We start from the raw sequence: 66,888 nt of genomic DNA, 5'->3' as shown, positions 1-66,888 counted from the left end.
AAAATACAAGATAAACTCAGTACTTACAAGAAGACATAGAATTTTATTTTATTTTTTTATTTTTTATTTTTTTCTTTTTTATTGCATTTTAGGTTTTGGGGTACATGTGAAGAACATGCAAGATTGTTGCATAGGTGTATACGTGGCAGTGTGATTTGCTGCCTTCCTCCCCTTCACCTATATCTGGCATTTCTCCCCATGCTATCTCTCCCCAACTCCCCACCCCCCGCTGTAGAGACTATTTTGGGGATACTGGTTTAAGTTGAGTGCTGAGGGAAGATGTATTCAACAAGGTAATGTTTGAGCTGAGCACTGAATAATGGAAAGGCTCCAAATGCAAAGAACTGGGAGAAGGGATTTCTGGTGGAGGGAACACCTATACAAAACTTCTAATATACGAGTAAATGGGACTTTTTTGAAGAGCATACATAAGCCAGTTGTGGCTGGGGTAGAGAGAGTGAAAAGGTGGGAGGTGTAAGCTGAGTCTGGAGAAGTAGGCAGGACAAATTCATGTAAGTGGTTCATAGCCAGTTGTGAGCTAAAAGGATTAGATTGGTGCAAAAGTAATTGTAGCTTTTGTCATTAAAAAATGCAAAAGCCACAATTACTTTTGCATCAACCTGAGAGCTCACATAGACACTTCAGAGACTATTTCTCAAAAACTTATCAATAATTTTGTGAGTATATTTCTAAACAGAACCACAATTAAAAACTAAATTATGTAAATTTGTGATTAACTTAATTGTATTTAAAACAAAAGGGCACAATCGGCAATATAAGGTAATAAATACTCCAAGAAGATTAATTCTAATTATTTTACTGCATTTTATTAATGTCTATGCTTTTAAGGTTATTTTATGTCCAACGTATCTATGTGGTAGAAATATGACATAATACACTACTGCACATCTCTTCCCAATTCTGTGTTCAGTGACATGAGGTTGGTAGCTTGAAGTCAGTCATAGAGTGAATCTTTACATCATGAAAATTAGCAAACACTGTTTGTTTGGGTGGTTGGGTTGCTAAACATTTACTGCAACTCCATTGACTATAACTAAGGTAGCAAAGTCACAGGTTTGACTGGATTGAAGTCAGATGGCTCAGACAGCAGAGCAACAATGTCATTAGGAATAGAAGACACTTAGGGGCAGATCAGGCTCAGCCATTGGTAACAGAGAAGGGGACATCAAATCCAGGCTTATCGGGGTGTGCTTGGTCTGAAGAAAAATTCAAGGCTGAAAGCTATAAGAGGCTGCCAAAATGGAAGGCTTAGGATGAATGATCAACACTCACCTGGTCAATTCATACACTACATCTTCCAAAAGGAATTTTTCTGACTCACTGCTCCTAGTCAGACGTGGACACCCTTCCTTGGCGCAGATAGTGCCTGGCAATTTTCTCTGTAAACTCACACACTCTCTTGTGATCTGGTTTCCACTCTTCTGTCTCCTCTCCTGGACTAGGAACTCTCAGGACAGAGACCAGATATTATTATTTCTAAATTTCCAGGACTAAGCATGGTGCCTGATGCATATTAAGTGTTCAATGCTTAATAGTATCAGAAATGTAGAAAAATATATACAAATACGTTCAGGGCAACATGATTCCAGAAAATGGGGGGAGAAATGAAATCTTCAGCACAGGGAAAATAATTAAATTAACTACAGTTCATTCAAATAATAGCTGCAGCCACAAAAATATTTAAGATCATAAGAAGTGTGATATTTTAAAATTTATACAATTAAACTATTAATAGTTACTGATAAAAGATATAAAGCCTTGTATTCCTCATTATGTAGTTATGTCAAGAAGCATACACCCCAGCCCCATGCAAAATAAAAAAATAAAATAAGATAAATATAAACCTAGGAAGAGTCAGTGTTCTGTTTAGATTGTGGAATCAGGAGTGATACTTTGTTTGTCACATTTATACTTTCCCACTTACATGTACATCAGAAGTACAATTGCAAGAGAAAATATAGTTTGCCTAAAACTATATTGGATTTCTAGTTGAACAGAAATGAAATATCTGTCAGCTTTATTCTTTCTATTTCATTCCTTCTGGGAAGAGAGAGAAACAAAAATTAATTCAGCACTTAGTTATTCAGTACCAGACATATTTGAGAGGTTATCTCACTTGATATTTTCTATAGTCCAATGAGATAAGTTTTTATTTTATATTTTTTTATTTTTAATTTTTGTGAGTACATGGTAGTCTTATATTTTTGTGGGGTACATGAGAGATTTTTATATAGGCATACAATGTGTCATAATCACATCAGGGTAAATAGGGTATTCATCAGCTCAAGCATTTATCCTTCTTTGTGTTACAAATGATCCAATTATACTTTAGTTATTTTTAAATGTAGAATGAATTACTGTTGACTGATGGGTTTTTAGTATTCCCAATATGTGGATGAGGAGTCTGAGATATTGTAGTCTTGTGGGATAGAAAGCAAAATATCAGAGATGATGATGTTAGGGCTGGAGAAAGTCCCCATTATCTTTTCCCTCTGGTTCTCAAGGGAAGCAAAGGGTTTAGTGGAAAGAGAGGGTGGTCTAAACACCCCTGTCCACTCAGAGATCCCTGACCCCTGCAGGGACTTGGTAGGTTTGACCATTTAAAAGCTTGAGTTTCGGTGACTGCAGTCACTACTCATCTAATCAAAATTTTTGGAGGTGCATATACTCAGGTACACAGTCCATCAAAATGTGGGGTGCTGAGTTTCCTGATAAGACACAGACTTGATCGTATGAATTAATTCTCTAATTCCTCCATATTTGTCTCACCAGAGGACAAAGCTGGCTGAACTCTAGGGCTAAAGAGACACTTGGGGGACTAGAAATGAGATTCATCCACTCAATCTAATCCACCCAATCTAAAAATATTTATTCGGTGCTTGCTACAAAACAGCCACTGTTCTAGGTTCTAGGGATATAACTGCCTTCCTCAGTTTATGTTTCTTTTAGGAAATGGACAATGATATGGTTTGGTTGTGTCACCACCCAAATTGGGGCAATCTCATGCCCCCCATACTGCTGTTCTCATGATAATAAATGAGTTCTCAGGATATCTGATGGCTTTATAAGGGGCTGTTTTTTTTTTTCCTTGGCATTTCTCCTTCCTGCTGCCATGTGAAGAAGGATGTGTTTGCTTCCCCTTCCACCATGATTGTAAGTTTCCTGAGGCCTCCCCAGCCCTGCGGAACTGTGGGTCAATTAAACCTCTTTCCTTTACAAATTACCCAATCTTGGGTAAGTCTTTATCAGAAACATGAGAACAGGCTAATAAAGACATTAGTCAAATCACAGGAATAAATTCAAATTTGTAATCATAATAAGCGCCATGAAGGAGATGTACATAATAGTCTGATAATTCTGAGAAGTTTGCCCTAGGAAGTTTTATCAATCTAAGAATGCAAAGTAGAGAATATCTAGATGAAAAGGGAAGGGAAGAATCTGGAACCTTCCAGAACCTTCTAGGCAGGCAGAAGTAATAGCATAAGCAAAGATCATGTGGTAGAAACAATGGGGAAGTTGTTTGAAGATGCAAGTGGAAAGCTAAAGGAGAGCCAGACCATGTAGGGTAGACCATGTCAACCATGGCAAGGGACTTTTATCTTTATCCTGAGAGTTGGAGAGCCCTTGAAGTGTGTAATCAGAGGTGGCTCCATGAGATGTGCATTTTGACAAGACCACTCTGGATACAAGGTGGAGAGTGGAATTGAGGGGATCAAAAACAGTTAAGAGATTATTGCATTTGTCCAGGTGATAAATGACATGATGTCTTGGACTAAGGTGGTACTGAGGGTGGAGGTGAAGAAAATAGGATGAATTTGAGAAAAATTTAGAAAGTTTAAAAGGAGGAGTCAGTTTAGATATGAGCCAGCATGAGAAAAGGTTGCTAAGTAGATGGAGGAAATGTCATTCTCAGAGATAGCTCCATCTCTGCTTTCGAAAGAACAAAGAGATCCATTGAGTTGTGCTCTTCAAGCTAATCATTAAGAAAATTGCTGTGGAACTGAGACTCATTGAGATATTAAGTTAGGGACCTTCTATTATGTGTTATGTTTCTAAAAACAATTTTTCTACTTGTATTTTACATTTTGATTTACAGAGCATTTTCAAATACATTATCTGTAAAGTATAGATTGCTATCCCCATTTTGAAAATGAGGAAAGAAACTGAGTACTTAAGTATCTTGTTCAAAGTCACACAGGCTATCTCAGCCCAAATTCAATGCTCTTTTTACTCTATTTCTGCCATTCATTCATTCATTCATTCAGTGTGTATTTACCACCTACTCACAGGCATCAGAGGCAAATTTATTATGGAGCCAATAAACTAAAGCTTAGAGCTTCACATCTACATAAGCTCTGAGGTTCTTAGAGGAACCCAAGAAATGAGTTTGTCTGGTTACAAATGGTCATCATTTTTTTTTAACTTGCAAAAGTAAGATAGTTAAACTACAATCATATATGACTGCCATCTCTTTCCACATTAACATCCTCTCCATCACACTTCTTATCATGACCAGTGGCCACAGACATCTTTGAGATCCAGATAAGAATAAGGTAGGATAAAAACAAATTTAGTGTGTAGTTAGTGGTTATGTTGACATCATTTGGAGTTGTTTTTCTGGCTAAGTGTAAGAAGAGGTTCCAGGACCAGGTTCTGGTGTCCACTGTGCTGAGTCACTGGGCCTTAAGGTCTTGAGAAGAAGTTTGGAGAGCGTGTTATATGGGGTCTAGTTCTCTCTAATCCCTGATCAAAACAGAATTTCTCTCATTGTCAGGAATATACTTGATAATTAAGCAAAAACACACACCCTTTCCCCACATTTCTGTTAAGAATTGTGTGAAATCAATTTATGAGAATTTCTGATCTCTGTGGCACAAATCTATAGTAGTTCTACAACTGCACATTCCAGTATATCACCATGATGAGTGCTGAGTACACGAAAGGAGGCAAAGAAGGTTTTTCACTCTTATGGAACTTCAAAGGCAGTTGGTTCTTTTTTTTATTTTTTATTATACTGTAAGTTCTAGGTTACATGTGCAGAAAGTGCAGGTTTGTTACATAGGTATACATGTGACATGGTGGTTTGCTGCACCCATCAACTCGTCATCTATATTAGATACTTCTCCTAATGCTATCCCTTCCCTAGCCCATCATGCCCTGACAGGCCCCAGTGTGTGATGTTCCCCTCCATGGGTCTATGTGTTCTCATATTGTTCAACCCCCACTTATGAGTGAGAACATGCAGTGTTTAGTTTTCTGTTCTTGTGTCAGTTTGCTGAGAATGATGGTTTCCAGCTTCCTCCATGTCTGTGCAAAGGACGTGAACTCATCCTTTTTTTATGGCTGCGTAGTATTCCATGGTGTATATGTGCCACATTTTCTTTATCCAGTCTATCATTGATGGGCATTTGGGTTGGTTCCAAGTCTTTGCTATTGTGAACAGTGCCACAATAAACATATATGTGCATGTGTCTTTATAGTAGAATGATTTATAATCCTTTGGATATATGTCCAGTAATGGGATTGCTGGGTCAAATGGTATTTGTAATGCTAGTGCTATATCCTTGAGGAATTGCCACACTGCCTTCCACAATGGTTGAACTAATTTACACTCCAACCAACAGTGTAAAAGCGTTTCTATTTCTCCACATCCTCTCCAGCATCTGTTTCCTGACTTTTTAATGATCATCATTATAACTGGTGTGAGATGATATCTCATTGTGGCTTTGATTTGCATTTCTCTAATGACCAGTGATGATGAGATTTTTTTTTATGTGTTTGTTGACCACATAAATGTCTTCTTTTTAGAAAAGTCTTCATGTCCTTTACCCACTTTTCGATTGGGTTCTTAGTAGATTCTGGATATTAGCCCTTTGACAGATAGATTGCAAAAATTTTCTCCCAATTTGTAGGTTGCCTGTTCACTCTGATGATCATTTCTTTTGCTGTGCAGAAGCTCTTTAGTTTAATTAGATTCCATTTGCCAATTGTGGCTTTTGTTGCCATTGCTTTTGGTGTTTTAGTCATGAAGTCTTTGCCCATGCCTATGTCCTAAATGGTATTGCCTAGGTTTTCTTCTAGGGTTTTTATGGTTTTAGGTCTTACATTTAAATCTTTAATCCATCTTGAGTTAATTTTTGTATAAGGTGTAAAGAAGGGATCCAGTTTCAGTTTTCTGCATATGGCTAGCCAGTTTTCCCAACACCATTTATTAAATAGGAAATCCTTTCCCCATTGCTTGTTTTTGTCACGTTTTTCAAAGATCAGATGGTTATAGATATGTGATATTATTACTAAGGCCTCTGTTCTGTTCCATTGGTCTATATATCTGTTTTGGTACCAGTACCATGCTGTTTTGATTACTATAGCCTTGTAGTATAGTTTGAAGTCAGGTAGCATGATGCCTCTAGCTTAGTTCTTTTTGCTTAGGAATGATTGTCTTGGCCATGAGGGTTCTTTTTTGGTTCCATATAAAATTTAAAGTAATTTTTTCTAATTCTGTGAAGAAAGTTAATGGCAGCTTGTTGGGGATATCATTGAATTTATAAATTACTTTGGGCAGTATAGCCATTTTCATAATACTGATTCTTCCTATCCATGAGTATGGAATGTTTCCCCATTTATTTGTGTACTCTCTTATTTCCTTGAGCAGTGATCTGTAGTTCTCCCTGAAGAGGTCCTTCACATCCCTTGTGAGTTGTATTCCTAGATATTTTGTTCTCTTTGTAGCAATTCTAAATGGGAGTTCACTCATAATTTGGCTCTCCGTTTGTCCTTTACTGGTGTACAGGAATGCTTGTGACTTTTGCATATTAATTTTTTATCCTGAGACTTTGCTGAAATTGCTTATCAACTTAAGAAGATTTTGGGCTGAGATGGTGGGGTTCTCTAAATATACAATCATGTCAACTGTAGACAGAGACAATTTGACTTTCTTTCTTCGTATTTGAATACTCTTTATTTCTTTTTCTTGCCTGATTGCCCTGGCCAGAACTTCCAATACTATGTTGAATAGGAGTGGTGAGAGAGGGCGTCCTTGTGCTGGTTTTCAAAGGGAGTGCCTCCAGTTTTTGCATATTCAGTATGATATTGGTTGTGGTTTTGTCATAAATAGTTCTTATTATTGTGAGATACATTCCATCAATACTTAGTCTATTGAGAGTTTTTAGCATGAAGGGGTGTTGAATTTTATCGAAGGCCTTTTCAGCATCTATTGAGATAATGATGTGGTTTCCATTATTGATTCTGTTTATGTGGTGGATTATGTTTATAGATTTGCATATGTTGAACCAGCCTTGCATCCCAGGGATGAAGCTGACTTGATCGTAGTGGATAAGCTTTTTGATATGCTGCTGGATTCCACTTGCCAGTATTTTGTTGAGGATTTTTGCATTGATGTTCATCAGGGTTATTGGCCTGAAATTTTCCTCTTTTATTCTGTCTCTGCCAGATTTTGATAACAGGATGATGCTGGCCTCATAAAAATTAGGGAGTTAGGGAGGCATCCCTCTTTTTCTATTGTTTGGAATAGTTTCAGGAGGAATAGTACCAGCTTCTCTTTTTAACCTCTAGTAGAATTTGGCTGTGAATCTGCCTGGTCCTGGACTTATTTTGATTGGTAAGCTATTAATTACTGCTTCAATTTCAGAACTTGTTATTGGTCTATTCAGGGATTCAACTTCTTCCTGGTTTAGACTTGGGAGGGTGTATGGGTCCAGGAATTTATCCATTTCTTTTAGATTTTCTCATTTATTTGTGTAGAGGTGTTTGTAGTATTCTCTGATGGTAGTTTGTATTTCTGTGGGAACAGTGGTGATAATCCTTTATCATTTTTTATTGTGTCTATTTGATTCTTCTCTTTTTTTATGTACTAGTCTTGCTAGCAGTCTATCCATTTTGTTGATCTTTTCAGAAAACCAGCTCCTAGATTCATTGTTGTTTTGAAGGGTTTTCATGTCTCTATCTTCTTCAGCTCTGCTCTAATCTTAGTTATTTCCTGTCTTCTGCCAAATTTTGAATTTGTTTGCTCTTGCTTCTCTAGTTCTTTTAATTGTGATATTAGGGTGTCGATTTTAGATCTATCCTGCTTTCTCTTGTGGGCATTTAGTGCTATAAATTTCTCTCTAAACACTGCATTAGCTGTCTTCCAGAGATTCTGGAACATTGTGTAATTGTTCTCATTAGTTTAAAAGAACTTACTTATTTCTGCCTTCATTTCGTTATTTACCCAGGAGTCATTCAGAAGCAGGTTGTTCAGTTTCCATGTAGCTGTGCAATTTTGAGTAAGTTTCTTAATCCTGAATTCCAATTTGATTGCACTGTTGTCTGAGAGACTGTTATGATTTCCATCCTTTTGCATTTGCTGAGGAGTGTTTTACTTCCAATTATGTGGTCAATATTAGAATAAGTGCAATATGGTGCTGAAAAGAATGTATATTCTGTTACTTTGGGGTGGAGAATTCTGTAGATGTCTATTAGGTCTGCTTGGTTCAGAGCTGAGTTCAAGTCCTGAATATCCTTGTTAATTTTCTGTCTCGTTGATCTGTCTAATATTGACAGTGGGGTGTTAAAGTCTCCCACCATTATTGTGTGAAAATCTAAGTCTCTTTGTAGGTCATTAAGAACTTCTTTATGAATCTGGGTGCTCCTGTATTTGGTGCATATATATTTAGGATATTTAGCTCTTCTTGTTGCATTGATCCCTTTACCATTATGTAATGCCCATCTTTGACTCTTTTGATCTTTGTTGGTTTAAAATCTGTTTTATCAGAGACTAGGATTGCAACCCCTGCTTATTTTTGCTTTCCATTTGCTTGCTAAATACTAACTTTGAAGATGGCCAAATAGGAACAGCTCAGGTTGCAGTTCCCAGAGAGATCAATGCAGATCTTGCTGCATTGTGATTTCTGAATTTCCAATTGAGGTGCCCAACTCATCTCTTTGGGACTGGTTAGACAGTGAGTACAGCCCACAGAGGGCAAGCCAAAGCAGGGTGAGGAGTAGCCTCACCCAGGAAAGATAAGGGGTTGGGGAATTCCCTAGCTTAGCCAAAGGAAGCTTGGAGGAACTGTGCCATGAGGAACGGTGCACCCCAGCTCAGACATTATGCTTTTCCTACAGTCTTCGCAACCCACAGACCAGGAGATTCGCTCTGGTGCCTACAACATCAGGGCCTGGGTTTCAAGTACAAAACTGGGTGCCTGTTTTGGCAGACACTAAGCTAGCTGCAGGAGCTTTTATTTTTAATGCCCCAGTGGCACCTGGAATGCCAACAAGACAGAACCATTCACTCCCCTGGAAAGGGGACTGAAACCAGGAAGCCAAGTGGTCTAGCTCAGTGGATCCCAACCCCATGAAGCCCAGCAAGCAAAGATTCACTGGCTTGAAATTCTCGCTGCCAGCAGTCAACCTGGGGTGCTGGAGCTTAGTGTGGGGAGGAACGTCTGCCATTACTGAGGCTTGAGTAGGCAGTTTTCCCCTCACAGTGTAAACAAAGACACAGGGAAATTCCAACTGGGTGGAGCCCTCTGCAGCCCAGCAAAGCAGCTGTATCTAGGTTGCCTCTAGATTCCACCTCTCTGGGCAAGGCATCTCTGAAAAAATGGCAGCAGCCCCAGTCAGAGACTTACAGATAACACTGCCATCTCCCTCAGACAGAGCACCTGGGGGAAGGGGTGGCTGTGGGTGCAGCTTCAGCACACTTAAATGTCCCTGCCTGCAAGCTCTGTGCAGCAGATTTCCCAACACCAGCATTCAGGGTCTGCTAAGGGTCAGACTGCTTCCTCAAGTGGGTCCCTGACCCCCATGTCTCCTGACTGGGAGACACCTCCTAGCAGGGGCTGACAAACACTTCATACAGGAGAACTCCAGCTGGCATCTGGTGGGTGCCCTTCTGGGATGAAGCTTCCAGAGGAAGGAACAGGCAGAAATCTTTGATGTTTTGCAGCCTCTGCTGGTGATACCCAGGAAACAGGATCTGGAGTGGACCTCCAGCAAACTCCAGCAGACCTGCAGCAGAGGGCTCTGACTGTTAGAAGGAAAACTAACGGAAAGGAATAACATCAACATCAACATTAACAAAAAGGATGACCATGCAAAACCTCCATCCGATGGTCACTAACATCAAAACCTAAAGGTAGATTTAATCCATGAAGATTGGGAGAGGCCAGCCCAAAAAGGATGAAAATTCCAAAAACCAGAATGCCTCTTCTCCTCCAAAGGATCACAACTCCTTGACAGCAAGGGAACAAAACTGGATGAATAATGAGTTTGACGAAATTGACAGAAGAAGGCTTCAGAAGGTGGGTAATAACAAACTCCTCCAAGTTAAAGGAGCATGTTATAACAGAATGCAAGGAACCTAACAACCTTGAAAAAAAGGTTAGAGGAATTGCTAACTAGAATAACCAGTTTACAGAAGAACATAAATGACCTGATGGAGCTGAAAAACAGCATGAGAACTTTGTGAAGCATACACAAGTATCAATAGCTGAATCAATCCAGCAGAAGAAAGGATATCAGAGATTGAAGATCATCTCAATGAAATAAAGCATGAAGACAAGATTACAGAAAACATAATGAAAAAGAATGAACAAAGCCTCCAAAAAGTATGGGACTATGTGAAAAGACCAAATTTATGTTTGATAGTTATACCTGAAAGTGATGGGGAGAATGGACCCAAGTTGGAAAACACTCTTCAGGATATTATCCAGGAGAACCTCCCCAATCTTGCAAGACAGGCCAACATTCAAATTCAGGAAACACAGAGAACACCACAAAGATACTCCTCAAGAAGAGCGACCCCAAGGCACACAATCCTCAGATTCACCAAAGTTGAAATGAAGGAAATACTAAGAGCCACCAGAGAGAAAGGTCAGGTTACTCACAAAGGGAAGCCCATCAGACTAAATGCATATCTCTCTGCAGAAACCCTACAAGCCAGAGGAGAGTGGGGGCCAATATTCAACATCTTAAAGAAAAGAATTTTCAACCCACAATGTCATATCCAGCCAAATTAGGCTTCATAAGCTAAGGAGAAATAAAATTCTATATAGACAAGCAAATGCTGAGAGATTTTGTCACCACCAGGCCTGCCTTACAAGAGCTCCTGAAGGAAGCCCTAAACATGGAAAGGAACACTGCAAAAACATATCAAATTGTAAAGACCATCGACACTATGAAGAAATTGCATCAATTAACAGACAAAATAACCAGCTAGCATCATAATGGCAAGATCAAATTCACACGTAACAGTAGTAACTTTCAATGTAAATGGGCTAAATGTACCAATTAAAAGACGCAAACTGGCAAACTAGATAGAGTCAAAACCCATTGGTGTGCTGTATTCAGGAGATCCATCTCACATGCAAAGATACACGTAGGCTCAAAATAAAGAAATAAAGAGTGGCAGTGGGTTATCATAAGAACAATGGGAGGCTACTGAAAGGTTTTTCATTTTTTAAAATTTTTGTGAGTACACAATAGGTGTATATTTATGGAGTACATGAGATATTTTGATACAAGCATGCAATGCTTAATAATCACATTACACAGTGCATGCTTATAGTAATAGAAAGTAGGGTATCCTGTCCCTCAAGCATCTATTCTTTCTTTGTGTTACAAACAATCCAATTATGCTCTTTTATCTTAAATCGAACAAGAAATTATCATTGACTGTGGTCACCCTGCTGTGCTGTCAAACACTAGATATTCCTCATTCTATCTAACTATATTTTTGTAGCATTAACCATACCCCCTTTCACCACCACATTATCCTTCCCAGCCTCTGGTACCCATTTTTCCATTCTCTGTCTCCAAAAATTCAATTGCTTTTATTTTTAGCCTCCATGAGTAAGTGAGAACATGCAAAGTTTGTCTTTTTGTGCCTGGCTTATTTCACTTAACATAATGACCTCTGGTTCCATCCATGTTTTTTTAAAACAATAGGATCTCATTCTTCTTATGGCTGAATAGTACTCCATTGTGTATAAGTATCACATTTTGTATATCTACTTAATTGTTAGTAGGCATAGGTTGCTTCCAAATCTTGCCTATTGTGCATAGTGCTGCAATAAACATGGGAGTGCGGATATATCTTTAACATACTAATTTCCTCTATTTGGGGTATATACCCAGCAGGGGGATTGCTAGATCATATTGTAGCTATGTTTAGTTTTTGAGGAGCCTCCAAACTGCTCTACATAGTGGTTGTACTAATTTACACTCTCACCAACAGCATACAAGTGTTCCCCTTTGCCTGTCTTTTGTATATAAGCCATTTTAACTTGGGTGAGATGATATCTCATTGCAGTTTAATTAGCAATTCTCTGATGATCAATGATGTCAAGCGTTTTTTCATATACCTGTTTTCCATTTATATGTTTTCTTTTTACAATGTCTATTCAGATTTTTTGCCCATTTTTCAATTGAATTGTTAGAATTTTTCCCATACAGGTGTTTGACCTCCTTACATATTTTGGTTATTAATCAGTTGTCAGATGTAGCATTTGCAAATGTTTTCTCCCATTCTGTGGATTGTCTCTTCACTTTGTTGTTTCTTTTGTGGTGCAAAAGTATTTTTTAACCTGATGTGATCCCATTTGTTTATTTTGCTTTGGTTGACTGTGCTTGTGGGATATTATTACTCAAGAGATATTTTCCCAGTTCAATGTTCTGATCGTTTTGCTCACAGCTCAACCGTGAAGCTTCCATACAGACAGGAACCGAGTCGCCCCTGACTCCCTGCTCTTCTTCACCATGCAGGGTCCCCAATTTGGGCCTACAAAGCAGCCACCCCACCCCTAGCTGATTATTCCAATTGGCAGTGATTCTGTGTTTCTCTGGGGTGGAGCTCCCAGATACAAGTGACAGGCCTTCTACCATTGCCACTGCCAAGGTCCCTGCCCCTGCCAGCCTTAAGCTAGGGAGGAAACAAAAGCCCAAGCTTGCCCCAGGGCTGTGATGTGCAGCCTGGGAGTGCCAAGCCAAGACCTGTGGCCAGCCCTTGACTGAGAGAGGAGCCCACACTGTCAGTGCATTAAGAGGATGGAGGTAAGCAGGAGGAAATACAGAGGAGCCATGCAACTGAGAGCCTATCTAGTGGTCCTTATGTTTAAGTGCCATCTACTGAATTGCAGCTGAAACTACAACACCAAAAATACTTTGCTAATATGCCCCACTAGGAAACCACAGGCAATAATTCAGCCACAAAGACAGACCCTGCACAAAGCCTGGCCCCCTGAAAACATCCAGAAATGAAGCCAACTGACTGCTCAAATTCTACCACAGTTAAAGAACGCCATCCCACACAGATGAGAAAGAACCAGTATGACAACTCTGACAATTCTAAAAGCCAAAGCTTCTTAACTCCAAAAGATCACATTAGCTCTCCAGCAATGGTTCTTAACAAGAATGAAATGGATGAAATGACAGACATAGAATTCGCAATGAATATCATAGAGAATCAGGAGAAAGCTGAAACCCAATCTAAGGAATCTAAGGAATCCAGTAAAACGATTCAAGAGGTGAAAGGTCAAATTTCCATTTTAAGAAAAACCAAAGTGATCTAACAGAGCTGAATGATCCTCTACAATAATTTAATAACACAATATTAACAGCAGAATCAACTGAACTGAGGAAAGAATTCAGAGCTCAAAGACTGGTTCTTTGAATTAGTTCAGTGAGATAAAAATAAAGAAAAAAGAATTTTCTAAAATAAGCAAAATCTCTGAGAAATGTGGGATTATGTAAAGGAACCAAACCTATGAGTCACTGGCATCCCTGAAAGAGAGGATGAGAGAACAAACAACTTTGGAAACATATTTGAAAATATTGTCCAAAAAAATTTTCCCAATCTTGCTAGAGAGGTCGACATTCATACTCAGAAAATTCAGAGAACTTGTGATATACTATACAAGATGACCACCCCCAAGACACACAGTCATTGGATTCTCCAAGGTCAATGTGGAAAAAATATATATTAAAAGCAGCTAGAGAGAAAGGGCAGGTCACCTACAAAAAACAAAAACAAAAACAAAAAAAAACCCTATCAAGATAACAGCTGACCTTGCAGCAGAAATCCTACAAATCAGAAGAGATTGGGGGCCTATATTCAGCATTCCTAAAGAAAATAAATTTTAACAAAGAATTTTATATTCAGACAAACTAAGCTTCAAAAATAAAGGAGAAATAAAACTTTTTACAGACAAGCAAATGCTAATGGAAGTCATTACCACCAAATCTGCCTTATAATATATCTTTAAGGAGTGTTAAACATGGAAACAAAAAACCATTACTGGCCACCACAATAAGTACATAGACCACTAACACTGTAAAGCAACTACACAATTTATGTAACAACCTATGTAACAGCTAATAACATAATGATAGCATCAAATCTGAACATTTTCAAACTAAACTAGCTCATAAGTGGGCTAAATTCCCCCACTTAAAAGATGCAGAGAAGCAAACTAGATACAGAAGCAAGACCAAACTATATGCTATTTTAAAGAGAACCATCTGACATGCAATGACATCTATAGACTCAAAGTAAAGGGATAGAGAAAGATCTATCAAGTAAATGGAAAACAAAAAAGAGCAGGGGTTGATATTGTTACTTCAGGCAAAACAGACTTGAAACCAACAATGTTCAAAAATAATGAAGGAGAGCATTACATAATAATACAGAGTTCAATTCAACCAGAAGACTTAACTATCCTAAATATGTATGCACCCTGCACTGGAGTACCCAGATTCATAAATTCTCAGAGGTCTACAAAACTACTTAGTAAACCACACAAAAATAGTGGGAAACTATCACAAAGAGAATCCACAGTGATTAAGTAGACTATATTCCTGGGATGCAATGTTGATTCAATCCAACATAGGCAAATAAATAAATGTGATTTATCGCAAAAACAGAACTAAAAAACAAAAACTACATGATCTTCTCAATAGATGCAGAAAAGACTTTTGATAAAACTCAACATCCCTTCATGCTAAAAACCCTCAAACTAGGCATCAAGCGAACATACCTCAAAATATTAAGAGCCATCTATGATGGACCCACAGCCAACCTCATACTGAATAGCAAAATCTGGAAGCTTGAGAACTGGAACAAGACAAAGATGCCTACTCTCATTACTCCTATTCAACATAGTACTAGAAGTCCTAGCCAAAGTAATCAGGCAAGAGAAAGAAATAAAAGGCATCCAAATAGGAGAGGAAGTTAAACTATCTCTCTTCGTAGATGTTATGATTCTATACCTAGAAAACCCCATTGCCCTAAGACTCCTAGTCTGATAAACATCATCAAAGTTTCAGAATAAAAAACCAATGTATAAAAATCAATAGCATTTCTGTACACAATAACATCTGATCTGGGAGTCAAATCAAGAACACAGTTTCATTCACAATAGCCACAAAAATAAAATAACTGGGAATACAGCTAACCAAGGCAGTGAAAGAGCTCTACAATGGGAATTACAAAACACCATTGAAAGAAATCAGACACAACACAAGCAAATGGAGAAACATTCCATGTTCATAGGTAGGAAGAATTAACATTGGTAAAACGGCCATACTACCCAAAACAATTTACAGATTCAATGCTATTTCTATGAAACTAGTAATAACATTTTTTCACAGAATAAGAAGATACTATTCGAAAATTCATATGAAGCCAAGAAAGAGCCCAGATATTCAAAACAATCCTAAGCAAAAAGAAGAAACTCAGAGGCATCACACTATGCAACTTCAAACCATACCATAAGGCTACAGTAACCAAAACAGCATGGTATTGGTATGAAAACAGACACATAGACCAACGGAACAGGCTAGAGAACTCAGAAATAAAGCTGCACACCTATAATTCCTGATTTTCAACGAAGCTGACAATAATAAGCAATTGGGAAAGGATTCCCTATTCAATAAATGGTGCTGGGATAGAGGATTAGCCGTATGCAGAAGATTGAAACTGGATTTCTTCATTTCCCCATATACAAAAGTCAACTCAAGATAATTAAAAGACCTAAAACTTTAAAAACCTAAAGCTTGTAAAACCTAAAACTTTAAAAACCCTAGAACAAAACCTAGGAAATACCATTCTGGACATCAGCCCTGGCAAAATTTCATGAAGAAAATGCCAAAAGCAATTGTAACAAAAAGAAAAATTGACAAGCAGGACTTAAACTAAGGAGCTTCTGCACAGCAAAATGAACTTATAAATAGAAGAAACAGAAGACCCACGAAATGGGAGAAAATATTTGCAAACTATGCATACAACAAAAGTCTAATATTCAGATTCTATGAGGAACTTAAACTGATAAACAAAAAACAAACAACTCCATTAAAAATGAGCAAAGGACATGAACAGACACTTCTCAAGAGAAGACATACATACAACCAACAAGTATATGAAAAAATGCTCAACATCACTTATCATTAGATAAATGCAAATGAAAACCACAATGAGATACTGTCTCACACTAATCAGAATGGTGATCATAAAAAAGTAAAAAAGTAGCAGATGTTGGTGAGGTTGTGGAGAAAGGGATATGTTTATACATTGCTGGTGGGAATGTAAATTAGTTTAGCCACTATGGAAAGCTGTTTAGAGATGTCTCAAAGAACTCAAAACAGAACTAGCCATTCAACCCAGCATTATATTATATACCCAAAGGAAGATAAATCATTCTACCATAAAGACACACATGTTCATATGCTTGCTGCAGCATTATTCACAATAGCAAAGACATGTAATCAACCTCGATGCCCATCAATGGTAGACTTGATAATGAAAATGTAGTACATATACACCATGAATACTATGCCATAAAAAAGAATAAAATTATGTCATTTGCAGCAATATGAATAGAGATGGAGGCCATTTTCCTAAGTGAATTTATGCAAGAATAGAAAACCAAGTAAACATTGAGTGTAGACACAAAAAAGGGAACAATAGATACTGAGGCCTACTTGAGGTTGGAGGGTGGGAGAAGTGTGAGGATTGAGAAATTGCCTATCGATACTATGTTCACTACCTGAGTGACAAAATAATCTGTATACCAAATCCCTGTGATACATAATTTACCCATGTAACAAATCTGTATGTGTATTCCCTGAACCTAAAATATAAGTTGGAAAGAAAAAATAGTTTTTTCCCTTCAGTACTTTAAATATGTCATGCTGCTCTCTCCAGGTCTATAAGGTTTCCACTGAAAAATCTACTGTCAGATGTATTGGAGCTCCATTGTATGTTATTTGTTTCTTTTCTTTTGCTGCTTTTAGAATCCTTCCTTTATCCTTAACCTTTAAAAGTTTGATTATTAAATGTCTTCAGGGAGTCCTAATTGGATTAAATCTGCTTGGTGTTCTATAATCTTCTTGTACTTGAATACTGATATCATTCTCTAGGTTCAGCAAGTTCTGCTATCATGACTTTGAAAAACTTTCTACCCCCATTTGTCTCTCTCTACCTTCCCTTTAGGGTCAACAACTTAGGTTTGCTGTTTTAAGGCTATTTTCTAGATCTTGTAGGCATGCTTCATTCTTCTTTACTCTTCTGTCTCCTCTGTATTTTCAAATAGTCTTGGTGTCGTCAAGCTCACTAATTCTTTCTTCTGCTTAGTCAATTATCTTTTTTTTTTTAAATTGTACTTTAGGTTCTGGGGTACATGTGCAGATCATGCAGGATTGTTGCATATGTACATACATGGCAAGGTGGTTTGCTACCTTCATCCCCCTGTCACATATATCTGGCATTTCTCCACTTTATCCCTCCCCAACTTCCCCAACCCTCGCTGTCCTTCCCCTAGCCCCCGCAACAGACCCCAGTGTGTGATGCTCCCCTCCCTGTGTCCATGTGTTCTCATTGTTCAACACCTGCCTATGAGTGAGAACATGTGGTGTTTTATTTTCTGTTCTTGTGTCAGTTTGCTGAGAATGATGGTTTCCCGACTCATCCATGTCCCTACAAAGGACACGAACTCATTGTTTTTTATGGGTGCATAGTATTCCATGGTGTATATGTGCCACATTTTCCTTGTCCAGTCTATCATCGATGGGATCTGGGTTGGTTCCAGGTCTTTGCTATTGCAAATAGTGCTGCAATGAACATACGTGTGCATGTGTCTTTATAATAGAGTGATTTATAATCCTTTGGGTATATGTCCAGTAATGGGATTGCTGGGTCAAATGGAATTTCTATTTCTAGATCCTTGAGTAATTGCCACACTGTTTTCCACAATGGTTGAACCAATATATTACCACTGTAATACATTCTTCAGGAAGTCAATTGTACTTTTCATCGTCATAATTTCTGTTTAATTTTTTTAATTATTTTAATTTCTGTTAAATTTATTCAATAGAATTCTGAATTCCTTCCCTGTGTTATCTTGAATTGTGTTGAGTTTTCAAAGCAGCTATTCTGAATTCCCTGTCTGAAAGGTCACATATCGCTGTCTCTTCAATATTGGTTCCTGGTGTTTTGTTTAGTTCATTTGGTGAGGTCATGTTTTTCTAGATGGTCTTGATACTTGCCCATCTAGTTCATTGGTGTCTGGGCCTGCTACTTTATTCCACTGCAGCCAACCTTGTACCTAAGCTCCAAGACAAAGTCCCCTTTATTCTTCTGCCTCCATTTGTCAAACAGAAGGAGTCTTTCCTCAGGGCCACCACAGGTAGAAATATGCTGGGTCACACCTGAAGCCAGCATGTCTGGGTTCACCCAAGGCCCATGGCATATACTATCTGGTTACTGTTGCTGATTATCCAGGACCCAAGGTCTTTAATCAGCAGGTGATGAGTTCTGCCATGACTAGGTCCTTCACTTCAAGGCAGTGGGGTCTCTTCTGTCCCAGGGTGTGTCTAGAAATGTCTGGGAGCTATGTCCTGGAATGGGGGCCTCAGGACTCTGCCCAGCACCCTATTCTACTGTGGCTGAGCTGATCTTCAAGTTGCAAAATAAAATCCTTTTTATTCTTCCTTCTCCTTTCCTCGGGCAGAAGGAAGGAGTCTCTCCTGAAGCTGTGGGCTGTGCTGTCAGGGGTTGGAGGAGGGGTGGCACGAGCACTCCCTTGGCCACCCTGGCTGAGGATTCACTAGGTCTTGTGCCCCCCAAGTCACTGGCTTTGAGCCCAGCATAGCACCAGGACTTGCCTGGGAATTGCAGTCTTTATGACCTAGACTGCCTTTCAAGTTTATTTAGTACCCTAGAGCTGTTTAGCCTAAGTGAGGCTTGCAGCAACTGAACTTTTGAACACTAGGATAGGCGATTCTCCTCTGGCTAGGCCTAATCTGAATGCTCCCTCTGTAGGTGCTGGCTGAGTTCTGCCTGGTGTTGCTTTCCACTGTGACAGGGCAGAACTGAGTTCCAATGGCAAGTCCCACAATTCCTGTGCTGTCCCTTACCCAAGGACACAGATTTTCTCCCCATGCTTTGCTGCCACTGCTGGTGTGGTGTTGAGGTGATGGGGGAGGGGTAGCGTCAGCAATTCAAGACTGTCTTTTCTACGTCTTCAGTGACTCTTTCAGTGATATAAAACTAAAATCATGTACTGTGATCGCCCACCTGATTTTTGGTTCTTATGAAGGTGCTTTTATGTGTGGATAGTTACTCAATTTTGTGTTGGTGTGGGGAGGATGATAGGTGAAGGCTTCTATTCAGCCATCCTGTTCTAACTCTTCTGAAAGGCTTTGTAGAGGAGCAACAGGGTATGTGATACTTTGAAAAGATCGCTTTGCCTGGGGGTGTAATATAAAGTTCCATTTATTTACATTCTGATGCCTTTTATACATGTGACTGCGACATTTAGTTAGATCATTCTGGTGGCAGTGAAGAAACAGTATTTGAGGGAGATGAAAATAAAAGCAGAATTACCAACTGGAACAATACTGAAGTAAGGCAATAATATAGTAACAGGGAGAGAAAAATGATTTAAATTCAGATACGTTCTTCATTACATACTTTGTTTATATTATATACATACTATATATATGTGTGTGTGTATGTGTGTGTGTGTATAGATATGTGTGTGTATATATATGTGTGTGTGTGTATATATATGTGTGTGTGTATATATATGTGTGTGTGTGTATAGTTGTTAGGGCTTGGTGGTTGTGGAGTGGCTGTGGAGAAAGTGGTGAGTGTGTAGTATGACACCAGGATTTTGGTTTGACTGTGTAAGCCCTGAAATACAGAACACAAAAGGAGGGAATGAGTTGAGGGAGTAAGCATGATGAGCTCAGTTTCAAATATGTTGCCCTTGATACACCCATAAGATATTCCAGTAGCAATGTTGATCACACCAGTTTCAGGTCCCAGGGAGAAGGTCAGGCCAGAAACAAGAATTTGAGAGTCATCAGCAGAAGAGGTAGAAGCTGAACTCTGAAGGCAGCATAGGTCATCAAGAAACTTGACACTGGGGGTGAGAAATTTAAAAAACTAAGTATTGAGAAGCAAAGGATCAGAGGGATAAGAACAATGGTAGTCAAAGGAGGAGAGAACCTCAAGAAGAGATGAGTGATCCACAGGGCCAGATGCAGGGAGATGATCGCATCAACTAGGTTATGTGTAGCAAAATAGAGTCAGAGGTGAATGTATTAGTCTGGGTTCTCCAGAGAAACAGAACCAATAAGAGATTAGATGTAGATGGGGATGTATTTTAAAAAATTTGCTCATGTGGTTATGGAGGCTGAGGAGTCCCAAGATCTGCAGTTGACAAACTGTGGACCCAGGGTACAGTTCCAGAATGAGTCTGAGTCCAAGGTTAGGAGAAGACTGGTACCCCAGTTCTAAGACAGTCAGTGAGTAAGTTCTCCCTCACTTATCCTCAGTCCCTCAACGGATTGGATGAGGCTCACCCACAATCTTTACTCAGCCCACCTCATCCAGAAAGACTCCCAAAGACACACTCAGAAGAATGTTTAACCAAATCTCTGGGCACCTCAGAAGGAAGAGTGAGAAATCAATGAAACTGTGGGTGTCGACTACTGTTAAAAAAATTTGGCAGAGCACTGACGGTGGTCACAAGATCAAAGAGTATATTGGCCTTTTTTTTTTAGGATGGAAAGGTAAGCATTTTATAAGTTATAGGTTTATGAATTAATCAATCAAACTTCCTTGAGTTGGGGGAGACCAGATTGGGAAGAAATAGAGCTCAGGAAAGGAGGTTGGAGAAACGTAGAGCAGAAGTGAGGATGAGGAAGAATCAGGATGAGGTTACATGTGGGAATGGAAAGATAAGATTTCCAAACTGGAGCTGTTCTGGGTGAAGACAAAGCCCAAGATGCAGGCTTGAAAGGGGTGGCTGAAGAGGAAGGGAAGTTAAGGCTACTGGAGTGGAGAAAGCCAAGGAAGTGAAAGGCTCCAGCGCTGAGTAGGTTGTTTCTGTGGCTCTTTTCTTCCCACTGCAAGTTACTGACCTTTCTTCAGGGCCAGTATCAAAGGTCATCCCTGTCATAACTTACTGAGCCTCTCCTCTCCCTCAAAGTCACCAGGGCATCGATCAACCCAAAGAAAGTGTTAACATATTTACATGGCTAGTTTAGTTCTTCAAGAGTCTGAGTAATGAAGACTGTCTTATCACCCTGAATGCCTCTAGAGAAATAGTTCTCTATCTTTAGTATACAAAGGGACTACCAAGTAAGTAGCTTGTTAAAAGAGCCAATTTGCCAGATTCTGATTTCAGTGGGTCTGGGATGAAGATTCAGAATCTGAATATTAACAAACATCTCAGCTATCTCTAATGGGATATCCAGGGAGAACGTCATTCAGTTGCCACCATACTCTGTGGTTGAACCAAATTTTATGGAGAAGAATTATTAGAATAGAATGGAGTAGTCCTGAAAGAATCATTGCAAACGTTCACAGTCCCAACTGCAGTTTGAGGTATAACCGGCAGGTGGCGAACGACCCACACAACTCACAGAAATGACAGCTTCTCAGGCTCCCAATTCCCAGGCCCAAAACCGCGCAGAAGAGGAGAATCCTATTTCCTAAGCAATGCTGTTAGCGACAATGGTGAGTTTCATCCTTTGCATGTGCATCCTGATGTACCAATGGCTCACCTCTTGCTCAGAGTTAAAGTCATGCTGACCCCATGACGTTGCTTTCTGGCTACCAAGAGCCACAATCCTGGCACCAACAAGGACTGGTCAGTGGGAGAAGAACAGCAAAACAAGTTTGTCTGCTCAAAGGGAGAAATGGTTGCCACTAGAAGATCATGTGGTCCACGCCCGAATTGTCTATGTAGTCAGAATCAGAGGGGAGGCATCTTACTCAACCCCCTCATTTTAAAGGGCCTAAGAAAGCATGAGCAACTTGCCAGAGTTCCAGGATTGGAACTTGCTAGAAAGTTCCAGGATTTCCTGGCATCTGTCTCTTTAAGTGACTTGCCTTTTCACTGCACCTACCACTAACATGTGTCAAAGGGTGTGTGTATGTTTAAATCATTAGTGTCTGCTCATGAATTGTTATATAGGAGAAGCTTATGGGTGACCATCTGGTTGGGGAAGAGGGGCTGGATGACTTTAGGATGTGTTTGCATAACAAGTCCACCACTTGTATCTAGACTGCATATTTATTTGGGAGCAGTCTGGCAGACTCAGGAGGGTGGGAGTCCAAAGAGAAGGAAGCACAGGGAAGAAGATTCTCTATGGTTGCCCCCAGTGCATGTTTTAATGGACTTTCTTATACATCTCCTTTAATGTCTACTAAATCACAGATTGATTGAAGGCACTCATTGTGTCTTACTCTCCTCTGGTTATGTTTCATAGTTATTTGATGAATCAATGAGCATGTCAACCTTGATCATTTTTAGATCTAAACAGTATTTTCTAACATCTTAGATGATTAGCGTATGCCTCCTGTTATGTATGTCTGTCTGTCTGTACTTACCACATATCCTGCGTTTATTATGTGCACTGTTGTCAGCATTTTACAAATATCAACTTACTTAATCTTGTCTTTGCTGCTGTTTCCTAAAGAGTCCATGACAGTGAATATCTACTATTAGAAATCTTTCTCTACCCCTTTCTTCATCTTCCCCTCAAAAGGACTGAAATTCAGTTACTGGTCCCTGCCCGTGCTGCAAATACTTAGCCTGGGGAAGAGTGGTGGGGAGAGATGAAATAGTTAACTAGCTGACCTGGGGCGCACAGCTTCCCTGGCAGATGCTGCGCTCAGGCTGCGGCTGGCTGCTTCCTCCTGAATCTGTTAGGAGTACACTTTCCCCTCGGCCCTCGGGGCCAGCGTCCAGGTTTGCCCCAGCGGTGGAGACAACTCCAGCCACCGAACTGATTTATAGGCCAAAGCATTCCCAGGCCGCACCGCAAGGAGTCGGGCTGAGCTTGGACTTTGGGGAGGTGGTGATGGACACAGGACACGTGGCCACACAATGGGGACACACGACTGACCTGAGTCACTTCGGTAAACTGCCCTTGCTTTCTGGAGGCAGCAGGAGCGTTCCGGGAGCTCCAAGGCTCTAGGCGCCTGCATTCCTCGCCCCAGCAGGTAGTCCCCTCGCCCGGTTGAACGCCAGAGCATCCAAGGGCGTGCAAGCCCCCAAGAGCTCTCAGAGGTCCCTGACCCTGAGCGTTAAAGCCCTTCCTCGTGGATGAGACCCTTGGTGCGTTCCATCCGCTTAGGGGCTGAGACTGGCCAGGACGCACTGAGAATGAACTTTACGGGCAGGTCAGATATAGGCACCCAGGGTTTTTGTGACGTCACAATGCCGTGGGGCCCGGTGAAAGGCAAAGGAAGGGTCAGAAAGTGATAGTGTTTGCGTTGTGTGGCTGAAGGTGGGGGCATGTGAGAAGAAGGAAGTCGGAGGCATGGGGGAAGGGATTTGTAGACATATGAATTTAAGAAGGAGCAATCAAGTTTGGGTGTGGGGGGAAGCAGGGTTTTTTTTTTCTTCCTCCCTCCTATATGCAAACTGTCACTTCGGGTTAGCGTGAGCCCTTATCTGGCTCATTAGCATGAGCTGTGGCTAACATGCTTAAACCCTCTAATTATTTATTATGCCGTCACGGAGCGAGTTGCAACCCCACCCCGGGGCGCACTTTCAGGGACCTGCAGAGCTGGGCACCGCACGGGGACCTGGGCACAGCGCCTGGCCTGGCTGCGCGCTACCAGGGAGACCCCTCGTGGCTCAGGAGTCCCGCAGGGTCTGTTCTGAGGGTCAACGAAGCAGAGTTGTTGGGGGTCTGTCTGAAATGTCTTTTCACCAACATTCTTCCCCAGCGTAGTAGCACTGCACTTGTCTGGCTGAACTGCATAGCACCCTAACTTCTCCATTGACAACTCCAAAGACCGAAGTTGGAGCGAAGAGGAACAGAATTTTTGCAAAAATAAAAACAGAAGCCAAACCCGGGGCAAAGGGTTGGGAACTGGGACTGGGTAGCGTGTTGAGTGCACCTTCCAGAAGAACTCTGGGGAGAACCTAAAGTTTGCTGGAGCCCTCTTCCCCTCTCCTGCGTTCCAAGAGGATCCACAAAGTCGGGGTGGGAGATTTGATAGGCTGAAATCTGGTCACTCACTTCCACGGTTCTATTCAGAAAACAGTTTCAAAATAAGTTAACCTCTGTAGGGCGTTTTTTCCCCCTCCCCTTCTAATTGTCCCCCCTCCCCCCACCCCCTCCCCATTTGAGTCTGTTTTATGTTCCCCTGCGTTGTGCCAACTATTTTATCTTTATTCTTTCTCTTTCTCTCTTGCCATTCATTCCTTTTTTTGTGTGTGGCTTCTCCGGCTGATGTGCGGCTCGTTACCACCCACTGCACACTTGCTCCTGTAGCTGAGGTGTTTCTATACAAACTCCAGCGTCCAGTTGTCATATTAATTATTACACTGAGTAATGACTGAAATGGTCAAAATAAGGGGAGACTCAAGAGCGCTTTTTCTTGCGGCTCAAAGATTCAGCAAAGAAGCCGTGCAACAAAGCACTAATTGGTCCCCAGAAACACTCTGACAAGGCATGGAAGATAGGTTTCATAGAGCCCTTCGATTGTGAAGGGGGGAGAGCTCTGAATGGACTCCACGCTTCTTTTCTAAACTCTCTTGCTGAGCAAAAAATGGACCTCTGTTTGAATACTGCCCTGATCCTTGAATACTATACCCAGCAGAGAAAAAAATGCACCATTTATTGTAAGTTTTTTTTTCTTCTCCAGCTATTCAGGGGTTCTCTGTGAAGAATCAGCTGGTTTTGTTTATCGTGAAAGACCTTTACTTTATTTTCATTCTTGGAGGAGGTGGGGAGGAGGAGGGAAGGAAAGCCATGTGCCTAGACAGAGAGGAGCTGGCCTACTGTAACAAAATAGAGTGTAACAAATCCTACAAAAGTTTAGAATGTATTGATTCTTTGGAGAGCTATATAGATTAACGACTTTCTTTATGCTCATCCAAGGAAGGTATTTAATCATAATGTAAATGGGGCTTTAGAAAAAAATAAAGACTTAGCGTTACTTCTCCTTATTTGGAGAACTTCAAAAGGCCTGGTGAGGGTGGCTGCAAATTACCTCCTCACCCCACCCACATTCCCTCCTTATCCCCAAAGCCACAATAAAATATAGTTTGTGCTTTTTTTGTTTTGTTTTTCCAACTTTTCTTTTTCTTTTTAAAGCATATTGAAAAAGTGAATAGATTTGTTAGAAGGCTGAATTCCTGACTGCAGGTGCAAGCCTGGCTGTTGTGACCAGGAAGCTGAGCCAAGCCAAATACATGGTTTGTGCTATTCTGCCCCCTGAGCAGGCCCTCCAAGGCTAGTGCAGAGTCGATGCAGGCTGGGCAGCAAACCTTTCTGAAAATTACCTTGGGAAGGGTGTTCTTAGAAGCAGCAGATTGTGCAGTCATGTTCTTTTCATTTTCCCTGGGTCGGACAGTGTCTAGCACAGGCTTAGAGCAACACACACCCCAGCAGGACAGAGGCTCTGTATTAATTATAGCTCCTGGAAGCCGAATATTTGCTATGAATGCCAAGCACACTCACTTTTCTCAAAGCATCCACTGCTTCTGGAACTCAAGTCACCCCCAAATTGAGGCTTACACTAAAAATCTTGTAACAAAATCCAGAATCCAAGATTTGTGTTCATCTTTGTACTCTCTTTGCCCCAATTCAGAATCTAACTAAAGTTAAAAATATAACTTTATTAAATTATTTGTCCAATGGAAATCCCAGTTTCACTTTAGTATCAATTCCTCTCCCCAAAAAGAAAGCATAAACTATTTTTCAAAGAGATGAGTCATATCTTCTTTTTACAGAGAGATGACACACAATCAAGGGAATGTACATAGTTCTTGAGCTTGAGCAAAGGTGGCAGTGGCCTGGCCTTCAGTTGTGACTGGAAATTAAGGAGACTTAGGACACAGGGTCTCTGATCTCAGGGCAGCAGATCCCTGTGGCCACCAGGAAAGCCATCTCCCCCTGCAGATCCTGGTGCTGAATGAAGATAAGGTCTATTCTGAAGTATGGTTCAGCTCCAGAGTGTTCTGATATAGGAAAGGGGTCTGGAGGTGCAGAAATTAAGTCCCTTATTATATTGGAAGAGAAAGAGAAGCCTTCTCATTTTTCTGCAATGTCCGTATTCTGGGTGATACGCACCAAAAGGGATCAGCACTTTGCCCTCCCACTCCCCCACTCCCATGACGAGACAGAACACTGTTTGAATGCTGCTATTTGAAGGAGTGAAAGGGCAATCTCTGATATGTAGAGATTTGCAAAGCAAATTACCCAACAACATCTGATGTAATTCTCATAACACCCTTGACATACAGGCAAAGAGAGTACCACCACCTCATTTATGAATGAAGGTATCAACCCCCCTTTTGTGAGCTGTTTACTTCTCCTTTCACGTGAAGATAAGTGGGACATTGTTCAAGTGTCTTAGCCAAATAAAGCTCTAGGGACTTTCTCAGAATCGGACCCACTGTGTGGCAAGGGAGCCATGGAAAGCAGGTCCCAGTGGCTCTGCTGAAGTCCCTTGCATGTGGAGGCCACAGAACATCTCTATAGTCTACCTCACTTGCTACTGCTCATATCTAAAAATAGGGTTCCTATCTCCATCACCTTAATATGCCAGCATCACCGTCAATTCCAACAAAGGACAGGAATTACTCACCTCTGGGTGCTGGGACAGTGAGACAGAGTGGCACTGGATCTCCATTGGCTGGAGAGATGTTCACAGAGTGGTTCCAGGAAGCCAAGTGCTGAGGCTCCTCCTGCCACAAACCCTCTCCTGGGTGGGTTGTGTAAGCACGACTTCCTTATTAATCCCTTTCTCTTTAGACCTGGGCTAGAGTGCTCTACATACATATCATTGAAATCTCACAACTCTTGGAGGTAGGTGCTGTAATTATTGGCATAGGTGAAATAGAGACTCCCAGAGTGTCTCAGGGTCACACAGTTCTCAGGTAATGGGGCCTAGATACCAAGTCAAGTCAGCCTGCTTTATCTGGAATTCCATGGGCCTAGGAGAGCACAACATGTGGCCAGTTCTCTCAGGGAGGGAAGAGGGATTATAATTTAGGTCACAGAGTCAGAGGCAGGATTCTAATTTTGGCTCCCGAGCCTTCCATCTTTTGCTTCACACTGGTGAAAACGCCCAGAAAGTCCATGTCAATGGAAAACTCTCCTTGGTGGAATCTCCAAGGATAGAAATGCAAACCTCTAAAGAAAAATCATAGACTGTTCTACCTTAGGGTTAGAAGAGAAAGTGGAGATGACAACGAGCGGCAAACTCCAGGTTCACTTGAGTGGGGAGAGGAGAATGCCTGCGCTCTTGGAAAGCTTTGCAAAGCGTGTGAGGAAGAAACAGCATACTAGGGTGAGAAGAGTGAGGACAGACTCAGGGCTGGTGTAGGGAGAATAGGGACAAATATTCTGGTGGCTTTGGCCAGAAGGATCCCAGTGCCAATTATCTTTTCTCCTGTGCTGAGGCCAGGGAGTAAGGCCACTACAAGACAAGGCTTCTTCACTACAATGCAATTCCATTTGGGCACCCATTTCATGGTGTGTGGGAGGGCGAAGGGGAGAGGAGGTTCTGTCTTCTAAGTCCCTGGTAATTGAGATCTCTGTGTACGCCTTCTGGAAAAGGAAACTGGGAATATGTGCTGGTTACCAGCACATTTTCTAAGCTGTTAGATACAAGTTTCAGAATTAGCTAGTGTACATCCCTTCTGTGCAGATCAGGATACTGAGGCCAGGAGAAGCAGAAGGACTTGTCCAAGGTTATAAGGCACCACTGTGGTATCTGAAGTATGGTAGATACCACATACTGTGGTAGAGCTCAGACTCTGGACCTTTGTGAAGTGAGCCCAAGTCCAAGGGAGCTTGGGGCTCATGATTTAGCTCAACGTAAAAGAAACACATCTAGACGCTTCCATGTTTGCGACACTCTCTCCCACCCCCAACGCTCAACTATTTCGGTGAAATGGAGTGAACGGGGCATTTAGACACAGCTGGGTCATGTGGGTAGTGGGTAAGGAGTGATTGATTAATTCCTATTTCTGCAAGTGATCTGAGGTGTCCTCTGGCTGGGAGGCACAGAGTGTCCAGGCTGTGTTGTGACTCTGCTTTTGGGGCTCACTCGCTATACTTCCAGAGACCTCTTAGCCCCTTTCCTGTGGTCAAGGATGCAGAGAAAGGCCCGAAGTGTGGCTCCCACAGGGTTCAGTCAGTCCTGTGAGGTCAGCAAGCCACAGGTTGCCGTGAGGAGAAGGGGCTGTGTGGCTGGGAGGTTACAGAACTGATCTCTGCTGGCACGATGTGGTCCTATACCTCTCAAGTCCACCTATTCTGCAAGGAGGAAACTGAGGCAGAGAAGAGAAGTGATTCACTTCGGGAGCTGCCTGTCCTAATTGCCCAGCATCATCACTATTGTTCCACAAACACTCAGCCAGCCCACATACCAAAAGGGACTCCCTGGGTCATCCCCGTTGCCCCTTTAGAAAGACCCATCTCCACAAAGGGGAGTTCAATTAGAAGCAATTACCCGGGTAATTCACCACAATCATTCCTGCACCCAGGTCTCGGATTATTTCTACCGGAAAATCAAACGGATGACTGCCTTCCACTTCGTTCTGCCTGTGTAGACACAACCCGAGACGCGCCCCAGCCTCTCTCAGGACCAGAGCTTTAAAGAGTGGGGCCTGTTGCTAGGTCTGCTTTCTCCGCAGCGCCGCATCTCCAGACGTACTGAAGCTGGACGGGGTTCTGGCCAGAGAGCGCCAGGGCCGAGGGCCCAGGAAGGGCGCCTGGGCAGGCGCTGTCCAAGCGGCCGAGCAACGGCTGCGAGCGCCACCCCCTCCCTCGCGGCGCCAGCACGCGGCCCCGCCGGGCTCGGCTCCCAGTCGCCTGCCACCGGACCGCCGGGCACACGCCTGGGGCGGGATGGAGGCTGCGCCAAAGGCCGCCGAGGTGCCCGCGGCGGCGCTGAACAACCAGGGAAGCTCTACCGGAGTCTTATGCGCCATCACCCAACCACCGCCTCGCATGCTTCTTCTCGGAGGGTCTAGGAATATCCCAGAGCACTCCCTTCTCTATGATGTTCCCGAAGCTGGTCCGGAAATAATCCTTGGGGGCGGGGGAGGGGAGAATGGAGGGGGTGAGGGGCGATGCTACAGGTGCCAGAGGTCTTTCTAGGGACGTCCCTGCCATATACTCCCCTACAGCATGGCTCACAACCACTCCTCATTGCCGCTTCTCCTCAGCAGCACCCCCCGCCCACGCTCAGGGGTGGGGAGCACATCCTAGCTTTCAGAGCTGAATGGGACATTAGAGATCATGTTCTCCGCTGAAGACGACGAAGTGGAGGCTCAGAGAGGATGCTACTTACAAGGAGCCACAGAGCATTGAAAGGACGCCTTGGGACTAGAACCCACGTTTTCACTTAGTCCAGCACTTTTTTCACTGTCCTGGACGGAGTCCTCCCCCGACCCCAACTTTCTAAACTTCAATCTTAATTTGCTCCAACTCCTAGGGTCAGCGAAGAACCCGAAGAGAATAACAGTGAGGAGGCGAAGAAAACAAGAGAAGTCGAGCCCCACTCCCTCCTCACCTCCACACCGCTCCTGTGCCATTTTTTTCTGCCCAAACCCTTCCCTGCGCTTTGCTCCAAGTTCTTAGCAGAATCCAAGGTAACTTCACCCCAAATCTTTCCACCCATACACCTCAATTCCTAGAGCTATTGTCCCTCCTGTGACGCCCCCTACCCCCTTTCTAAAGCCACCCCCGGCTGCAGCCCGCCCCGTGCGCGCCGCCTGTTTATTCAGCCGGGAGTCCGGCACGCGCCAGGCGCACGCACTGCAACAACAAACCCGGCTGAATGGAGAGTTTGCAAGGAGCGGGAGAAAGGAACGGGAGGGGGGAGAGGAGAGGAGAAGGGGGAGTTTAGGGAGTGGGTGGGAGGAGGAGGTAAGAGGAGGGGGGGAGTGGGGGCTGCAGCCGCTCGCAGCAGCAGCGGGGAGTGGGGGGCGAGGCGGGGCCAGTGCTGCGCGTGGGGCTGGGTGTCCCATTGAAAAGGCGAACGCACTCCGGCCGCCCAGCACTCTCTCACTTCTGGCCAGGGAACGTGGAAGGCGCACCGACAGAGATCCAGGCAGGGAGAGCGAGTGAAAGAAGGAAATCAGAAAGAAAGGGAGTTAACAAAATAATAAAAAACAGCCTGAGCCACGGCTGGAGAGACCGAGACCCGGCGCAAGAGAGCGCAGCCTTAGCAGGAGACGAAAGCGGCAGAGTGCGCTCAGCATTGACTTTTGCTGCTGCTTCTGCTTTTTTTTTTTTTTCTTAGAAACGAGAAGGCGCCAGCGGCAGCCTCACACGCGAGCGCCACGCGAGGCTCCCGAAGCCAACCCGCGAAGGGAGGAGGGGAGGGAGGAGGCGGCGTAGAGGAAGGAGAAAAAGCATTTTCACCCTCTTTGCTCCAGCTCTAAGAAGTCTCCTGGGGATTTTGTATATATATTTTAACTCCCCTCAGGGCTCCTCTTCATCTTTCCTCTTTCCCTCTCTGTTCCTGCACCCAAGTCCTGTCTGTGTCCCCCCTCGCGCGCCCCGCACCTCGTGTCCCCGCTTGCTCCGATTCCGCGACTCCTTGGCCGCCGCTGCGCATGGAGAGCTCTGCCAAGATGGAGAGCGGCGGCGCCGGCCAGCAGCCCCAGCCGCAGCCCCAGCAGCCCTTCCTGCCGCCCGCAGCCTGTTTCTTTGCCACCGCCGCAGCGGCGGCGGCGGCCGCAGCCGCAGCGGCCGCACAGAGCGCGCAGCAGCAGCAGCAGCAGCAGCAGCAGCAGCAGCAGCAGGCGCCGCAGCTGAGACCGGCGGCCGACGGCCAGCCCTCAGGGGGCGGTCACAAGTCAGCGCCCAAGCAAGTCAAGCGACAGCGCTCGTCCTCGCCCGAACTGATGCGCTGCAAACGCCGGCTCAACTTCAGCGGCTTTGGCTACAGCCTGCCGCAGCAGCAGCCGGCCGCCGTAGCGCGCCGCAACGAGCGCGAGCGCAACCGCGTCAAGTTGGTCAACCTGGGCTTTGCCACCCTTCGGGAGCACGTCCCCAACGGCGCGGCCAACAAGAAGATGAGTAAGGTGGAGACGCTGCGCTCGGCGGTCGAGTACATCCGCGCGCTGCAGCAGCTGCTGGACGAGCATGACGCGGTGAGCGCCGCCTTCCAGGCTGGCGTCCTGTCGCCCACCATCTCCCCCAACTACTCCAACGACTTGAACTCCATGGCCGGCTCGCCGGTCTCATCCTACTCGTCGGACGAGGGCTCTTACGACCCGCTCAGCCCCGAGGAGCAGGAGCTGCTCGACTTCACCAACTGGTTCTGAGGGCTCGGCCTGGTCAGGCCCTGGTGCGAATGGACTTTGGAAGCAGGTAGGTTGCATTTTGGGGCGGGCAGGGGGGTATTCTTGCCTTAGTCCTCCCTCTGAGTGTCTGTGGAAGTGGGGATGTCTCCAAAGAGATGGGGGGATTTTTATTTAAAGGATTTGTGAAAGTTTGTCGATTTCAAGTCCTAGTTTGTTAGTTTCAGCACTGGCCTCTGAAAGTGGCTTTGCCCAGGTCTCCAAGGAGTGAAGGGTAGGAGTGAGGTGCAGAGATACTGGTGAAACGATTACTGGGACATGTCAAAAGAGGTGCCTACCTGACAGACTGTTTCCCCAGACCTCCCTCTCCCCCTACCGCTAGCCTACAAGTTCAAATTAACCTCTCCTGTTATTTTCCTTATGTTATAGGGTGATCGCACAACCTGCATCTTTAGTGCTTTCTCGTCAGTGGCGTTGGGAGGGGGAGAAAAGAAAAAGAAAAAAAGAAGAAGAAAGGAGAAGAAGAAGAAGGAAAAAAGACAAAAAACAAAAACAAAAACAGTCAACCAACCCCAATGCCAACTAAGCGAGACAAGCCTGAGAGACATGGCTTTCAGAAAACGTTAAGCGCTCAGAACAGTATCTTTGCACTCCAATCATTCACGGAGATATGAAGAGCACCTGGGACCTGAGTCAACGCGCAAAATGCAGCTTGTGTGCAAAAGCAGTGGGCTCCTGGCAGAAGGGAGCAGCACACGAATTGTAGTAACTCCCACCACCACTAACATGCACAGCTGAAAGCGCTTGCTCTGGTCCCTTCACCTCCCTGCCCTCTCTCAAAGTGCAGTTCTTAGCCCTCTAGAAATGAGTTGCTGTCTTTCGTCTCGGTAGCCCCCACCCCAATAGCTGTAGACACTGGTTTACAGTGAAACTATGCTATTCTCAGCCCTTTGAAACCCTGCTTCTCCTCCAGGGTCCGATTCCCAAACCCCATGCCTCCCTCACACTGTCTTTTCTACCATTTTCATCATAGATTGCTTCCAATCTTTTGTGAATTTTTTATTATAAAAAAATCTATTTGTATCTATCCTAACCAGTTTGGGGATATATTAAGATATTTTTGTACATAAGAGAGAAAGAGAGAGAAAAATTTATAGAAGTTTTGTACAAATGGTTTAAAATGTGTATATCTTGATACTTTAACATGTAATGCTATTACCTCTGCATATTTTAGATGTGTAGTTCACCTTACAACTGCCATTTTCCCTATGTGGTTTTGTAAAGAACTCCGCTCATAGGTGAGATCAAGAGGCCACAGTTGTACTTCAGCACCAATGTGTCTTACTTTATAGAAATGTTGTTAATGTATTAATGATGTTATTAAATACTGTTCAAGAAGAACAAAGTTTATGCAGCTACTGTCCAAACTCAAAGTGGCAGCCAGTTGGTTTTGATAGGTTGCCTTTTGGAAATTTCTATTACTGCCTTTTTTTTCTTACTGTTTTATTACAAACTTACAAAAATATGTATAACCCTGTTTTATACAAACTAGTTTCGTAATAAAACTTTTTTCCTTTTTTTTAAATGAAAATAACCAGCTGCCTCTAAGCTTTCTTTGACTCTGATGCCCCAGTCCAGTTTTATGAAAATGTCAAAAAGAAGAGGTGGGTGGAGAAGAGAATGTTGCAAAACATGCTAAGTGGCAGAAATGACAATGATAAGTGCTACAGCCAGGCCTATCCAAATGGTGACTTTGTGATGAATGTGTGCATGTGTGTGTGTGTGTATACATGTATATATGTTTCCTTTCTATCCTATGCTGCAAATGTACACACCAACCAAAAGAATAGTGATTCATGGCTGCATTATCCTTTGATCAAAATTTAAAATCCCCCCAAAAAGTGAACCAGAAAGAGAGAGTCCTCCACAATTTTCCAATCCTCAACTCCATTTTGAGTTTCTCCTTGTGAAACTATGGTGGGGCTGGCTGAAATAATGGAGACTAGGTCTGGGTGGGGAGCATGTTGGTGCTGGGATGGGGCTTGGAGAGGCATCTCTCTCCACATACAAGCTCCCAGTGGTGAGCACCTTTCTCTTCCTTCACTTCCAGGCATACATTTTCTACTCCTTTTCTCCAATACACATACTTGCCATATTGATTTTAAGTAAAAGGCATATATGATATGAATTCATTCCAGAAAGATTGAGATTTTAATTTAAAAAAAAGCATTAGAAATGTGTGGTCTCTTTGAGACACTGGCCTATCTAAGCTTGTGACTCTATCCTAATAGCGTGAGCTGCGTGTAAAAGTACCCAATTACCAAGATTCAAAAAGAAATTGGTGGGTTTTTGGCTGGCTTGCTTCTTGTCAGTTAGCAAGGACGTGATTAGAATCCTACTCGGCCTCTCGCCGGCTCCTCGCTCGCCGCCTGCATTACTTGCAGATTCAGTTTGCGTGTCTCCAGCCAAGCGGAAAGCCGAGCGCAAAATGCATCTTACAAAACCCAACAAAGAACGGGTAGCCAGCACGTCTTCCAGAGTTAAAAATCTAGTCTGTGTTGGTACATCTATACCATTTAGTGGCACAGAATAATCAGTTTTTAAAGCCGCGATGCGCGGAGCACGCCACAGCGTCTGATGTCATTTTGCTAAATGACCCTCTATAGAATGCACATTGAAGCTTCAGTCCTTTTCAAAGAGATGAGCGTAATTAAGGGAAAAAAAATCAGTAAATTCCTCATCGCCATAAATAATCGGACTTTCTGCCAGCAGTGGGCCAATTTAGAGCTTACTTGAGAGAAGTAATGCTTTTGTGATGCCTGCTTTTATTTTTATCTTCTCATTTGGAGGACCAGAGCTGGGCTCCACCCCCACTCTCCATTTCTCTTTCCTTTAATTTAGCTCCTTTGCAAGTTTACAGATAAGGTACGCAAAGAAAGTGTAGCAAGTCATTTATGGCTATGAATATAACATTAGGATAATGTTTCGGCCCCCACAAAAGGAGATATTTTTCTTTTCCTTCTCCTGTGAGGACAGGTGTTCTTTTACTCACTTCTAAATGGGAAATAGCCAGTCTCGTTAAACTCGAGGCAAAGTTAGTCGTTGTTTGCCACAATGCGAAGGCAAACTCGAAAAATTCACAAAAACACACACAATTTTGCCGAAGCTAGGAAAGGGCAAAGCGAGGATTGGGCAAAATCTCATTACATCTGCTCTAATCGCTTAGCAACACAAAGCCGGGGCTTGTGCGGCGAAGGGAAGCTATTCACAGCGCTCTGACAGGCCGCATTCAGCGCGCGTTAGTCAGCTCCATAAATCACCGCCGCCCATTGGCTGAGCGGCGGGCTTTGGAGCGGCCCTGGGCTGTCAGCGAAATACAAAATGTAGACCCCAGAGGCTAGCAATAGCAGGCTCTCCCCGGTCTTAACCCACACTTTGTGTGTGTGTGTGTGTGTGTGTGTGTGTGTGTGTGTGTGTGAGAGAGAGAGAGAGAGAGAGAGAGAGAGAAGGGGAATGCTGGAGGTAGAAAATTGCGTTGACTTTATTGACTGAGAAATCTTACCTATTCAACAATGACCTGGAGACCACCGAGTTAAGACTGAAGACGCGCCTTAAATCGACGAGGAGGAGCGGGGAGTGCGAGAAAGAAAGAAAATACGGACCTGCCGCTGAGGGCTGCAGAGCTATTGAAAGGCAGGCATCATCAGAAACTGGGAGAGAGCTATTACACACGTTTCACCTCCCTGACATAGAGTTCTTTTAACATTTTATTGAGAGTAGGAGGGTTTGCATCAAGAAGAATCTATCTCAAGTTCACATCAGGCAGGACTCACCAAGGAAAAGACAAGAAACCATTCTGTGGTTTGCGTAAAACTTATAAGGAGAAGGACAGAGATGTCTTAAGAAAGAGGGATAGAATGTGCCTTTCCACTTCGCTGTTCTTGCAGTGCTGGGGATGTTTAAACACAGAAGTAACAGCCCAATTCCTTGATACACACAACAGCTAGGTGAAGCCACCTAAAGGAGTTAGGAAATGGGTTGGTGGCAGAGATTACAAGCTATATGTAAATGTTAACCCCTGCTGTTGTTGCAATTCTTATCTTCCAGTCTTGTCTCTCATTTTCCTGGGGACTGGTCAGATGCATCTAAATCACAGCCCAGACTGGATGTGGAATCGAGGGAGATTTTCCTAAGTAGCCCAGGTTGCCTTACCTCAAATGGCACCTCCTCCAAGAAGCACTTCCTGACCACCCTCTTTAAAGTAGCTCTCCATCTGCTACAATCATTGTCCATTAATCCTGTTTTTCCTTCCTGGTATCTACCACTATCTGAAAATGCTGTATCTTTGTTTGGTTATATGATTATTGTCAATTACACACTACTAAATGGTAACCTCCCTGAAGCCAGGGATCTTACTTGTCTTGTTCACCATTATCTCCCCCGCCCCTGGGAAGATAGGTATTTGTTGACTAAACGGACAAATGGAGATTGTCTTCTCTGCTCCACTGAAAGTTGTGTTTTTCATTCTTCCTTTCCCCTCCACATGCACTCTCCACCTTTCTCTGCTCTTCTGCCTCAGGAGGCAGGCTTATCTTTATGGAATTCATCACAAGGGTTGTGTGCCCTTCTGGCTTCCTCTTGGGTTTGGCCAGTGAGAGACACCAGCAGGAACTGGCAAAGTGGAAGGGGAGATAAGTTGGGATACTTTTATCCCTGCTCCATCCCTGCCGAGGCCCTGTTGCTTTGGCAGTGGCTCTGCTCCTTGTCTGAAGGCCAGTGCTCTCATCAGGAGGCTTCTCTCCCACAGATACAGCTCTTGCTGAGGTCTAGTAACAAGCTCTTTCTTTTGCCTCTTAATTAAAGCCCAGAGCTGGTAACAGCTCCCCCTTGTTCCTAGTCTCTGGGTGCAGCATCATTTTGGTTAACCTCACCAACATCTCTGTCTTTCTGTTAAGCTTTTCCCATTTACCCTTGTGCCATCATCTCTCTTGCTGACACTGTCTGGTACACAGGCCATTTCACCACAGAATCTCATGGAAATACCAGTTTTGTGTAAGAGATATTTTTCAGGGACTCCTAGGATTATAAGTAAGAAACATTCTGGAGTATGGATGAACCCAATTCCATATAACATGTAACTGTAGAAACACCACTCCCTCTTTTTGAGACAGGAGTGAAGTCAATTACAGTTTTCTCTTCTAGAAAATGAGGAAACTGATACCTTCCTTTGCATAGATGACCAGATGAACAGAAAATGAAAGGGCTTTAGAGCAACCAATGACTATATCAATGCAAGAGATACATGCTTCTTATGATCTTTCTGAACCAGGTAGTAGTGTGGTACTGGGGACTTGCAGAAGCTGTTGCTGCTGTTGGAAGCCACCCCCAATTTCTTTGCCCATTCATTCACTCTGCAATTTATACACTCACTTCAAAAGGGAGGGAAAAATGATTAAATTTGGTCAACCTTTCTAGAACTTAATTGAGTTAATTTGTATTTTCTAGAGAGAGCTCTCCAAGAAGCATCTTTTATTGCACCTTCCTTTAAAAAAACACTGTGGATGCTTTTGTGGTGTAATAATCGTCCACAACCTCAGGTCCCTTTACTTATTGCTGAAAAGCCTCTGAAGTTTCTCCCTCTTTCCACTCCTGAGTCAAGAAATGATTCTTTTTGGACTTCCCCAGAAACTCCAGGTTACCCGGAGTCCACAATAAGAAGGGAAGTGGACTCGCTGACACTAAGGTTCTTTACCCACTGCGAAAGCAGTGACTTGGATCTAGCGCAGGTAAAAGTTATTTTCCTTCTTCCCTTGTATGCAAGATTAGGTTGTTACAAAAGAGGGTGTGTAGGTTAACGGCAGAAAGCAAGTTGAAGCGCGGAGCTCCGGCCCTGAGCGCGTGTCAGGCTTAATGATTTATTCAAGCTGCAGCGCATCCGGGCGTTGATTGGCTGCAGGCATGCGTCCGCTGTCAGCGGCGCGCGCCAGGGACTCGCCAGGCTACCTGAAGCTGGAGGGGAGAAACAGTAGGCATAGGGACCCGAGGGGAGAGGTGTGAAAAGGAGGAACAGCTAGGAGTAGGGGGTGAGAGAGGAAGAGAGAGAGAGAAACAGAGATAGAGGAAGACAGACAAGAGGAGATGGGAAAAGGAAAAGTAGGGAGAGATTGGGAGAGAGGAGGAGAGAAGGGAAGGAAGGAGGGAGAAGAGAGAAGGGTAAGAGAAAATCTAGCGTAGGTTGCGGGGGTGGGAGAAAGGAGAGAAGAAAAGGTGCAGAAAGCAGAAGAGAAAAACAGGAGGGAGAAAGAGAGTGACGGAGAGGCGAGGATAGGAGAATACAAGAGAGAGAGCATAGAGAGAGGTTGGAGACGGGAGTGGGACGCGCTCCCAGAACGTCCCGCGTGCGCCCCCCTCCAGGCACCCAGCGGGCGGCCGCTTACAAAGCCGCCTTTGATGCGCTGGCTACCAGGGCTATTTTGGGGACGAGTTGGGGGAAAGCCGCCAACCCACACTCCTTGGAGGGAGTCACTTTCTGTAAAGTGCGTTGGAGAGCACTGGGCCCCGGCTCCGGGCTTTCGAAGCAGGAAGTGGATGCAGGGGACAAAAGCTCCGCACCTGCCAAAAGCGAGAGCCTTAGAGAGCGCCTCCCCCTCGCCGCTCCCTGCTCCCCCGCCGGCCCGGGAAGCCGCACTACGGGGCTCCTCGCGGCCAGCGCCGGCGCCTCCGGACACGACCCCAGCCGAGCCCCGCCCTCCGCATCCTCTTTGAACCAAACTACTTCTGCCTGCCTTTCTTTGGATCTGCCTTTCGCTGTCATCAGAGTCTCTTTCTCTTTCGCCTCTCTTCTTTCTTCCTTTTATTCTTCCTTCCCCTCTTCTTTCTCGCTCATTTGTTCTTTCTTTTTTGTTATCGTTAGTTACAATTAAAAAAAAAAAGCCAGACTCTTCTAGATTGGAGCTCTGCTCAGCCGGTGGACTCTCTGGAAAGAGGGAGGACAGTGGGGAGAAATAGCAGAAAGAACGTATTGCTGGAGGAAGAGAGTGACATTTGAAAATCCAATGGGAAAACCAGCCCACTGTGTGCCTTTGCCTGGATGAAGTTGCTGAGCCTTCAGGGTCAGCAGTCAGAGGGCAGCTGCTTGTGTTGGGGGAGCTGGAAATTCTATCAATAAGCACCCCTCTCCTGAAGACGAGACAGAAGTAAAGCTGGCGTGTCCTTCCCCGGGCCACCTCCCTCCTCACCCCCGCCCCTAGTACACACAGGTTTTGGGTTCCTCCAGCTATCTCTCTTTACTAGGAAAAACAGTCTGTCTCCATTGTCCAGGTGCCAGCAGGGCCTTTGGCGAAAGGGAGGCCAGCCAGCCTTCTGATCAAACTCAAAGGTTAGTTAAAAGACAAAAACAGCTGAAAGTCTTCATGAATAATGTTGGGCCAGCTCCTCCCACCCCTACTCCACCACCCCAACCCCCCTCCCAACTTAGTGTAGTGCAAGCCATGCTCAATGCCCTACCACTTGGTTATGCTGCTCGCCTAAGTCAGAATTTCACAGAAGGCCGAGAAGAAAAGCTCCCACAATTAGGGGTCGCCTGTCAGAAAACATTAATGCCTTCCTCTCCCAGCCTGTCAGGCCTGCTGCAGATACAAACCGCCATGGCGAATTGGCCCTCCACCCCATGAAGTGCCCGCCAGCCAAAGGAGCAGGGATTTGCAAGCCAAAGGAGATGGAGCCGGCCCTAGTGCAGTTTCTGCAGTGTCCTGATGCACAGACATGCCCCCAGCTTCTGCTTTCTAAGACTTGGCGGTGGTGGATGCCTGGGAGAGGTCATACAAGATAGTCCCGCAGATGGGCAGATGAATGACCTCCCAGACCAGGGCAGTATAGCAGCACATTTTCCTGCAATAGAAATGGATAACATATATACACATGACTACATCCTTATCTCCTATTTGCTGAGCATTTTTCAAGTGCCAGGGATCTTATTTGGTTAATGATCAGAGCAATCCTTCAAGGTGGTATATTATTATATTTATCTTAAGGGTGAATAAAACTCAGAGTCTGTGACACCTAAGTAGCAGCAGGCAGAACTGGACCTAAGATTTGCCTGACTCCAAATATCATGCCTCTTCCACCACAATCCAGCCCTTAGTTTCTTCAGTAAGATCCAGACACCAACTCTATGCTTGCTTGCTTCTGAAAGCATTACCAACACTTGAGCGTGTTTTTTACCATCTTCCTCGTATTACCAAGAATATTTTCCACTTTTAGAACAGTATCTGGCACATCCTTGACACTCATAAACTTGTGGCAGGAAGGAAAGAGGAAGATATGAAGGAAGGAAAGAGGAAGATATGAAGAAAGGAAAGAAGGGCAAAAGGGAGAAATTCCTTAGAAAGGTCCTTTTGGTTTTCTTTGAACATTATTTTGTTCCGGAAGATATTTGACTTTGTGTGAAGAGATCTGCTTGGGATTCCTGAGGTACCATCAATTCGTTCGGGAATGGAACCTTAGTTTTCTCCTCTGCATAAGTAGAGATAATAATAACCACCTTCTACGGTAATGATAAAGATAACAAGATTAACTTTGCAAAAGTGCCTAGCATGATATCCAACACATGCTCAAGAAAATCCAGTTGTAAATAGATATTAGTCTTTTATTTTAAATAGATAGACTAAATAGATATTAGTCTTTTATTTTATTTTTGTGTATCAAGAAAATACGTATCACATGCTTTACATCTGTGAAACAAAAATGCTGTGCCAGAGCTAAGTCCTCAGGGAATTTTTAATACTGTTGTTCTGTGGTGTTCATGCCACCAAAGTAGAATGAGATAAAGCAGAGATCACATTCACAGGTCAAAACTTGTGGAAAGAAAGAAAGAGGAAAGACTGGCTAGTGTTGTGGAAGACTTCCAAGAAGTGAGCCATCATCTTCCAGCAAGTGCAGAATGATGGTGTTACTTCTTCCTGGTGAAGCAGGTAGGAAATTATCAGCCCATTTTGTGGAACAGAAAAATGAAGCCCCAAGATGTGACTACTTTGCTAGGAGAAAATAAACACTGGAAGTTACAATTGGCCACTCTGATTCCCTTCCAGGAAACATATCCTCTGAGTTTTTTTTGGAGTGATTTAGAACTTTGGTTTCCTCGGGCCTTAGAAGGAACATTTTCAGAAAACTATTCATAGCAATTCAAAGGATAGTCATGATTTCCATTGCGTGGGACATTAGAGAAATTATTAAAACTTGCTTCAGTTTTCAAACCTCTAAGATTGCTGTCACTATCTCTCTCTGATTCTACCCACCGATCAGCTCTTCCAAGTTCCAAAACACCAATTTTTAGAAAATGGAGAAAACAAAACAAGCAAAACTACTGTTGATGATCCCAGAAACGTTTGATAATTCTGCAGAAGTTGGTTAGCTTCTTGGTCATCATATTTCCACTGAGTCCTTGTATGATGTTTTCATTTCTGGAGAGCAAAGATGATCTTCAGTATGTCTCTCTTTGTCTTTCCCACATTTTGTTTTGTTTCCCCCCTTCTCTGGGCAACCTTCTTCATCTTCCAGAAGACAGATTATGTTTTTGAAATATAATTACTTCATGGACTGTTAGCAAAAAATAATGGAGGCCATAAATGAAAACACAAGGTCTAATTTTCTGTTAGTTTATGAAAATATTACATTGTCTAAATATGTTCAGAATGCAGTAGCATTTGATGAGTAGGGCAGATTTAGAAACAACTACAAGTCTGCCCCACATAAGCACATATATAGGACTCTGAAATGAAAAGTGTAGAGTTGGTATAACCACAGCGATGTAGCCAATGGTGGTTCATGTAAACTAATGATGGTATTTTTTCCCTTGAAAATCCATGAAAATATAATAACCAAATTATCTCAGCCCTGAGGGGATCATCTGGCTAGGCTATCAGGGTTCAGCATTCAGACACTCATGTCTCCACTTCCTGAGGACATGGAAGTTGTGTTTGGAAGAGAGAGCAACACGTGTATGGCATGTTCTTTCTCCTGTTGGAGTGGCCAAGAAGAGGCCTGCTTTACATCCATCTCCTCCTTCTCAGGAATGTCCCTGCCTCACTGGGACACAGAAATGAGAAGGATTTATTTTGTGGCATCTAAATAGGGCATACATTTCAACAATCAGCTAATTTGTTGCTAGAGATCCTCTATCGAAGAAAATAGACATGCTATTCTAATTCCAGGGACTTTATTGTAAGGAAAAAAAAATAGACAAGTTGAAAAGATGCATAGCCAGGGATGTGTTTGTTGTAGTACTTTTTTAAAAGATAAGGTTCAAATAAATATTATATTCGCAGACAGGGCACAGTGGTTCATGCTTGAGATCTCAGCACTTTGGGAGGCTGAGGCAGGAGGATTGCTTGAATGCAGGAGTTTGAGACTAGCCTGGGCAAGATGGCAAGACTCTATCTCTGCAAAAATTAGCTGAACATGCTGGCACATGTGGTCCCAGCTACTCAGGAGCTGAGGTGGGAAGATCACTTAAGCCTGGGAGGCTGAGGCTACAGAGAGCTACTGAACTCTAGCCTGGGTGACAGAGCAAGAGAACCTGTCTCAATAAATATATAAATAGATAAATATTTGCAAGCTCATATAATAGTATACTGTACAGAATTTTAAATGGTGATGTAGATTTATGTTTATTACCATATAAATGTATCTGTCATATACTATACATAAATGAAAAGAATAGCTATCACCTATAATTCTATCAACCAGAGAATATTAGTCAACATGTAACTATCATCTATTTTTCATCTATTTATTTTTATAAAATAGCACCAGATCTTCGACTTTTCTACTTAAAATACGAGCATTAATTAGTTTACTTATTTATTCAGCAAATGTTTTCTCAGGTCCTGTGTAAGCTTTCAGGACCACTGTAGTGAAAAAGACCAATATGGTCCCAGACCTTTACAGTTACCCCATAAGACAGAAATTCAAAAATCTAGTTGTTACACGTTTCTGTATCATTAGTCTTCTACAACATGATTTAAAATGTTAAAATGTTGATTGAAGGTATAATAGAATCCTAACGAATCTGTGTATTTTTAAACAAAGGAATGTCTTTTAAAATATGTTGCCTTTAGTGAATAAATTCTATGATGGAAAACATTATAACCAAGCAATTACATACTTCCATGATTATATCCTCAGGACAGCTCTACAGAAGGAGACTTGCTTTGCCCAGTGAAATGTGTCTTTTGGAGGCTTTTTGATTCATATTTCTTAATTGCCTTCAGAAAGATTCAATCAGTTATGATTCCGTTGATCCCATTGTCAGCGACATGAGTGTAAATTTCCTCATGATCTCACTAAGATTTACTATATTTTAAACCAACAAATTTACTAGTTGGTAAGCTTTCTTTAAAGTGATTTCTCATTTTTTATTCTGCTTATCTTATATCACTAGTGACACTCAATTTTCTTTTCTTATGTGTTTGTAGCAGTGATTATTATATGCTGGGCTAAGATTGGCAGCATTATAATAAATGGGGAGAGGTTGGCTTAAAATACATATTTTTGGAGATTCTAATTAACTGAGGTTGCTCTGATATAAGGCTAGTTTGTAGACAATGGTTTTTAATTTTAGCCTTTTTGGGGGAGATAAACCAGATAAATAACTTTAGAAATGACAGTTGTGGATAAGATAAAGCCGCTAATTCCAACAAGAGGTCTTATTCTAAATTTACTTCTTCCAAGTTATAGGGGTTGAATGTCCCCAGTGGTAATCTATTGGAGGTGAATGCGGAGGATTACCTTGGACTCTGATTCCCCCAATGGTCCTGCTTCTCCCTTCCAGTCTTTTCCCGTTTGTGCTGACCTCTCAGCCCTGCCCCCCACCTGCTGCTTGCCAGGAGAAGAAAGCCATTTCCCTTGGCCTTGGCTGCCTGGGGAGATCTATATTACTCTGGGGAAGACAAGAGCTGCCCCCATCTTGGTATAAAGTGTGAAATTCGGTTTTGATTGAAAAGGGAAGCCATTTCAACGGGATTACACCGTGACCATGTAGATTAAACTCAGCCATATGGCCTAGGGACATTTCTTCCTACTGTCAGGTAACAGTGCATTGCTAATGACGTGGCAATGACATTTTCAAATGAAAAATAAAGCCACCTGGACAGGGACAAAGGAGACAAAAAATGACAAGATGCTGGTAAGCATTAACAGAACTCTGGGCTCTGCTGGTTTTGAAGAGGGGATGCAATTTGCTTAATTTATAAGTAAAACTAGTAAGCCTGATGTTATAAAAGGACTTTTGCCTGCTTGGCATAGTGGAAGGAGATTCCTTGTTTTTTTCGAAAGAGATCCCAGTGTTGACTCAACCAGATTGCTTAACCTCACTTAACCTTGTTCTCTTCACCTGTTAAGTGGGCATAAACACATGTCACAGGGTTGTCACAAGACAAAACCAGTTATATGAACATGATTTGTAAACTGCTAACTGATGTACAAGTGGAAAAAAATAGTGGTTTTATCAGTCAGACCTCTCAGTTACAAGCGACAGAAACAGACTTTGGTCAATTTAGACTAAAAAGAAAATTACAGAAGGAGCTTTGGGTAGTTAATACAATTACTGAAAAGGCTAATTCCAGAATCAGAACATGGGCTAGAAAGTGTGAGGCTGAGAAGCAGCCAAAACCATCATTAAAACCACTTCCCAGAAGAGTTGGATAAGGCTGCAACCACCACTCCTTCTGCTCTCTGGTTCCCACTGTTTGTACTGACACCATCCGCAGGTCTAGACACTGGATGTCTTGCTGGCGCAGATGGTGCCACACAGCCTGGAAATTGGTTAGCCGTAGCCCCAGGTACCACTGGGACAAACATAGATTCTCTTCTGTCCTTGCTTCTTTGTGCTGCTAGTCATCGGGTCCACATCTGGAGTGAGAGCTTCAGAATGGTTGAACTATAGATGCACGGGAAGGCCAGGAAGGTGAGTGTCTGGGCTTGTCTGCTTTTGTACTTTTCTGAAAATGTTTAAGAATACCCAAGGGAAGGGTGCTCAGACACTGGGCAGCCAAAAACAAAACAAAACAGCAAACAAAAAAATACAACTATGTTTTAGCTCAGGAGTCTGGAAACTATTTTGTAAAGGTGACACAGTAAATATTTTCAGCTTCATGAGCAATGACTAAATTCTACAATTGTAGTGCAAGAGCAGCCAGGAATAATATGTAAGTGAATGAGTGTGGCCTTGCTCCAGTAAAATTTTAATTACAACAGGATTTGATTCTCAGATTGTACTTTGCTGATCCTTGCTCTAGAGTGATGTTGATGGTGACAACTAGGTAAACTTCAAAGCTGTCCTTCGAGGAGTGGCTGGAAACGGATGCTGGCAGAGAGAGTAGCAATTCACTCAGTTGTGCACTAGCAAGATGTTTCTCTCATTTGGTTATGTTGCCCCTGGTAACTGTTGGCTTCATTGTGAAAACTGTTTCCCAGTTAGGGGGTTAACAATATGTAAACTATTTGCATTTAAACATAATTTAAGTTTAGATCTGGGCATTAGTTGAGACCCTCTCTAGGTATGGAGTGTGGCAGAACAAAGGAGACAGAAGTGCCTTCTCCTACCTTCTGCCTTCCTGTGTGATCACCCAGGCTCTGCTCTGAGGCTCCCAAGTGCTCCTCTTCTCAGCCCTGGGCATTAGTACACCTTTTGGGGCAAGTTTCATCATTCCTTGCTATGGATGGTATCACAACGGCACTTCACCTATCCCAGAAATCTGGGTATTACCTTCTTCCTAAGGGCATGCCAATCACATTGGTGAAATTAAGCAGAAATTTCTTATGGTTTCCATATGATGTTCCCATAGATGGATTTAGTTGACCTGGGTAGGAAGGAGAATCAATCCAATGATGAATCATCAGATATAAATGTTTGCTGTCAAAATGATAGAATAACTCTTTGATGGAAAAAGACACTTTCCTTCTCTCCATAATTTATTTAACCCATAGGAATTGTGGTCCTAAAGAATGTCATGTCTACACTGGGCAATAGGGCTAGAGATGAATAAAATGTGGCCTCTGTCCTGGAAGACATTCAATTAGTTTTGTTAGTCTTCATAGTCAAGATTTTTTACTGGAAGTAGTCATTTATTATATCTGTAACTCCCAAGTATACTAAGTGTTGCAGGGAAATGAGCTTATTCATCACTATATGAAAGAGGTTAGTCATCATATTTATCAGAAATAGGTTGATGGTGCAGAAAACCCAACCTATGATAGTAAAACCAAATGACGGACCCACCCTTCCTTTTTTCCTTCCTTCCTTCCTTCCTTTCCTTCTCTTCCTTACTCCTTTCTTTCCTTCTTTCATTTTTTCCTTTATTTCCTTCTTTCTTCCCCTCCTTTCCTACCACTGCCTCCCTCTTTTCCTCCCTTCTTTCTTCTTTCATTCCTTTCCTCTCTCCTTTATCTCTCTTTCTTCCTTCCTCTGTCTCTCCCTTCTCTCCCTTTCTTCCTTCATTTCTTTCTCCCTTCCATCATTCCCTTCCTTCTTTCCCTTCCTTCCTTCATTCCTTTCTCAGTCCCTCCTCTCTCTCATTTCTGCCTCCCTTTCTCTTTTCTCTCCTGCCCTCCAGCTTCCTTCTTTCCCTCCCTTCTTCTTTCCTTCCTTTCCCCTCTCTCTTCTTTCTCTCCTTCTTTCTCTCTTCCCCTCCATTTGCCTGTCTCTCTTATTCTTTCCCGCTCTCCTTCACTTCCTTCCACTCTTCCTCCCTCCCCCCTTTCCTTCCTTCCTTTTTCTCTGAGCAAGAAGTCTGGATGTACAAATGCACTGGAGTTGATATGATGGCTCTCAGTGCTTTCAGGGTCACAGGTGCTGACTAGCTTTCCACTCAGCCATCCGTAATGTTTAACCTGTTGCCTTGTGGTTCCGGGATGACTGCCCCATCTCCAGATCATGTCTGCTTTCTAGGCAAGAAGGCGAAGTATAAAGAGAAAAGGAGTGTGATGGTTGAAAGCTGCTCTTTTCTAAAATGTGGCTGGAATTTTACTTTTCAAACCAAGAATGTCATTGCTTAAAATGCAAGTGGGATTCTGTGAGTAAGGAAGAGGGGGAAGGTGGGTATTGGGTTTCAGAGAGACTCAAGGCTTTGTCTACTGTAGATTTTACTCCAAGAGCCATTTTGAACAAATTTCTGGGTTCTACCCATGAGCTGGCATTTGCTCCCAATCCTTTTCATCCTCTTTAATTATCTGAACTTTTAAGTTTTCTGTAAAGTGGGGTCAGATTTCCCAACATTGTTCATCAATTTTGTTTATGGAATCCCTCAATGTTTAAAGGTAGAAGTACCTTAGAGTTCTCCTTCTCCAACCCCCTGAGCTACAGATGGTGGAAACAGAGGCCCAGAAATATTAAATGACTTAGGCTGGGCACGGTGGCTCACACCTGTAATCCCAGCACTTTGGGAGGCTGAGGTGGGCAAATCACAAGGTCAGGAGTTCGAGATCAGCCTGATCAACATGGTGAAACCCCATCTCTACTAAAAACACAAAAAACTAGCTGGGCATGGTGGCAGATGCCTGTAATCCCAGCTACTCGGGAGGGTGAGGCAGGAGAATCGCTTGAACCCGGGAGGTGGAGGTTGTAGTGAGCCAAGATCGCACCACTGCACTCCAGCCCAGGCAACATAGTGAGACTTTGTCTCAAAAAGAAAAAAAAATTAAATGACTTACCCAAGATGATACCACTCATAACCGGGAGATTCAAGATTAGAAAACATGGAGAGAATGCCAAGCATATTCTCTCAAAAAGCCATTTTCTTAATTAAGTTTCGAGAGTGCAAAAATATCAAAACATCAAGGCCAGACAGCATCTTCTCTATCTAGTTCCTTTCATTACTGGGATCTATGTGTTAGCTGATAGCACTCGCATTGGTGTTTGAACTACATTTCCAGTCTTTCTTATTTTTTTTCCATTCCTAGAACCTCTAAGGGCCTTAATCCAGCTCTCGTTAAGTGTTTTTTAGGCTCTGAAAAAAAATTTGGTTGAAAGAACATGCTCAACTTGTTTTCCAAATCTTGGTTTGTGACATTGCCACCCCTCTAATATTTTCAACCAGAAACCCAAGAATAGTTTTTATTCTTTCTCATTTTCTCCTACCAGACCACAGAGAGCATCACTAAATCTAAAAGATTCTATATGATGTCTTAAAAGTCTAGAAAATTGAGAAATATTAGAATTATTTGTTGAACCATTTCTCCCAATTAATAATTAGACCCAGTGAGCTTTAAATTTAGAGATTTTTTGCCAGTAAAGATGTCCTGAGTTTGAAGGAAACATTCTGAGCATGTTATTTGAAAATGTAACTGATGCATAATTTAGACGTAATTTTTCTGTTTCCAAACCTTCTATATGCCCTCTTAAATTGAGCTCTTGCCTTCTTAATCCCGTGGCTTTTGCACTTGTTTAGTACCTGACCATTTCTCCGTGGGCCTTCACCTCTTAAATACTGTTCTTATTCTTGTCACTCCAATCCATCCTTTACCTTGTGGCCACCAGAGTACTTTAAAAATAATATACAGATCACAGCATCATACCACTGCCACCAGTGATCTTTTAAAAGTGTGATCACATATCTCTTGTTTAAAACAATTCTATGGTTTCCCCCATTGTCTACGATAGTAGTTCCTTTTTTCACCCCACAAATATTCAGGGACCTCTTACAACATGCCAGTGCGATGCTAGGCAAAGTTGACATGATGCTGAATAAGGCAGATGTGTGCTGGCTACTCACATGTAACTTCTGTTCTCATAGATGCTTGGTAAGAGATTTGATGACCTACCCTCTGTCTTCAGCCCCACCCAGATCTCCAGTCACCCTGTTGACCTTTATCCCCCAAGCCAAACTGCTTGTCCTCTCTGCACACATTCCGCTTTGTCTCATCTTGGGATCTTTGCATATGACCTCTTTGTTTCTCTAGTGTCTTAAACATCACTTCCTCCAGGACGTCTTCTTTGATCCCACTTTACACAGATTAATCACTTTTCTCTGGAACTTTTGCACAGAGTTGGCCCTTCATACCCATGAATTCTACATCCATGGATGCAACCAATTTCAGATTGAACATATCCAAAATAAAAATTGCATCTGTACTGAACATGGACAGATTTTTTTCTTGTCATTATTTACTGAATGATATAACAACTATTTGTATATTGTTTACCTTGTATTAAGTACTATGAGTAATCTAGAGATGATTCAAAGTAGAAGGGGGGATATATATATAGGTTATAGGCAAACACCATGCCATTTTATATCAGGGATTGTAGTATATCAGCACTTATGGACTTTGGTATCCCAGGAGTTTCTGAAACCAATCCACCACAGACACCAAGGGATGACTGTTGTTATGTAGTTGCCCTCATCACAATATTCCCTTATTTATTTGTGTATAGCCCTTACATTTTTTCCCCCTAGGGTGAAAAAGCTTACTAAAACAAACAAACAAAAAAAACTTTGAATTGTGTTTATAATTCAGAAAAATTGCTAGAATCACTTTTATTAAGTAGACTCTGCTGTATCAAAAAAAGGAAGGATGAAAATTTTCATATTGACCACCGGGAGTTACAATGAGCATTCTGCAGCTCTGAGAACAATAGCTCTTAAGAAAAGGAGCCAGGAAACTCCATGATGCTTTATCTCACTCAGCTACAACAATTTGTGAATCCTCATTAATTGTCTAACAATGTTTCATGAATCTTGAAAGTAACTGAAATAAAAGGGTTCATTAGTGTGTGCTTCATAATGGGAGAAACTCAATTTTCGGAACACAAGAAGGGAACTATTCTTTTTTTCTCTCTAGGTGTCAGGAGGTCTAGGGAACAGAAAGAATAGTCTATCGCAAACGCAAACGGATTTGGGACTTTTTTTCTCAGTCTAAAAAATCTTGGTAGCAAGAAAATGGGGATGTAAGGAGAAAATTCTAAGCAAAACTGATTCATGTGGGAAAGGAGAAACTTGTGTTTCTACTCTCACGGTTTTTTTTTTCTCCATATGAGGGAGCTTTTATGTTTTACTTTCACACTAGATTGTGGAGGTTTTGGAAAAAGTACTGTTTTTAATATCACCAATGCCTAGGGTAAAAACATAGTAGGTGCTCAATAAATGTACACTTTCATTGAATAATTGTATAGTTGATGACTGTTTTTTTGGGGGGGAAATTGTATAGTTTAATTGTGTAGTTGATAACTGGTTTTGATGGAAATAAAATCTAAGAGAGGTGATAGACATGGTAGGAAAAAAACATTGGCTATGTAAAACAATAGGTCTTAGAGTGTTGTCAAGTTTGACATTTTGAGGCATGCAGGCAGGACGTAGGCCCAGCCATGGGGAATGTTAGTATATGTGCCCATGGACAGCACCATGCAGATGGGTCGTATACATCCCAAGCTTTGTGCCTAGCAGCTCCTAGACTCTATAGCTTAAGTCCTGTTTCTTCTGGTAGCCTCAGCACCCCCTACTCTTTTGTTGCCTTTGCCAGTGACATGGAACTTTATTCCTGCATTTTATTTTCAACTTTTCTTTTCAAACAACCTCAGGGAGTCCAGGTATATAAAAAAAGAGGAGGGCCCTAAGAGCTGCTCTGGCCCACTGGGAGCAGGATTTTAGCTTCCCTTCTTCCTGGCCCCGATTCATAACTTTTTATTTTTGTTCTTGGCGCCCCCTTCTTTATAAATCCATTCAGCAATTTTTTTAAAAAAAATTTATACAAATTCAGTGTGTGTGTGGATTTTGGGTGGGCTGTGGAAATTGATTTACGAGTCAACCACTTTTCTCTTTTCTTGCCATCTCCCGCTTGAGTGGTTTGTCGGCCCTGGGGCCTTTCTTTCTTTCGAGGAGAATAAGGTTGTCTATGGAAGAGGTCAGCATTTCAAATTGGTGGAGTTCAACTGCACAAATGACATAGAACTGACAAGAAAAGACAGGGGGTTTGGAGGTCACAGACTGCATAGGTCTCGCTTAGGGTTTTTGCTTTGTGATGAACCCTGGCACCAAAATGAATTAAATAACAGGCTTAAGGACTATTGAGGGAGGACTGAATGCAAATCAAAGATAAGTAGAAGTTTTCTTTCCTAAAAGGGGAATGATTTTTTTCCTTCCCTCTCCCCTTCCATATCTGTGCCGGCAAGAGCTGCATGTTAAACATGATTTCGCTGGCATTATGCTGGGCGCTTTCACTCCAGGCCGCTGCGATGGCCTATCTTGGCCTATGATTAATGACCTGCTAGGCAATTTGGAAACCATAATAACTCCACGGTTCACACACAAACTATATAGTCACATTCCTTTTGCAGATTTGCCAAGCTGTTACCAAGGGGCCCGCAGAGGAGCCGGATTGCTGGAGAGATAGGGAGGCATTTCTGCAAATGCCATTCGGGCCTTATCTTGCTGAAAAGTGCAATGAGCGGCAGACTCATTTACAAAATTCAAAGCCTAGATCTCTTGGCTCCTTTATTTAAACCCAGATTAGGGAAAACAAAACAAAACAAACAAAAATAGCTCCAAAAAAATGGGCTGGTAAAAATCGATCTTTCTATATGGTCTCTAGGCTCTGAGTGATTCCACAGACAGTACAGTGGTATTCCCAGGTTTTGAAATGGATTCATCAAGTTCTAATGATAGTAATGCCCCTCAAAACAAAGAGTGGATTTTTTAAAAATCCCAGGCAGAGACAAAGGCTCCTCTTTAAGTTTTGCTCTTTGAAACTGTTTGTGCACACACTTCTAAACAGTAAACTTGCTTATTAAGAGTGGGAGTTGCACTGGGAGTCAGAGAGTCGGAGTCTAGTCCTGGGTCAGTAGCTGCTCTGCTCTGTGATCCTGGATGCATTTTGTTTCCTCTCTGGGCTGCAATTTTCACATCAGTTCAATGAGAATGTTGGATTTAGAAACAATCTAGCAGGCTTTTTCTGGCTCAAATTTTTATTTATGTTGCAGATATTTATTGAGCACTCACGATATAATTAGCACTCTTCTAGTCTCTTGAGATATTTAGAGAAGAAAGCAAAGATCCTGGTGCCCAAGTTGCTCACACTCTAGAGGGGTGAGACAATCATTGACAATAAGGATAATTTAATAAGAAAATTATGTCTGTTAGAGGACAAGAAGTACTATGGAAAAGAGAATAGTAGAACAGAATAGGGGAAATAGGAATGGTATTGGGTGGAGGTTGGGGGCAGAGCGTAGTCAGAAATATGGTGTTGAGTGAGATTTGGCAGTGACCTGAAGATGAGGGAGTCAGCCAAGCATATAACTGATGGAGAAGCATTCAGACAAGGAGAGCATGTCTAGAGAAAAGGCCCTAGTGGTCTTATAGGCCACTGATGCTGTTGTTTTCTGTGACCAACTGGTTCTCAGCCACTTAGCTAGCTCATGACTTTATCACCTAGCTCTGTGGTTTTCAACCTTGGCTGCATGTTGAACCCACCCAGATAATTAGAAAAATAAAACTTCTGGGTCCCACTTCCAGAGATTCTGATTTAATTGGGGTGTAGCCTGGGCATGGAGGTCTTTTAACACTCCCCAGGTGTTTCTTCTATGCAGTCAAGGATGAGAAACCCTCAAGCTTGAGAGCAGTGGGTCACCTCCACCATAACCTTTCCAGGAGCTGTTTGCCACTAAGAAAAGTGAGCCTACAATGCACACAGTCAAGCCAAGCAACTCTTACCAAGTTCCCAGGCATTACCCCATGAAGAACCTTCTATGCACTAGGTTCTATGCACAGTACTCATCATGCAAAATAATCCATGCTAAAATATGGAGAAGATGCACACGTGAAAAACATTTTCCTCTGGGAAAATGTTGGTATGGAGCAGCAAAACTTGTAAGATGCTAACGACCAGTTTCTCTCATGCGTAACTCATTCAAATGAAACTTCCTTATGTTTGCCATATTCATGTAATATTGAATCATGCTTTTTGTTTAATTTCTTAATCAATAGTACCTGTCAAATTACTTGTTTGATATGCTACATATCACAAATTTGATATGTATTTCATATAATATATGCAATGGCATATATATATATAATTGAAAAAATGACAAATGTTCACCTGTATGCTATTGAAAATCATCTCCAGAATGACTACCAGAAGAAAGTGAGCTACAATTTTAGAAATAGAACTAAATGAGATGAGGTGGTGACAACAAAGAGAGGAAGAGAACATTTGAGGCTGAGGGACTCATGGCTTCTATTTTATTTACATACAAAAATGGTCAGTGCTGGACAAAGAGAGTCAAAGTAGCTGAGGTAGGCTTTGTGGTTATGCAACCCATTAACCAGGTTTGTGCCATTTGGATGATTAGTGGATAGATTTGTCTTTGAAATTCCTAAACATCAAAAGCCACTTGCTTTTAACTGTATGGCCAGACTTCACTTTCCTCTCTTCATGTCAAAGCATTGTGATTGGAAGCCAAGGTCATGCTGCGTGAACTCAGGGGAGTCTAAGGCATAAACCCTAGTATGTTTAGAAGAAACGTTAAAATGTTAATTTCTGATCTGATAATTGTATCATTCTGAAGAGCTCACCTTTGAGAAAAAAGTATGTAAAAACTTTTTTTTTTTTTTTTGAAATGCCATCCTGGTCATTTTGTATTTATTTATTTATTTTTTATTTTACTTTAAGTCCTGGGCTACATGTGCAGATCTTGCAGGATTGTTACATAGGTATACACATTCCATGGTGGTTTGCTGCCTCCATCCTCCCGTCACTTACATTAGGTATTTCTCCTAATGTTATCCCTCCCAATCTCCCCACCCCTTGTTATCCCTATCCTAGCCCCCCATCCCCCCAACAGATCCCAGTGTGTGATGTTCCCCTCCCTGTGTCCATGTGTCCTCATTGTTCAATACCTACTTATGAGTGAGAACATGTGGTGTTGGTTAGAAAACATTTTTTTTTTTTTTAATGAGACTTTGGTTACCAGGTGAGGCAAATTTCCAAATTTCTGTGTTTTTCAGGTATATATTTGCTTTGAAAATTCTTCTTTCTTTCTCTACTTATTCTAATTAAAAAGCAACAACATACTTTTGGAATCTGTACAATACTCAATATGGACACATGGTACTGGTGTCCTCTTTTCTAAAAATATTTTTATTTTTAACTACCAAGTAATAAATAAATTAATTCCCACTGCAAAATATTTAGGCATTATAGAGAATAGTTTTAGCTTCCTATAATGATCTTTATTCCAGAGGGAGTCATTGTCACCAGCTAGGATTGAGCCATTTTTTCCATTTAAGGTATTTAGATATATGAAGCTTTGAAACTAATTTCTGTGTGTATATGCGTTTTATAGAAGTATGCACGATGTTATACTTTACGTGTCATTCTGCAATATTTTTTTCACTGAACAATATGTCTCATATATGTATGTCTTGTACTAGGTCAGAACAAATGAATCCACCTCATTCAAAAAATAGGTGCATATATTTCAAAGTGTGCATTTACGTCCTAGAGATAGTCATTGTGCTACAAAACCAATGTTGCCTGATGACTATTCATGCAAATACCTCCTCTTTTTTAACACCTGGTCATACATCTATGAGTCTGTCTCCAGGGCAGGTACTGAAATTTGAAATTGATGGATTATAGGGCATGAGCTTCATTAACTTTAATATATTCCACCAAAATGTCCTCCAAAATAGCTTAATCAACTTTCATTATGATGTAGGACCACGTACCATTTCTTAGGTGTGCCTTTTATGTAATTCCACTGTTGGCAGGTGGTATATTCACTAAAACTTTCTCATCTATTGTAGTGGAAATATATTTACGTAGCTCTATCCATATTCTCATTTGCAGCCCAGAGGAGGTAGAGGTGGTTGAAAACCGTACGGAATTATCTGTCCCAGGCAGGAGTGATAGTTCTCATCTTAAACCATGCTTTGACCAACTGAGCTAAACAGTGGCCCAGAGTCTTCACAAAACCTTGGCATATCTATGTTGCATTAATTAGATGCAGGATATTAGGCTTTGGAATAGACACTCAAAATAATAGTGGTTAAAACAAGTTAAGAAAATTAATTGTCTCACAAAAGTGTTCAAGTGTGATAAGCTCAGGGCTGCTACTGAAAATCCAGTGGTAGGAATCCAAGTCCCCTTTCTTCTTCCACTTTTCTTAGTATCAACACCCTATTCCATCTAATCAAAGATGGTGCACAGCATATCCACATTCCAGCCAGGAGGAAGAGGATTACACATTCAAGCCACATCCAACCTGTCCACATGCAGAATTTAGACACAAGGCAATATCTATCTGCAAAGGGATCTTGGAAATGTACTTTATTTACTTATATTTTTATGGCCATGGACTCAGCCAATAATCAGAAGTTCTATTACCATGAAAAAGAAGGTAAGAGCAGATATTGGTGAATACTAGCAATCTTGCTACTAATGTCAAAAGGACCATTACATGGTATCTCAACAGCAAGAGGACTAAGAGCAAGTTGTTTATCTAGAGTCATTTACATTTTACAAAGTATTTTGATATATATTGTCTCATTTTGCACTCACATAATCCTGTGACTTAGAGAAGTGAAGTGGAGAGGGATGGACTCAAGAAAGAGAATTGCCAGTTTAGAAAACTGCACTCCAAACAACCATTGTCAGCTGCTTAATTTAAAAGCCTCATTTGGTCATTAATGGAACATACTTCAGTTGTCCCAGATATGTGATTCTGTGGGAGAAGATATTATTTCTGAGAGAAGTGGAAGTCTTTCCTTTTCAGATGAAGAAGTGAAACCTGGTTGGGATAAATATGTAAAGAAGAAAGGCGGAGAATTCAGGCAGACAGGTTCTGAGGAGCCAAGCAGACAGGACCACAGGCATGAATGGCATTTGAAGGTGACACACTCAATTATATGAGATGATTTCTAACATGGTTATGACCTTTTGTTGGGGATCTCATCACTAATGGAGGTCTAGTTAGGCACAGAATGTTGCTGTTAAGTGTATGTCAAAGGATAGGATTTTAGTGTTTGTATCATTTCTCACTTCAACCTTCTTGTTAAGATTGAGGCATCAAAGTAAGAAGAGATAAGCTCTTCCAGTTCCCATGGACTGCATACAGAAGGAATGCAGCTCAAATTTATTGAGCACATACTGTGTGCTTGACACTGCTAACAGCACTTAGGTTATTTCGTTTTGATCCTCTAAACAACCCTAGGAGGTGGAAATGATAATTCCAGTTTTACAAATGAGGAAATAGACTTGAAAAAGTTGTAGCCATGTGGCACAAAGCAAAATGGCTTATAACTGTGTAAACCTTCAGACACTGAGTCCGGTCAGTACTTACTGACTGCATGTGTTCCAAGTTGTATTATCGAAGGTAAGAATGATTGTCACTAGGTGCATGCGCCTTCCTTTGGCCAGAACAGCCTATGCCTATGCTATATCACCATGTAGGTGAAGAAATTTGGAGACTCATTCATCTGTTTTGCTTCTCCATTTTCTATTTCTGAAAAAAAAATCAACTTCTGAAACTCTCTTTGAGTCTTCTGAATGTTTCTCTTTCTTTCTTGGACTGTCAGTATTCACTCAAGGTGCAGAAGATCCCTATAACTGTGAGGGCATATAGTTGATATATCAGTTCAAGGAGGAAGATGGCCATGAAATCTAGACTTCCTTAGATTGATATTAAAGTCTATTCATTGTCTGGCCTTAATCTGCCTCTCCAGAGTTGTTTCCTGTGACATCCCACAAGGAATCACATTTCAGACATGCCTGATTCATTCACTTTATTCCATGACTATTAAATTATTTATAGAATGTTCCATGCATGGTTTTAGGGGTAGGGAATTTAAGCAGTGAACAAGACAGAAGTATCTGCTGTCCATGGGGCTTACATTTTATTAATCAAATATATAATAACATAATTTCAGGTCATGGTAAGTTCAATGAAGACAATTACGACAGAGTCATGTGATAAAGTGGTTGGAGCACATGCGGGTTGCTTAGCAAGGGTATCTGGGAGGTGTCTCCGAGGAGCTGGCATGGTGCTGAGAACTGAATGATGAGGAAGTTTCAGCCAGGTAGAGATTGTAAGAAGCACGACATTGGCAGTGGGAACAAAGATGCAAAGCCACTGAGACGGGAATGAGCTCCGGAAGCAGCAGAAAGGGGTTGGAACATAGGAATGAGAAACACAGTAGTGGGAGATGTGGCTGAAAAGGAAGTCAGGGCTAGTGCATGGAGTTGTGAAGGTCATTGTAAGTGGTTGGGATTTTAAGTTCAGTGGGAACCTAGTGGATGATTATAAGCAGGGAAATAATTTGTTTTTTTTTCTTTTTCTTTTTTTGAGATGGAGTTTTGCTTTTGTTGCCCTGGCTGGAGTGCCATGGTGCAATCTCAGCTCACCACAACCTTCACCTCCCAGGTTCAAGTGATTCTCCTGCCTCAGCCTCCTGAGTAGCTGGGATTACAAGCATGCATCACCATTCCTGGCTAATTTTGTATTTTTAGTAGATACGGGGTTTCTCCATGTTGGTCAGGCTGGTCTTGAACTCCTGACCTAAGGTGATCTGCCCACCACAGCCTCCCAAAGTGCAAAGATTACAGGCGTGAGCCACCATGCCTGGCCTGGTTCATGTTTTAAGAGAATGGATCTAGCTTCTCTTTGGAAGAAAAGACTGCAGGGAGCAAAAGTAGAAGTAGGAAGGGCAGCTGGGGGATCACAGTTGTCTTCAGGGGAGACATGATGGTTTGCACTAGGGTGGTGGGGAATGAAGAACTAGAATAGTCAGGATTTATTTTGAAAGTGGAATCAACAGTGGAACTAATGGATTGGCTGGGCAGGATTGGGTGGGGTGCAAAGTAGAAGAGCCCCTGAAGATACCATGTTGGGTTTTATTGTTGTTGTTGTTTGCTTTGGTTCATTCTGGAATGCACTCAGAGTGCTCTTCTTCCTATCTCCTCAATTCGACCTGTTCTTTGAGTCTCAGCATAAAGGTTACCTCTGGCTGAAAGTCTGCAATCTCTGACTGGAATGAATCTCTCCCCATCTCTCTATTCCTTATTCAAGACTTCTCACATTTGATATTTTATTGAAGAAATTTTAATGCATTAGTGCCTCCACCATATGCCAGGAACCATATTACAGTGCCTCCTGAGTAAACACAGTGCCTGAATCATAGCTGATGCTCATCCCTTGCTGGACTGAGACAGCCCAGTGCTGCATTTTGCTAAGACCTAGGAAAAGGGAAAAAAAAAAAAAGTAAGATGCGGAAAGTGCTCAAGACTAGCTGCAGAGGCCTGGGTTCAAGTTCTAGTTCTGTTTCTAGGGAGTTGGGAAATTTGGGACAAGTTGGTTCAGCTTTTATGACATAAAAAACCTTGCTGCTTAATGAGATATGAGATACAAAGTTTCTTATATCTCAAATAGTTTATGGTTAATGATTCATTTTGTGTGTAACCAGAGTGTTTAGAAATCCCAATAATAACAGCAAAAGTCTGCATGCATGAAATCTCCAGAAGTTAAAGGTTTCTAGACAGTTACAATAATTAAAACAGCAATGATAATCATCCACAAATCAGCAGATCAATCAACGTAAGAAAATACAACATCTTGGAACAATATTTACCAAAAAAGGAAGCATGAAGCATAAGATAGTGGAAACACTATAAATCACTTAATGCATGATTTATTTAACAAGGACATGGAGAAAATTGGCTATTTGAGGAGGTAACAGTTTCTGACTTTGCTCTGAAGAGCTAAATATATTTTTAAAAATATGAGCAATCAGAAGATAAGATAGGTCTTTATTTAGCTGACTTGTGACATGTGATCTTCTTAAGCATAAATACGATGGGAGAAACTATGTAAGAGAAGTGACCAATAGATTTGACTACAAAAATATTTTAAAATTTAGTATTTTAAATTATCATAATCAAATTGAAAAGTGAAAAACAAACTGGGAAAATATTTGTAACATGTATTATCAATATCTAGTACTTGTATGTCAATACAATATCAATAAATACAAATATCAATAATAAAATAATTTTTCCAAATTAATAAAAAATACTAAAGAATTATAATAGAAAAATATAAAAGATACAAATAGATTATTTGTAAAATATGACAACAGTAAATAAAGATTAGGAATCTAACCTCACCAATAGTTAAAGAAATGAAAATTTAAATGAGATACTTCTTTAGCTATTTAAAATATAAAGATTAAAATAATTAGTAATACTTAATTCAAGCCATGGAAATAAATATTTCACAATGGCTGGTGGAAATCCAAATTGGCATAGCTTTTTGGGAAAGCAATTTTACAGCGCATATCGAGAATTTTGACAATCTCATGTTATTTAAACCAGAAATTCCTTTCATTGAGATTAACATCCTGAAAAGCTCTCATAAAGAAACAGTCAGATATGTAATCAAAGGTTCATCTAAGACCTCAAATGAAGTACTACTTTTAACAGAAAAAACTTGAGAATAATTTTAATGATCAAAACCAGGGGAATAATAATGTGAACTATTAGGGTGTCCATTAAAGAGGTTTGCTATTTTTTGTTTCTTTTCAAATTCTGTTTATTGACATGGAAATGATCACAATAAAATTTTAAGTAATATGTAAAAATCAGGACACAAAATTGCATACACAATATGAAACTGAATCCCATTGTGCAAATATCTATAATACATATAACCACTTAGAAAAACACATGAAGGAGAAGAATAGCATGCTAATGTTCCTGGGTAGAGCAATTTCAAATGGTTTTAATTATCTTTTTTATATTTCCTGCATATTTTATTTATACAAGCAGAAAAATGCAAATGCTATAAAATCCAGCAACAAATAGACAGACAAGCAACCTCCCTTTTCTTCCCTCCTTCCTCCCTCTCCTATGTGTAATAGATAGCTCTAGAAAAGAAGCACAGAGAATCTAGGTATTTTTAGAAAGTTCAGAATAAAACTGGGTTGTTGACTCCTCAGGAGAAAGCTTCTAAGAAAGGATATATGATAAATTCATGATGAGACACAAAATAAGCCATTTATGTAACACACACACACATGTGCACACACACGCGCACACATACACACAAACACACATATATATAATTTTTTAAACTTTTTTTTTGAGAGAGGGTCTTGCTCTATTGCTCAAGGTGCAGTGCAGTGGCACAATCATAGCTCACTGCAGACTTGACCTTCTGGGCCCAAGAGATCTTCCCACTTCCACCTCCCAAGTAGCTGGGACTACAGGTGTGTACCACCATGCCTGGCTAATTATTATTATTATTATTTTTGTAGAGACAGGTTTCGCCACGTTGCCCAGGCTGATTTTGAACACCTGTGCTGAAGTGATCTGCCTGCCTTGGCCTCTCAAAGTGCTGGGATTACAGGTGTGAGCCACCACATTCAGTCAATATATGCCATTTATTGAGCATACATTGTGTTCCAGGAAGGATGCTAGGAACTCGGCAAGTCACTTTATTGGCTGTAGTTTTACTTCTGTCTTACTCGAGGAGCCCCCTCTGATAGGTCCTTTCTGATGAGACCTGTGGCTACTACAAGGAGAGTGAGAAGGAAGAGGATGTGTCCCAGTATTCTCAACCAGAACTCAGAAAACACTTATTCACAGAAATAGTGGTGAAGGGGGAAAGTTAGGTTCTCAAACATGATTCTTTTTGTAGTTAGGTTCTCCCTTTTGATTATTTTTATAGTTTGCACAGTTCTTTTCATGTAGGCCTAGAAATCAAAGCCTGGTTTATGTAAGATGAATAGAGGCTTGGTGTGTGCTGGGCATTGTGCTAAGTGCTTTATACCTATTATCTTATTTAACCTTTATATACCCTATGATGCTCCTACTATTTATGTGTATATTTTATTTTATATTGTGTTCATATATACTCAATGTTTAGCTCCCACTTATAAGTAATAACACGTGGTATTGGGTTTTCTGTTCCTGCATTAGTTCACTTAGGATAACGGCCTCCAGCCCCATCCATGTTGCTGCAAAGGACGTGATCTCATTTTCCAAGGCTGCATAGTATTCCATGGTTTAACTTCACCTCTTGGTGGGAAGATCTTCGAGGTCATGTTAAAAAAGGGTTTGAGCACAACAGGAGGGGAATGTGGTGCCCTTGGTGACTGTCTTACCAACAATCCAGCTATTTTATTCACGAAGGACCCAAGACCTAGATGAGTTATTTCAGTACTTCTCAAACTTTAGTGTGCATAAGTGTCATTTGAGAATTTTGTTAACTGGGAGTTGTGATTCAGTAGACCTAGGCTGGAGTTGAAGACTCTGTTTCTTGTGAATATACTTGGGAATCTGTTTGTGAGATTCTTGTTTCTAACATACTCCCAGATGGTGCTGATTCTCTAAGTCCCTGGACAACAATTTGATTAGCACGGGGTCAACCCACTTGCCAGATCCCAGGGCTAGAGCCCATGGCTGGGCTGTGATGTAAACCCTGGCAGTCTGGCATCACATTTGAGTGGACAACTTACAAGAGCATGTGCTTTTGTTCTCCTGGTCACCAATTTTCCAACATTCTCTCCATCCTCTACACCCCACTAGGTCCTATGTCAAGAAGATAAGTGAGCTCTGTACTCATTGCCTCAGGGGAGGGATTAAGAGGCCTGAAAGTAGTAATAAATAAATACTTCTTTTTCTCCAAAATTTCACAGTCTGATGCCCCTTAGGCCAAATCTAGCCTGAAGATGTGTTCTGATGAACACATCTTAGAATTCTAGATTCACACATCTTAGAATTCTAGATTCACACATCTTAGAATTTTAATTGCCCATTAAAACCCTTAAATTTCACAAAGAAAATCCAGATTCTTTCAAAAACTTAGATAGGCTGGAACAAGGGCTGACTCTCCCACATGACAGCAGTTAGTTGGGGCTCACAGTGCCTGTTCCTTTCCGAAGGGACAGGGTCCTCAGTGAGCCATGATCCCCATCTTGTCCAATGGACTAATTTCTCATTATCTGCATTCTTCAGTAATGAAGGGCATCTGGGTAAAATGAAACATTTAGTAGAAAGATTGAAGAGGTCCTTGGGGCCAGGAGGAGAGGACCAGACCTAAACACCATGCAGTGAGTAATCAGGGATGCAGGGATTTTTTGGAGGGCCCAGAAATAGAATCACCTATGGCTGCCAAGCCCTCACCTGAGTGAGCATGATCTACCATCCTTGGTGTTCCAAGGCCGTGACAGATGATTGCATGGCCAAGTCTGAGGGAGACTTTCTTTCTATAGCCCCAGCATCTCCCCTTGTGCAGGGGCAAGGAAATGGAGAGGGGAGCATGTGCTCCAAGACTTTGCTTCATCTCAATCTGACACACTTATGGGGACAACTCCCTCCCTAAATGACCCAGGACATTTATAAGCTCAAGAGAAGTGTAGAGCCCTAGATACCCAGCAGAACTGTGATGGAATCCAAGGAAAAGCCCTTTCCCTGTAATTTGTGGAGGGGTAGAGGGGCTGAACAGAACTCACTAGAAATCCCTATTGAGCAGAGACAGTGGCTTTCTATATCCTTCAGGTGGATTGTTGGTAAAAGTAGTCACCATAGGCACCACATTCCCCTCCTGTGCCCAAGTCCTTTTTTAACATGACCTTGAAGATCTTCCTGCCAAGAGATGAAGTTTAACCATGGAATACTATGCAGCCATAAAAATTGAGATCACGTCCTTTGCAGCAACATGGATGGGGCTGAAGGCCATTTCTAAGTGAACTAATGCAGGAACAGAAAACCAAATACCACGTGTTGTTACTTATAAGTGGGAGCTAAACATTTAGTGCATATGAACGCAAAGAAGGGAATAACAAACATCGGGACCTACCTGAGGGTGAAGGTTGGGAGGGGGATAGAGACTGAAAAACTACCTATCAGGATGCTTATTATCTGAGGGACAAAATAATTTGTACACCAAACCCCTGTAACCTGCACTTTCCCTATATAACAAACCTGTACCTGTACCCCTGAACCTAAAATAATAGTGAAGAAGAAAAATTTTTAAAAAGCATAAAGGAGAAATAGGATTTTAACATTGTAACTTTTATGTTTCCAAGATTCATTTTAGAAATCAAATAAATTTCTAAAGCATGCCCAAAAGATGCAGATTTTATTTCCCCATCTCTGGACTCTGGACAGGCCCTGTGACTCATTTGGCCAATAAAATGCAGCAAAAGTGACAGGCCAAAGCCAAATCTAGGTCTAGAAATGTTTTGTGTGTTTCTGCTCTGTGTGCCTCTGGAACCCCACCTGCTGTCTCAGCACGAGGCCAGGCGAGCCTTCTGGAGGACAAGAGACCCAGTTTACAGAGACTGGCCATCCCGCTGTGGCCAGCAGAGATCCGCTCTTCCCTGGCTGACCTAGCAGCTGACAGAAGATGTGTGAGTGAGCCCAGCCAAGATAAGAAGAACTGCTCAGCTGAGCCCAGCCCAAATTGCTGACCCACACAGTCATGAAACATACAAATGGCTTTATTTTAAGCCTCTGAGCTTTCTGGCTGGTTTTATTTTTTAGGCAGCAAAAGCTGACACTTTACTTAACACACACTGTTAGTTTACAGGGTGGCTTAAAACAACAGAAATGTATTCTCTGACAGTTCTGGAGACTAGAAGACCAAAATCATTGTTGACAGAATTGGCTTCTTCTGGAGTCTCTGAGGGAGAATCTGTTCTAAGCCTGTGTTCTAGCTTCTAGCAGCTGCTATTAGTCCTTGACATTCCCTGGCTTGTAGAAGAATTACTCCAATTGACTCTGTCATCACGTAATATTCACTTCTGTGTGTATGTGTCCAGATTTCCCTCATCTTATAAGAGCACCAGTCGCTGGGTTAGAATCTACTCTATTCCCCTATGACCTTAACTTGATTACATCTTCAGAGACTCTATTTCCAAATAAGCTACCATTCACCTGTACTAGGGCTTGGAACTTCAACATAATTTTTTGTGGGACAAACTTCAGCCTCCAACAAACACTATGGAATTGCTTATATTGGAAAACTCATGTAGAGTTTCAAATATAGCTAAAGGAATCTTTGAAACACCATCCACTGGTAAGTTGAGTTTCTTTTTCTCTGTCTCTTTTTCTTTTTTTTGAGACAGAGTTTCACTCTTGTTGCTCAGGCTAGAGTGCAATGGTGCGATCTCTGCTTACTGCAAACTCCACCTTTGTAGTGGCACATACCTGTAATCTCAGCTACCCAGGAGGCTAAGGCAGGAGAATCAAGCCTCCTGGAGAATCGCTTGATTCTCCTGCCTCGGCCTCTCGGGTAGCTGAGATTACAGGTATGCACCACCACGCCCAGCTAATTTTGTATTTTCAATAGAGACCGGGTTTCTCCATGTTGGTCAGGCTGGTCTTGGACTCCTGATCTCAGGTGATCTGCCCACCTCAGCCTCCCAAAATTCTGGGATTACAGATGTTAGCCACTGCGCCTGGCCGAGTGTTTCCTTTATGTAGTTATTTGTGGATTTGAGCTAGGATTGTGCCATTTAACCTACTTTGGTAGAAAGATTGAAGACTTTGAAGAAGAATGAAGGTAACATTTATGGTATGTAAATCTTCTTATTGAATCCTTAACAATTCTCCTTTAGTGTATGCATAAAAACCCATTTCACAGGTCAGAGATGTTGAGAAATCTGCCTAAGTCACAGAGTAAATACCCTCAGCAATCGGCATTTTAATGTAAGTCGATCTGATTTCAAAGACACGATCTTTCTACTGTACCCTAGAGCATCTCCTCGGTGTCAGAAGATCTGGATTCTTGTCCTGGTCCATTTTCTACTAAGTGGCATGGCCTGGAGTCTCTTAATTTTGCTGAAATCCCTCCTCTTTAAAATGGAGTTAATAAATGTCACCCTTGTGGATTTTTATGAGTATTGAGAAAGATGAAGCAGAACATGGTGGCCAGGGTTGAGTTTTGGAGTCAGACAACCTTGAGTTGGGGTCTTGACTCTAACGCTGTGATCCTGGGCATATCACGTAAGCTTTCAAACCTTTAATTTCTTTATCTGTGAAAAAAAGAACATAATAATATAACCAATCTTAAAGGTTTATTGAAAAGATTAAATAAGAAGATTACATATGTAACATATTTAGCTCAGTATCTGGCCATAGAAAGTGCTCAAAGATGATCTATAATTAGGTATTTAAAAGCATTTTCTAAAGTGCAAAGTTCTAATTAATGCTAATTTTTAAAATGGCATTTTATTTTTGGATTGATGAAATCACATGCTCTCTGAAGCCAGGGTGATTTCTCTGGGCTTTTTCCTAACTCAGCGTCACTCAGGTTTGCTTACTAACTATAACTCGTACCTCTGCACAATCTGAAAAGCAGACCTACTCCTGTAGCTAGAGGTTTTTCAGGTAGAAGGACAAAAGCTCCAACCACAGAGCTCTCCAGTGCTTTCCTCTTACTGTGGAGGGAGGTCTGTCAGGCTAGTTTAGGCTATATGAGAGCTCAGAGTCTCTGACAAGTCCCTCATTAGCTCATCCTTGTTTGCATGCTCTGTGACCTGTACAGTTTGTGTAGGTTGTTCCAAGTTCTCACGTGGCTCGCTTCCCTAGACCTGTTTCAGCTTGGGTGACTCAGGGCAAGACAAAATGTCTGTCAAAGTATTCACCAGGGTACTCTAATAAGTGTTGGAAACATTTGCCTGGCCACCTCTACCCCCACCAACCACCTAATATCCCCGGGGTTTCCCTCATTTGTAAACTTAGGCTCTGAGCTTCTATTCTCATCCCTGCTCCCATAACTTACCCTCACCTTTTTCTCACTCAGACAAAGGCTGGGTTCTGTGCAGGGTCCTGGGTGCTTGCCTTACCTACAGCCCCTTCTAAGGGAAGTCACTGTATGTATAAATCTTGATACTTTCTATCCACATGAAGACCACAGCTGTTTAGAAAAAGGAGCAGTGTCAGCCCCCCAAAGGAAGCTATTTCCCTGACTGGCAAGGGAATTCTATGCCTTGCAGTGACCACAGTGCCCACAGACAGCTCTTCTCCCTTGAGGAGGTTGGGCTGAAGACAACCATAAAGGGATATGAGGACTGTGAAGTCTCACTGAGTGAAGGCAGTGAGAGGCCACCAGGAAGCAGAAGCTAGAAGCCAGAGGGAAAGCCGGTGGAAACAGAAGTGGACTGAAAGCAGACAGGAAGGGAATGAGTTCCATAAATGGGGGAATTGTGAGTAGAGTTTCCTCATTTGTACTTTGAAATCATCAAAAGACTAATGTGCTATAGGTAGCCTACTGGTCTCAGGATACTGACAGTTCTACGGAGCATACCTGAGCATAACCTCCACCTAGAAACCAAATCCAATTGAACCCAGCCTAAATCAGTAGACCTCCAGCTGATTTGTGGATGAACTAGCAAGAATAAATGTTTAGTCTGGGGACAATTTTCTACACAGCATTATTATGGCAAGAGCAAAATATACACCTTGCAAGGTGTAATGGAAATAACATGGTTTTGGAATATGATAGACTTGGTTTGCAATTCTGAATCTAAAAAGGGATTCTAAAGAGAAACTTCATCTCTTTGATCCTCAGTTATTACATTTTTCTGAAAACACTTTTAACAGCTTTATTGAGTAATAATGGAATACTTCATGTTACATATACTTATAGTTTGATGAGTTTGACATATATATGTAGTTGTGAACCCTTATCACAGTCAAGATAACATGTTCATCACCCCTCAAAACTTCCTGGTGATCTTTTGTAATTCCTCTCTTCTTTCCCTTAACCTTCCTTCCATCCCTAGGCAACAACTATCTGCTCTCTGTCAATATCAATAGAGTTTGCCTTTTCTAGAATTTTATTGAAATGGAAACAAATGGCGTGTGCTCATTTTGTTTGTTTGCTTGGCTTCTTTCACTTAGCGTAATTATTTTGAGATTCATCCATGTTGTGCGTGTATTCATAGTTCATTCCTTTTACATTCTGAGTAGCATTCCATTGTATGAATAAAACACAACTTGCTTATTCATTCACCTGTTGATGGACATTTCACTTAACAGATCTTGACTATTACAAATAAAACTGATATGAATATTTATATGCAAGTCT

At 41.9% G+C, this 66,888-nt stretch overlaps 1 protein-coding gene across 1 annotated transcript; it reads left to right on the top strand.

Annotated features, from left to right (window-relative positions):
* Positions 1 to 30,555: 30,555 nt before the first annotated feature.
* On the top strand, positions 30,556 to 33,402 carry ASCL1 (achaete-scute family bHLH transcription factor 1). The gene is made up of 2 exons (XM_012469217.3): positions 30,556 to 31,878; positions 32,238 to 33,402. Exon 1 carries the CDS (start codon positions 31,119 to 31,121, stop codon positions 31,830 to 31,832), a length of 714 nt encoding a protein of 237 aa, XP_012324640.2. The 5' UTR covers positions 30,556 to 31,118; the 3' UTR covers positions 31,833 to 31,878; positions 32,238 to 33,402.
* Positions 33,403 to 66,888: the final 33,486 nt, after the last annotated feature.

This window comes from Aotus nancymaae, unplaced genomic scaffold (assembly GCF_030222135.1).
Source record: "Aotus nancymaae isolate 86718 unplaced genomic scaffold, 86718_ANA_hifiasm-v0.15.2.pri h1tg000021l, whole genome shotgun sequence".
NCBI classification, from domain to species: domain Eukaryota; kingdom Metazoa; phylum Chordata; class Mammalia; order Primates; family Aotidae; genus Aotus; species Aotus nancymaae.
This window is presented reverse-complemented; position numbering and strand designations above follow the sequence as displayed.

Coding starts and splice junctions, on each gene's coding strand:
- ASCL1 (XM_012469217.3), top strand. CDS start 31,119: ATGGAGAGCTCTGCCAAGATGGAGAGCGGCGGCGCCGGCCAGCAGCCC.